The sequence below is a fragment of the Amborella trichopoda genome, chromosome 3 (assembly GCF_054954075.1).
Source record: "Amborella trichopoda isolate Santa Cruz 75 chromosome 3, AtrichopodaSantaCruz75HAP2 v2.0, whole genome shotgun sequence".
Classification (NCBI taxonomy): Eukaryota; Viridiplantae; Streptophyta; class Magnoliopsida; order Amborellales; family Amborellaceae; genus Amborella; species Amborella trichopoda.
The window spans coordinates 56748185-56804285 of NC_142338.1; the positions used below are offsets into that span (position 1 = coordinate 56748185).

At 34.5% G+C, this 56101-nt stretch overlaps 3 protein-coding genes and 1 pseudogene across 17 annotated transcripts; 3 read left to right on the top strand and 1 right to left on the bottom strand.

Annotated features, from left to right (window-relative positions):
* Positions 1 to 13976: 13976 nt before the first annotated feature.
* LOC18429537 (tryptophan synthase alpha chain) lies at positions 13977 to 26693 on the top strand. Of its 12 annotated transcripts, none has more exons than XR_016051871.1 (9): positions 13977 to 14290; positions 15938 to 16084; positions 16249 to 16314; positions 19681 to 19789; positions 20535 to 20611; positions 21582 to 21628; positions 24470 to 24547; positions 25356 to 25415; positions 26325 to 26693. XR_016051871.1 is itself a non-coding variant. In XM_088861621.1 (9 exons), exons 1-9 carry the CDS (start codon positions 14111 to 14113, stop codon positions 26420 to 26422), a joined length of 909 nt encoding a protein of 302 aa, XP_088717747.1. In that variant the 5' UTR covers positions 13977 to 14110; the 3' UTR covers positions 26423 to 26693. The 12 variants fall into 12 exon arrangements, 11 of the variants coding, with proteins under 11 accessions (XP_088717747.1, XP_088717746.1, XP_088717748.1 ...); XM_088861621.1 differs by having other exon boundaries at positions 19678 to 19789; positions 21551 to 21628; positions 26312 to 26693; XM_088861620.1 differs by having other exon boundaries at positions 19678 to 19789; positions 21551 to 21628.
* Positions 26694 to 34983: 8290 nt separating this feature from the next.
* LOC18429538 (tryptophan synthase alpha chain) lies at positions 34984 to 45992 on the top strand. 3 transcript variants are annotated; one of them, XR_016051872.1, is made up of 9 exons: positions 34984 to 35168; positions 36790 to 36936; positions 37101 to 37166; positions 40541 to 40649; positions 41421 to 41497; positions 42195 to 42272; positions 44186 to 44546; positions 44678 to 44737; positions 45637 to 45992. XR_016051872.1 is itself a non-coding variant. In XM_006838824.4 (9 exons), exons 1-9 carry the CDS (start codon positions 34989 to 34991, stop codon positions 45769 to 45771), a joined length of 930 nt encoding a protein of 309 aa, XP_006838887.3. In that variant the 5' UTR covers positions 34984 to 34988; the 3' UTR covers positions 45772 to 45992. The 3 variants fall into 3 exon arrangements, 2 of the variants coding, with proteins under 2 accessions (XP_006838887.3, XP_088717755.1); XM_006838824.4 differs by having other exon boundaries at positions 44186 to 44263; XM_088861629.1 differs by having other exon boundaries at positions 35161 to 36097; positions 44186 to 44263.
* A 1314-nt stretch (positions 45993 to 47306) lies between these two features.
* LOC148782991 (U2 spliceosomal RNA) lies at positions 47307 to 47446 on the top strand (annotated as a pseudogene).
* A 734-nt stretch (positions 47447 to 48180) lies between these two features.
* On the bottom strand, positions 48181 to 50795 carry LOC105420286 (pentatricopeptide repeat-containing protein At1g08070, chloroplastic). 2 transcript variants are annotated; one of them, XM_088861619.1, is made up of 2 exons: positions 50109 to 50201; positions 48181 to 49875 (listed from the first exon to the last, which is right to left on the bottom strand). In XM_088861619.1, the coding sequence occupies exon 2, from the start codon at positions 49861 to 49863 to the stop codon at positions 48790 to 48792; it is 1074 nt and encodes a 357-aa protein (XP_088717745.1). In that variant the 5' UTR covers positions 49864 to 49875; positions 50109 to 50201; the 3' UTR covers positions 48181 to 48789. The 2 variants fall into 2 exon arrangements, with proteins under 2 accessions (XP_088717745.1, XP_011621735.2); XM_011623433.3 differs by having other exon boundaries at positions 48181 to 50795.
* Between the last annotated feature and the right edge of the window lie 5306 nt (positions 50796 to 56101).

The window sequence follows — 56101 nt, forward strand, 5'->3', positions numbered from 1 at the left end:
CACTAACTTTTTTTTTTTTTTAGTATGTTTTACTTTTTTTGCATGTTCTTTGTTTGCAGTAGGCTGTGTTTTCCCCCTCTTTACTTAGCCAAAATTCAACCTTTCATATTTTAGAGCTTCTGCACACAACAATAAACCCTTTTATTTAGTTTCCTTTTTATTTTTTGGAGTGGCATGGTAGTCGAAGTAAACAAGTTCTTTGAGAAGGTCATTTGGCACCCAAGTATCATGCCAACTTTTAGCAGAAAACATATCAAAGGTCAATGCGCTCCCCTTATATTTTTATACAGAAGTCTGTCCATCACTTCAAGTGTGCTGATTTTAAAAGAAAAAGAAAAATAATTTTGGTTCGGCAATATATTATCCGACACTTCAAGTACTGAATTAGGGGCATTTTGGGTAAAAAAAATTGACAAAAAAGGGATCTCAAATAAATTCTTAAATGTAGAATTGTCTTTTGATCCCGCAAATAGGATATTTGCATAAAATTCCCCTTGGGGTACGTTTGGTTCGCAAGTAAATATTCCCTGTGAAATATTTATATATGTAAATCGCGTTTTATACATTTGGTTTGTGCGAATGCATGTGCAAATAAAATACCATGGTAAAACCTTTTATCGTGAAAATAATCTTATTTATGGTAAAACGAAGCCATACCTATTGAGCTGAGGAAACATGCCCATGTATTTGGTTTCACATGCGGACCCACTATTCATTATTTACTATTTACACTATAAATATTATTGGAAAATTGTTTCATATGGGCTACAATATGCAATCTAGAGGGGTAAAACATCCATCGACGAACGCAAATAGGTGGTCCATCTAAAAACAATTTCAAATGTTTTTTTTAATATAATTACTATTTCTAGTTTTCAATTTTTTATTTTATTTTTTTTCATATTCATAATCTCCATGTTAAAGATTATATGTTCTCTAAAAATTATGATCAAATTATATTTTAAAAATATATTTACTGCCAAGCCCACATTTCTACAATATGCAGGCTGGCCACATTAGAAACCGTGTCCTTTTTTATTTTATATTATATTATATCATAATATTAGATAATATATTGTATATATATAATATATAACATATATTATATATAATATAATATAAATAACTATAAATATTATTATTTATGTTATATAATTAATATAATTATTATATATAGTACAACTACCTTTTAATAATATAAATATAAATATATAACATAGATAATATAAAATATTATATACATTATATAACATTTATATTATATTATAATATTGTATGTATTTAATTAATATAATATATAATACATATTATTTATAAATTATTATATATTATATATTGTATAATATAATATATGTTTATTATATTATATATATGGAAGCATCTACAAAACGCTTACAGGTGAAGTTTTATAGTACTTCACCTATGCCATATCATTATCCAAAGTTCATCTCACATCACAGTTGTCTAGTAGTATTTGAATTTTTTATAATTATTGTACTAATCAGATTTATCTAAAATTTGGGGCGTGTGTAGATATGACCAAGTCGCACCAAATAAAATATTAAAAAAATAACAGTCATAAAATAAAATGATGAAATTACCCTTGAAATTTTATAGGGGTATTTTGCGTAATCTTTATCATTCAATTGTTTGTTTTATATTTTATTCATGTGCATCTCACTAAGGCACACACACCTACAAAATTTCAGATAATTATGATTTGTAAAACAAATATTAAAATTCAAACACTATTATATATATACGACCGTGTGACAAACTTTGAACGGTGATAAAACTGTAGGTGAAGTATTATAGAACTTCACTTATAGGTGTTTTGTAGTGTTTTCCTATATATATATATATATATATATATATATATATATATATATATATATATATGTGGCCAATTTGTATGTCAAATAAAAATAAATTGTTATCCAATAAAATATATTTTTTCAAATACCAATTGTAAAAAATACCAAGCTCTTTTTCTTTTATTATAAAGCCATTTACGTGTTAAAGTCTATTTTTCTCTCTACGATTCTCTCCCTCAATAAGAAGGGGATAATTACACAATTAACGCTCTCTCACCCCTTGCTACGTGTTTCTCCTTCTAATATTGAAGCAACCACAAATCCACAAGTAGAAGAGTAAATCGTAATGGTGAATTAAAGATCTCCTTGCTTCCCTCTTCTCTTCTCCTCTTTAACAATATATCCAAGCTAGTAAACTCTAACGGCGAATTAAAGATCTCTTTGCTTCTCCTTTCTCTTCTCTCATTTAACAAGGGACCCACGCTCATGTTATTGTCGTTCTTCTTCTCTGCCTTATTTGAGTTTTCCCTTTTACCTATGTTTTAGAGGTATGATGAGAGTCTACCTCTAATTTTAGAAGAGAGAGGGAGAGAGAGAGGGGAGGAGCTTGGTCATTCTCGAGAGAGATAAAAAAGCTTTAGTCCAACCTGTTGTGGAACTTTTGTGAGCAAACAGCAACTCGAGTTGTTGTCTCCTTCATAATTTCTTTGTTACAGTTGATTTTCCTTTGAAGATTTCGAGTGTACATAGTTTAGAGATTGCATAATTTTTTATTTCAATCTAAAAATCTAGTAAAATATTGTGATTGTCTAACTGTTTAAATCTATTTCACAAGATTTTTGCATTGCAATCCAAAAATATTGCAATTTTGGATACATCCAAACTAGCACTAGGTAGTGCATTTAAAGAGCAATGTATAAACAGTTTCCATGTTTGGTAACTTAGGTAGCACATTTAAAGAGCAATGTATAAGCAATTTCTATATTTGGTATCGTATGGTTGGTGTGAAAATATTTACATAAAACCTTAGTGCTAGTTTGGATGTACCCAAAATTGCAATATTTTTTTATTACAATCCAAAAAAATTCTAAAATAGATTTGAAACGTTTGGACAAGATTTTACTAGATTTTTAGATTGAAATAAAAAATTCAGTAGTCTCAAGACAAAAGTTACCGTAAAAAAAAATTCAAGTCAGACTTGATTTTTTTATGAAAGTGCAGCTCTCTCATCCTGTGCAAACCCCACCATGTGACTCGACAACCCATACCGTAAAACCTCAGAAACCCCAAATCTACTTTCTCTTTCTCTACCTCAAAAACCCCAAATCTACTCTCTCTTTCTCTACCTCATAAACCCCAAATTTACTCCCTCTCTCTCTCTTTAAACTACGTTAACCAGAAGATGAGAGAAGAAGAAGAACAACAATAACAGAGGCTTGGGTCTCTTGTTAAAGGGGGGAAGAGAATAGGGAAACAAGGAGATTTTTAATTCACCATTAGGGTTTGCTAAAGGGAAGAAAAAAAGAGGGAAGCAATGAGATCTTTTATTCACCGTTATGGTTTGCTTCATTTTTTTGCTCGTGGATTTGTAGTTGCATCAAGGTTAGAGGGAGATACACGCAGCAAGGTGTGCGAGAGTGTTAATCGCATAGTTGTCTCTTGTTGAGGGAGAGAATCGCAGAGAGAAAAGTAGACTTTAACACCCAAACGGCTTTATGAGAAAAGAAAAAAGGTTTGATATTTTTAGCGATTGGTATTTAAAAAACTGTATTTTTATTGGATAACAATTTATTTTTATTTGACATCCAAACTCGCCCTAATATGGTAAAAAAGAAATATATGCAAATATTTACACCAATAAAGTATTTACATATGTAAATATTTTCCAAGAAATATCTACGCGCGAACCAAACGTACTCCAAGAGAATATGGTACGCTCAACCCTTTTTGAAAATTGTCTAACTAAAAGTAGAAAATAATAGTAAATATTAAGAGCAATGATGCAATGCAACGGTTGTATCATAGTATAATGCAAGGACACTTCTAGAAAACCATGTTTGCGGTATTTGTAGGACCCCAAATTTTGCACACGCACTATCTTCATCTCAATAATCAATCCCCCCCCAAAAAAAAGGGTTAAATTTGAACCTTAAATATGGTTAAAATGAGTCATCTCCAAAAACGAATCTAGACCACTCATTTTGTGAATTTCAAGATCTTGGCCTTTATAAACTCAAAATAATTTTTTCATTTTTAACATTGTTCATCTAATGATAATAAAGCCATCCAAAAAAATTGGAAATGAAAAACTCTTTCTATGGCTTAGATCTAAGCATCTCACTAAAATGAACAGCCTATGTTAATTGGGCTAAAAAAATACTTTCTAGATTGTGTTTTCAAATTTTTTTTTTTTGTAATTGTTCATTGGAGTGTATATTTCAAAATTTGGATCAAACAAATGGCCATAAGATGTTTTTTAACTTTATTACATCGTATTACTATACAACGGTTGTCATTGCTCAAATATAAATTACATTTTATTGTGTATAACCATACTTCCTATAAATGAGAATGAAATGATAACCATATGTCAAAAGGTCAGCTGGAAAGGTCACCATCATTAACGAAAATCATGATTTAAATGAGAATCAACGGAGATCGCCTTCCACGAAAAGGAGCTCCATGTAAAGCGAAAACAATTTTTACCATGCACTCGCAAACCATGAATATCCTCGTGAAGTGTTTTTCACATGCATCATGTGAGATATCTATGTAGTACATGTTCGTGCACGTGCATCCACCGTCCCATGTGTTTAATGTTTTAGACAAAGGTGACCTCATATCGGAATGGGATTGGGGCGTGATGTACCACTCCACACCCTACTCACCACCACGTGGTTTTTATTTCCATCTCCTCATTTACATTTTAAAACCCCAACCCATTTATTTTTTAAAACCCCAACCAATAATTTTTCAAAAAGTCAACAACTAATCTATATGAAAAAATTGAGCATGGCCTCGTCTTCTCCACTTAATTACAAAAGAAAAAACGTGCCAATGTATGTGTCTAATCCTACGCGGCCGTGTGGCCAAGGTCCTACTTTTCTCTGCACATGGACGGATGTAATGTATGGTGTACCGCCCAGCCGCACATGGACGTAGCGTCTTTACATGGATGTAGTGTATGGTGTACACATGTAGGATTGTGCCCATGATCTACTTTTCTTTGGACCTGGCAAACCAGACCGGGCTGGGCCAGCCGTACATGAATATAGGGATCGGGCCAGCTGTACATGGATGTAATGTATGGTGTACAGGCCAGCCGTGCCTGGATGCAATTTATGGTGTTCACATTTATGTAGTTCTAAAAAATTTAGTGCTATGGCTTTCTAAAAGCGACTTTTCGAGCGATATTTGGGCCACAATTATATACAATACAACCGCGGCCGGAAAAAATATTTGCCCTCCTTTTTTGCTTCTTTATTTCGGATATTTCATTTGACTTTTATCACTCTCATTGCTATGTTTAACGTTTGGAAAATTGTTTCATACGGGGCTGGATCATATTTCTACGTCCATAAAGTGTAAAGCTTTAAGATGGATGCAAGTAGGTGTTCTATTTAAAAACAATGGAAAGTAACGGTCCGAATGTTTTTTTACTAAAATTATTATTTTTAATTTTTAAAATTTATTTATTTTTTCATATTCATGATCTTCATGTTAAAGATTACATATCTTTAAAACGTAAGTCTTAAAATCCATCTCAAAAATATATTTATTAAAAGGCCCGCATTTTTACATATGCGGGCGTGGTCGCATAAAAACCGGGTCCTCAATATTTTGCCATCCATAGTAACTCCCATGATAGTGATCTTAACAATGGGGAGTACAACATTCTACTTTGATGATCCCCCAAAAAAAAAAAAATTACACTTCCATGCTTCAATACCAAAGATGGAAACTCAAAGATTGTCTCCCCCATTCAAAACACGTCTATAATAAAAGCTCTGAAATCATTGGTAAAATCGTACGTGTACACCACCGTAGGCATAGCTCTCACATCATGGTACAATCCTACATGTGAACACCATAATCCATGCACGACTGGCGTGTACACCATACATTACATCCACGTACAGCTGGCCCGATCCCTAAATATGTATGGTTTTCTAAAAATTTAGTGTTCACATATTTAGTGCTTTCGCAAATATGTATGGTTTTCTTAGATCTACACGGTAGTTCTAAAAATTTAGTCTCGGACTATCTGAACTGTTGTCCAGTGCTTTGGCCGCTTTGGTATAAAGCAAAATCATGTTTGTAAAAAACTGATAAAAATTAATATTTGATCAATTTTAGCTAGATTACCCAGGTTTTGACAGGTCAGGTTTTGCTAAACAAAGATAGGCCAATCTTTCTGGTAATATATTTAATACTTTTAAGAAATAGGAGCGGTTTGTATACAGCCGAAGCTCTAAACAATCAAAGTAAAACGCACCTTCAATAGTGTCGAGAAATGTGCTTTCAATGTGAGTTTTACATAAGGGTGCAATTGGCATACGGATGCATTCGTAGCCGTAGAGGTAAGGTACACCTTCAATTTTATCATGGTATATAATTTTGATGTAAAATGTTCTTAGGATTATATCAAAATCTATTTTTATATCTAATTATAAAATTTTAAATTTAAAAAATGGTTAAAATCAAGTAGATCTATAAACATATGAAAATCTTGAAAATGGACTGTGTAGATAATATGTTGTAAAATGCACTATTTCTAAGATATGAAAATCTTGAAAATGGACGGTGTAGATAATATGTTGTAAAACTCACTGTTTCTGAGACTTAAAATCTTTTATTTTTCATGGTCATATAACTCGATGTCAAGATGGTCAATCAAAAGGTTTTTCAACATTAAAACTACCTTTTCCGATGGATTTTTGAGGTGCAATCGTAGTTCTACATTATAAGGTTGCATCCTTATATAAACTTTTTCCTTTACATAATAAATCAAAATAGTGTACTATTAAAAAAGTCAATTACTCAATAAACAACTATTATTAATACAAACACAAAATAAACAACAAATATTAATACAAACAAACAAGTTGAACAATATTTACCCAAACAACAAATACAATATAGTGTACCACTATATATATCAACATAATGTATTACTAAAGAAATCGATTGTTCAATAAACTACCCAAAACAACAAATATTAATACAAACAACAAATAATTATACAAATAAACAACTTTAACAATATTTACTAAAAAATATTTATTAATCAACAATACACAACAAATGGTAATACAAAAATATAATATTGTATTAATTGTGACAAAATTAATCAACATTATTAGGCAAGAGAGCGTTTTTGTAACACAAAGTTTGGTATTCATTTAATGCAGTAGCATTGATGATGGTTACCAAGGGAGTGCAAATGGTATTTCGATATGGGGAGTCATTTGAGACGAATCCAGATGACAGATGTGTTGATTATAAAAGGGGAAAATTGAAAGTTACAAAGGATAATGGAAATGGTTCCTTGGAGGAACTAAAAAGTCCTTTTAGAAATTTAACATCGTGTGATCCAAATAAATTAACTATTATGTACCGCAACATAAGTTTATCTAGTGGCTTTGAATTGATTGATGTAAGTGATGATATATATGTATCTTTTATGTTGGGAGGGGAGTCTTTGAGAATTGTTTTATACATTGCCTCTGCAATACAGCCGGAACGAAGATATATAGAATTCTGAACAGCAGAACCTGTTGGTGATGGCCTATCTGCAAGGAATACGTACAACTACAATTTACCCTTTTATGTGCTGAAATTGTTACTTCATCTTACACTCTATCTTTTGTCAACAGTCGGTGTAAGGCTCCTTTACCTGATCAATATGAGAACATTCAAGTGGTGCCCGAGCCTAAGCTTGTACCAGAGCATGATATGGAGGATATTGAACCATTTGAGTGCCCATGTAGAGGAGTTGGTAACGAGGTTTAATTGAAAATTAGGCAATTTTTTTAAAATGTCAATGCATGCCGGCATCATCTGGTTGATTTTGTTGTCTGCAATAATTTTATTATGAAGTTTGACAAAAGCGAAGGGTGGCGGATGTGGGCAAGGTGTAAGTCAGAAGGATGCACATGGCAAGTGCGATGCTTACGAGTTGGCAGTACGGCATACTTCAAAGTGAAGTCCATGGTTAAGGAGCATATATGTAGTGGTTCAATGAAGAAGGTCCATCAACTACTAGCTCGTAGTGATTGGGTGGCAAAAAAAAATAAAGCCCGCATTATTAACCAACCAAAAATTAAAGCCAAAAACATCATAAATGATGTCCAACGCGATCACGGTATCATGCTTTCCTGTGTACAAGCTTAGCTGGGAAAAGATGTAGCTAGAGAGATGATAGATGGATCACATGAACAACAATACTATGATATGCTCTTATATATGGAGAAGCTTCGAAGAGCCAATCCTAGAACCGAAGTTCGCATCTACACAGATGAAGGCAGGTTCAAACGATTGCTTATTGCTTTTCGTTCATGCATCATGGGTTTTGTTAATGGATGTAGGCCACTAATGGGTATTGATGAGACATTCTTAAAAGGAAATTATCAAGGCATATTATTGTGCGACATTGCCGTAGATGCAAATAATGGGCTCTTCCCAATGGCATTTGCAGTGGTCAAGAAAGAGAACTACCAGAGTTGGTATTAGTTCTTAAGTACATTGAGTGAGCTCTTGAATGAGTTTCTTAATCTGCCTACTTTAACAATTGTATCAAATTGACAAAAAGGCTTGCCAGAAGCAATAAAAAAATGTTTTCTCACATGTTTTTTAACATTCTACATACGACATATGGGAGAGAACTTGAAGGGCTTTATGCATAAGTCGGCAAATATCGAAGTATTGCTGATGTTGTTTTGGAATGCTGCACGTAAAGCGACCATTGGTGGGTTTTGAAAAAATAATGTTTAATATATTGTGTGCCGACTCAGAAGCATATGAGTGGATTAAGAATATCCCTCCCAAATATTGGGCCGATGTCTATTTTCCAGGGGCAAGATACAAACATCTTACCTTTAACATAGCCGAGTCATTCAATACTTGGATTTATCCACTCGAGAGAAGCCGATCAGTACAATGTGTAAAGAATTAAGGGTACAGTTGATGACTAGGTTTGAAGAGAATATGAAGTTATGTAATAGTTGGAGCGGCATGCTAGTACCGAAAGCCCAAGAATTACTCTACTTTTGAAAGATGAAGACATGATTTTTACACACAGTTATATCCGCCATGGATACACAATTTAAGATCTACTATCTTGGGAAGAAGTACGTTGTCGATTTAATTCATTGGTCGTGTAATTGTGTAAAATGACAACTCTATGGCATACCGTGTAGTCATGTAATTGCGGCTATTAACCATATGCACTTGGATCCCACTGCGTACTGCCTTCAGTATTTCAAAGTGGAATACTTTAAAAGGGCCTTTCAAACTCCATTTGGGCATGTCCCGGATGATATTGAGTTCATTGGTATGTTCAATCAGACTGTGTTGCCACCAAGGACGACACGCCTTCCAGTAGGCTAAAAAAACAGCGAAAAATATCTGAGACTGAACAGTCCACCATCAGGCCTTTAAAGTGCAAGCAATGCGGTGCAGTGGGTCATAATAGAAGGACTTGTAGAGAACCGATAGGCTATTAGGGAGTGAATCATAATTTCATAGTGTGGTTTAGATGTTATGTAAGCATCATTATATGCGTTATATTGCATTATACTTTGGTATTTTGTATCGAATTATCATTTTGATGAATTAATGAAGATCTTGAATTTCGTATTGTCAATATTGTGGTCATGTACTTGGTGTTATGTACGCATCATTACATGCATTATACGTAATAGAAAATGTGATATATTTGTTAAAATAGGTGGAGATCATACTTTGGTGCTAATTGTGGATGACATGCCCTTCCAAGTACTAAAGGTCAATGGTCTCATTCTACATAATAGAAAGTGTAACAAACTCCGAAAAATACGAATTTTTTAACCCATTTTATAGTGGTGTTAAAAAACTATAACATTATTATTTTCGCTTGTTCAACGACCGAAAATACCCTATTTTCGGTTGTTCAACGACAGAAAATACCTTATTTTATTCCAGAAGCTTGCTGAAATATGCAGTGTTATTTTCGGTTCTTCACCGAAAATATGCTGTCAAATTTTCGATTGTTCAATATTCAAAAATGCTTGTTTTCGGTTGTTGAACAACATAAAATTGGACCGAAGCTTGGAATTTGCATTCTTATGTTTGGTTGTTCAACAACTGAAAATGTTATATATTCGGATGTTGAACAACTGAAAGTTTTCTATTTTTAGTTGTTCAACAACCGAATATATTGTTCAACATCCGAAAATGCCTTATTTTATGTTGTTGAACAACCGAAAATAGCACAAAAGCTTGGAATTTGCATTCATATTTTTTGTTGTTCAACATCTAAGTGACTATTCACTTCAGTGAATCTTAATAACAAAAGCAAAAATAGTTCAATGAAAACATTAATCTTACCCAACTACAAAAATAAAACAACGAAAACTTTCGGATAGATCAAATGTTTCTACATTGATAAATAAACAACACTATAAACCATAAACTATATATTTGTCTATCATCATCATTATCATCTAAGCCATTACATTAGCCTTTCAAAAGTACATCATCATCATAATCATCTAAGCCTAATTAAACAAATAAGAAACTAAAATGTATGTACACAAACTCAAAATATTCAAATATTGCCAAAAAGAATATTACATTGCTCATGAGTTAATTACAATATGATAACATTACAACGGCCAAAAAGATCATTACATTGCCAAAAAGACCATTACATTGGTCGCCTTCTCTTGGGTTGATACTAATTCTTTCGTGTATTATGCCTTTTGGGCTCTTCAATCGCAGGATGTGTAGATAGAGTCAAGTCTTTTGCAGCCTGACTACTTTCACCCACTACATCTTGTTTAAGCTCGTCATGTGCAGCTTCATAGTAAATTTTCCATTATGGCTTCTATATCAACCATGTCCATAAGCATACACTTAGACAACATTTCAAACGCGTTGTTAATGAGATTATAAACTTTATGATACCACTTCTGTCTAAGTATGCCTTTGCTAACATGATTGTACTAGCATGAACGGCACTAACCTGCAAAAACAAGATAGATAATTATAATAAACAATTTCATGGAACTAATAGGTCAATATAAACATACCAACTGATCCTTAAAACCTCGAGGTCTCATTATATACTGTGATTCATGTGCAAGTACCACCTCTTCTTCTTCCTGGTTAACAGGTTGCAATATGTCTTTTGGTGAGTTAGCGACATTATGGATTATAAGATGGGACATTCGGCTGTACCAAACTTTATACTCACATGGGGGCAACCCATTGACATTATCCACTTAAATGCCTGGCATCCTGCATTCATGTTGAGTCAACCAATGATGGATTTTGTAAGAATTTACATTTCTCTAATCTCTCTGTCCACCTTGTATACTAGACCTCTTACCAACATATATGAGATTTCTTTGAATGCTCTGTTTAGCTCCAAACTACCGACACACATGATCTGGCATGTACGACTCGGCAATATCATCAAATATCAGGGTCGTTAAGTACATTGCGGTTTCGAAAGCCTGCTGCCTATCATCTAAAATTGCCTCAACAAGGTTGAAATAGGGATTCCATATTACTTTTTATATGATATGAAATCAAACATACAACAATCAATTAATAAACAACTACAAATATTTAAATACAATTAAAATTAATCAATAATAAATATTGTAATATCAAAGTACACAATAACCTTATAAAGTTGGAGGTTTGCCATAATAATTCTTTTGTGGCTCCCATCTTTTTGCCCTAGGCATATTTGGAGAGATACTATGCGGTATGGGCCTCATATGCATAATATGCTCATAAGACTAGCACTGCAATATATCACGATATGATAAGTAATAAATTTTTTTGGAAAGTAGTCTAAACTATTATGCTTATATCAGATACAAAAATATAGTCTAAACTATTATGCTTATATCAGATACAAAAATATAATTTACCTACATAAGAGTGGCTGAACCACTAAAATATCTTCGCTTGGAAGTATAAGTTTTTTCAAGGGAACAATAAAGATATGCGAGGGCTGCAACACCCTATGTATATATGATGGCTTCCTCAATATCTTTAAAGAATTGTAAATACCTCATTGGCACTGTTGCAACCAATGAATCTGCAAAAATGGTGATGCTGATGAGAAAGAGCAGACACACTCGAGTATATCTAACAATTTTAGGTGGCAATGTGTAAAAGTTGACCTTCAACCGTGAGTGCTTGATGAGTGTCAAGTAGCCTCTAGTGGGGACTATACCCAAATTGTTTTCTATGAACTTTCGGAGGTCACTAATAGGACGACATGTAACAGGGTCATCATCCACAGCCAGTCCCAATATCTTGTAAATATCAAATAATATGGGTGTTATCTCACAAATTTGAATGTTGTAATGAAATGAATGGGTCTCAGAACATCACCTCTCTATACTGGTTGCGACTAAAGGATGATCAATTCGACCTGACCGGATAATAGATAGAGCACCCAATCCATATGTGTTTACTAATTGAACTTGCTCATCGGTTAGATGCCAATCGCTTAATTGAAAGTCTTTTCATCGATTCTAATTTATTGTTTTTACTGGAATACAACAAATAGGTAACATACGAGTCACAATATATATACATGCACTTCCCATATGATGTTTAAACAAACTACACTTTATTGAAAAATAACAAACTAATGGAAATACCAGACGAATATATGCATATACTTGTCATTCCTGTATGAAATAGGATGAATGTTTTGGATGAAGCTGCAGCAAACTAGGGTCTTGAGGATCTCCTGGGTATCCCCCATCTGGATAGACACGATTCGTATTCACTGAAACTCCATATGGGCTCCATGTTAATCACAAGGTTATATATGCAAAACTTAACTGAATAACAAATAAACTATAATGACATGCTATTATTAAACAAAAAAGATGGTCAATTTTAGACTATAAGCTAGTGTTATAGAGCTCTTCAACTCAACTTATAGGTTCTAATACAAGTACCACTATATGAAAAGAACATGATAATATAAAAGAATGAATATCGAGACACCAATAACTCATAACGCATTTGCATATAGAATCAATGAAACAAATAGATTATCACAAATTTACATATCGAATGAGCTCTCAAAAAAATAGTCACGAATTATTCTATCCAAAATAGTGAAGCCTGTATGCATAAAGTTATTTATTTCCTATGTACTCCTAAACCACAAGCATTTGCAAAAATGTTCAAGGTATGTTTGTACTCAAATCATAAATCACATACGAATTTTCATTTTTAAGCTAGTCAATCTATCAACAAGATAAATCAACCCTTTTCTAAGATATCACTAAATATATCACAAATCTGTACTTAAAACTATCTAAGAGTATCAAAAGTTAACACACAATACAATATAATGTAAAATCTGCCCAGCATTCAAAACAAAGCAACACATCAAATTTCGAGTTCATAAAACATAGCATTAAAAAAAAAAACATTCAATCACAGTTTTGTGAATTTCCTCACAATCACTAAAAAACAGTAATCAACTCAATACAACCTCTTGTAAAAATTTTGAGTTCTAAAAAAAACCCCCCAAATTTGTAGTTCTCAAAAACCCCAAAGTTTTAAATTCTTATACAATAATAATAATAATAATAATAATAATAATAATAATAATAATAATAATAATAATAATACTAATAATAATAATAATAATAATACAAACAAATTTAACTCAATAACTCTTGTATAAATTTCAAGTTCTAAAAATAGCCCCAAAAGTAGATTTCTAAAAAAATATACCTTTACTAAGATCTATAACGTGACATGGTCAATAAGGGTTATCAGACACCAAAACTACATTTTTCAACAATTTGAGGTGTGGTTTTTCCAGCACTGTTGCCGCATTTTCTGATAGGGGCTTGCGGCTTTACTTTTCCCCGTAAAACCTAGGCCATATATGAACCATTTCCATATAAAAAAGATGGAAAATTGGCGGTTTAGTTAGTAAATATCCGCAGATTCTTGTCCTTCGGATGGTTTTTTGAACCATGTCTGGGTAGTTCAGTAATTTTTCCCGCTTTAAATACGGGCTTAAGCCCTGGTTGTAAAATCGCACAATGGCGCTCATTGCACAGAGCATTTGGGTTTCCCCGTCAACTCCCAAACGTTCTCCCTATTTCCATCTAAGTCCCCATTCATTCCCTTCTCTCAGAGTGTCCATGGCTTCATCCTTGAAAGCTGAACCAGTGGCCTCTACCATATCAGACACCTTCTCCTCTCTCAAGAGACAAGGAAAGGTTGGTTTTTTTTCTTGTGTTCTTTAATTGTTTTTGTGTTTTTTTTTTCACTTTTTTCTCACTCCCTTGTGTGCCAATTGGTTGGGTATTGGTCCAAGCATTGGCTTTTTTTCTTGTTCCCCTTTTCTCATATTTTCTCTGTTTTTAATTTGAAATTTCCCTCTTTCATGCAGATTTTCTCATCTTTTGATGATTCCCCACTTTGGTTTTGAACTTTTGATTAGAAAACAGAATCCACCGTAATATATGAAGAGTTGTGCCCCTAGAAACTTTTCTCTTTGCTGAGTTAAGCTTCTCTCTCTAAAAACTGTCTTTTTTCTGGTTTTTTCTTTTTATCACATTAAAAAAAAAACTTTGATTATTAAACCAGCCTGTCATAATAACTCTCTAATTCGGTTTTGCTCGTATTTATATGCAGTTTTGGGTTTGGATTCTGGTTTTTTTTCCCCACCTCATTTCCTAAATGAATTGTGTTTGTGCAGAGATGTATGGTATCAATTCGGAAAAATATATACCGAAATAAAAATTGATATTTGGAAATGTTAAAGGAGGAACTCCATCATTTTACATAAGGAAAAGTATACAATGAGTGGTGTCTACTATATCAAAAATTTGCCTAGTGTTTTGTTTGGCTAGCAGTCGTGGGACTCGTTACTATTAACGCTTTTTCATATTAATTTAATATATATAACATGCATTTTTTTTATTACATGTTCTTATATTTATTGATGCCAAAATTATATTATCAATACTGAAAGTATTAATCACACTGCTTTCTTTTTATCTGTTCTTTTCTTTGTATATTTAGGTGTATTTTCTTGTCAAATGCGTATTTTCTTACCAAATGCTTTATAGTTGGTTTAGTTCAGTGGAATTTTAAGCTACATGGTTCAACTGTTGGTGTCTGGCAGCCTATATTAAGTCTCTGAGGGCAAGAGTTGTGCCTCAATAAACATAAAAGTTGACGAAGGCATTATAAATCACGTGATTCAAATTTATGCATTTAAAGGCCATATGAGGGGACGCAGGAGCCTCTAGTTTTTAGGTGTCAACAATCAGAGGATACTGATTGTTGGAGTTTGGAAATGTATGAAATTTAATGGATATGGTTTTCTCTTTACGACCTCTGAAAATTGTGTCAGACAAATAGAAAGATAAAACCAACAAGTTTTGAAAATAGTCGGTTGGAGATTCCTAGAGTTTTTAAACAGTTATTTCTGAATGCTTATTTTTTTAACAATTTTGAGCCATGTTTGCTTTGTAGTTATGGGCTTGATCGAGCATTTGATAACTTATAACTAAGCTTGGTTTGAGCGATCCTGTTAGCAATCGATTTGTAGGCCTAGTTTGGACTGGCCTTGACCAGCCTTTGACAAAGTAAATTGGCCTTCAATATAAAGCCCATGTTAACATGCTTCTTCGATTTCATTTGGTTCAGTATGGTGTTTGTTGTGTTTCTTTAACAAGTCAAAGTTGCTTTTGCTTAACCTAAAGGAAAATGTTTCACATATGGTGATTGTCTGAAACTCTCCTTTTTGTTCTCTATGTGCTAACATTGTGTATTTGTTTTGTGAAGTACTTTGGGGATTCACAATATTATGGGGTCACAATGATTCTAATGTACTTGTTTTGACCATGAACATGCAGGTGGCTTTAGTACCTTATATCACTGCAGGTGATCCTGATCTTGAAACAACGGGAAAAGCATTGAAAATTTTGGATTCTTGTGGCTGTGATGTAATTGAACTAGGAGTACCCTACTCCGACCCTCTAGCAGATGGTCCAGTCATTCAGGTTTGTCAATGTGGCACCTGGGTCCCCATCTCTCTCAATCCGTATTGGAAAATGACGACCCGAAGGAGTATGGTTATCCATGGTCCATTGGATTAGAATATACTTTCTTTTGACCATTTCTTTTTATGCGTCTGAAATGCTGCAGTTCTTATGTATTGTTATAGGCTGCTGCGAAACGAGCTCTACAGCGGGGAACCAATTTTAATTCTATTGTTTCCATGCTGAAGGAGGTGGGACAATTGTGATCATCTCTTTTTCCTTGTTAGTATTATGATTTCATTACTTCTTTGAAGCATATCAATTTTATGCTGATTGTGTTAATATGTGCAAGGCTTTTGCAAACAAAATAATATGATAAAGTTTTTGAAGATTTTTATTTCGCAGTTCAACAATTGTAGCTGCAATCCATTGATATTGACAAATATGTAGGCAATGTTTGATCTGTTTGTCCTTTTTATTGCATTCATATGAAGTGTTGTTGCTTAATTTTTTGAGGCTCTACTGATGTTTTCTAAGTAATGGGCTATTTTCTTAGTGGAACGTGTTAATTTTAAAGGAACCTAAAATGAGAAGCAATGCTTGGTGCATTAGTCCTAAAAGAAGAGTTCTGGGTGTGTAAGGTTTTTAATTGATAAATAAATTCAATTGAATTGAGAAAGATAGGAATGCCAAGGCTTCCATCCCATTAAGAAAGACACAACCACTTAACATAGGTGTTAGGTCTTAACTGTGAGGAACATAAATTTATGTAATGATAATGTACAGTTGGTCTTTGATAAGTTGGTGAATATGATTGGGGAATTTTGTATTCTCAAAAGGGTTATATGAAAGCTGGCAACATCTGTTGAATCTCAAGTTGCTTATGTTAATCTTATCTTTTAGATGTGAAAATCAGGATAGAGTATCAGGCATGTAAGGCCTGACGGATAAGCTATTCTAGAAGAAGAATATGATTGTGTTTTCTTTGTCCACCTGATTAGGTTTTCCTTTTTACTTCTGGAAAACAACTAATCGAGAAGGATAAAGAAAACAGAATCATATACTATTGCCATTTGCATTTGATTAACGAAACATCCTTAAGGAACTTTGTTGTTTTCCAAAACAGATGACCCAAACAAGGCCTTGACCAGGAATGTCATTGTAGAAACTTCGTACTAATTTTTGTGCTATATAAAACTCATATGAAAACAGAAAAATTACAAAAGAACTAAACAGGAAGAATGGTTCCTATAGTAGCATAAAATCCCACAACCCAAAGCATTTGATTAACGAAACACCCTAAGGGAACTTTATTTTCCAAAACAGATGATCCAAACAAGGCCTTGACCAGGAATGTCATTGTAGAAACTTCATACTAAGCTTTGTGCTATATAAAACTCATATGCAAACAGAAAAATTACAGAACCAAACTGGAAGAATGGATCCTATAGTAGCATAAAATCCCACAGCCCAAAGCCATTCCTATACACACCGAAATTCACCAACCTATCCACCATACTGGTTCAGGCACTTGATTAGAATTGATTAGAATTCACATGATATAACTGCCAAAATTTCTGCCAACATCTCCAATAGTGTCTACCTCACTCATTAAACAAATAACGTTCGAAAGAGTAGTCTACCATAAATCAAAGGGGGCCAAAGTGTCTCTTAAATTGCTGCTGTTTCAAATGCCTGCATAACCCTTCGGTACACTAAATTGAATTTTGAATGATGCCCTCAAGCCATTTTTCATGTGTTGTTGATTAGATTTAAGTACCATGTGGAGACTTAGATGTAATAACTTGGACCCCAGGAGTATATGAATTCCATATGGTACCCAAGATATGTTTTTGCCAAAATACTTTTGTATATGGAAGAACTGCAGACAATGGGATGTCAATCACCATGCCAAAGCATATAAAATTCTATATACCTCAAGTGAGATAAGATGTATATGTACATTTATATGCATAAATATAAATAGCCATTATAAATATGCATGCATGTATTTACATTAAAAATAAATAAAAATGCATGCATATATTTTAGATGAGATAGAGTTGAAGAGAATGGGGCCGTCTGAAAGTTATAGCTACACAGCATATACAAAGTGTCAAACATATCTGACTATTTACAAATGGTTTCAAGCTAAAATTCTGTACATCAACTAGACTCAAGGTCCTTCTGGTGTTCAAAATATCGTTGCAATTCTATGTACATAATCAAGAACCATCTTGCTCAAGTTCCCTGTTTTTAGCAACCTGCAAGAAAGATAGTGTCACGGTTAGAGGAAGAACTGAAATTATGTGACGTTGGACAGTCCTGGGATCCTTTTAGGGTCTTGACTTCTTTTCCCAAAAGGATAACCAGTTCTAGACTAGCCTCCTTTGTCAGACAACTTGTCAGTTGTAGAGGAGTAAAGAAGAGCATACGCAAGTACTTCTATCGGGAGTTGATCCCTCCTTTTGATAGAGGGAAAGAGAAAGAGAATAGGCAGACCGAACTTTCACCATGGCTTTGCACATATCTCCTTTTCAACCAAGGAATTTCGAGGGCTTGCCCAAGGTCTCTCCCATGCTTTGCCTTACAACTAAGGTAAAAAAGATCATCCTCACCTTGGCTATAAGTGACTGCCTTTACGATGTTCAAAGACATTAGGACCATGGGTCCTTTCCCAAACGGAGGAAAGTCATTAAGAACACAATGTTCAACCTTCCACGATTGGTTGGATATCAGATTTATGGAGTCAATGGGTATGCATGAGCCCTGATTCAGGTATGTCCTGTCTTGCAGAGCCCTGACTATTCTATGGAGTTCACCATGAATCCCCCGCTGGGACCAAAAGTGACTGGACATTCCAACCATTGGACTCAAGCGGCATGCCAATGGACCATCTGTCTTGTAAGGGCTTGTTATCTCTTTGAACCACTTGATTAATCAGCAAGGTTTCCATGTGGAGCATATTATAGATATCCCTAGTGGATGCCTCCTTGTACTCACTAATGCAGTTTCCAGATTCCAAGACACGGATTAGCAGTACAAGTGGGACCCGCTCAATGTGTTTCCATGTGCCGTACACGATAAGCATGTGCCAAGGCAATGCCCAGAATCCTGTTCAGCTTTTGAAATTTCAAATATGGTGCATTCCCAATCAAAGCCACGTGGAGGGCTGGTCCCTTCCTTGGATGTAATTTTCTGTTCGTTTAACTGAGGATTTAGACTGGAAACTGAAGGGATATTTAGATTTTTCCATTGGCTAATGTTATTATCGGCGACATACCAGAATCTTCATCCCAGTCTGGACAAGTTTGATGTCTATTTGTGTCCTATACTTTTTTGCCGATCTAGAATGAACGTTTACTACCTTTAAAGGCATTACAAACTTGTTTTGTTCAAAAAGAGCAGAAAGCCTATTTAGCTACATATATCGCAAACAAAAGTAACTGCATGAGTTGTATCCGTCATGTTATTTACAAATGGAGTAAATTTTTTGATAGCTTGTGTGTGTAATTTTTCTTGTATTATTTAATGCTTCTTATTTTGTATTTTACAAAAAGAGATTCATCCTTGCAACACTCGCATAATAATGGTTATTCTAATGATTGGTTTAGCAGGTTGTCCCACGTATATCTTGTCCAATTGCTTTATTTTCCTACTACAACCCAATACTGAGACTTGGTATTGAGAAATTCGTGCTCACAATAAGGGATGCCGGGGTTCATGGTAAGATTTGCTGCTACATTACTGACTTTGAGGCTTGTGCATGCTTCCTTCCTTTTTTCTTAAGGTGGACATATCAATTTGTTGAATCCAATGTTTTAAATGGCTCTATTGTTTCTTTTTTGTTTGACTTATTAAAATGTTGAACTCGGGTATGTACATGCATCTGGATGTGTACGTGGTCTGGGTGCATGTTTTTCTGTGCATATTCTTGTGAATCGTGAGGTCTCTACTGATCATCTACTTGCTTCAAGATATATATCCTACAGGATTTTTGTTATGTGTTTTTTGTGGCTGTGTGGGATCATCATTATTTCAGTAAGTTATTTTATCGATTACTGTGGTCAGGAATATCATAGAATTTTGAGTGTTGAGATTTTACTTGTGACCGTCAATAAGAAATCCATCTTTGTAGTTAGCTACCAAGAGTCTCAACCTATCTTTCCAGCCGTGGTTCCATGATAATTAATCTTCATCTACACCTTGAATATGCTTAAGGTCTGGATATGTTTAGGGTTGCTCTTGTTTATTGAAATTAGCAAGAACAAATAAGTTCTTAGTTGAATTTTATGTATTGAATATATTTGCTTTAATGCTCTGTTGAGTATTCAATTGCTCCATTGTGGGCATTATTACGAAGTTCCCTTTAAAGATTTCTTCATTGTTTCTAAGCAAAAATTGTTGCTGTTGTGGAGCTTATCCTGATCTATATAAATAGTTTGAACTTGCTTTAATTAATTGTCTGCAGGACTTTTGGTGCCTGATCTTCCCCTAGAGGAAATTGAGACATTGAGAAAAGAATGTATTAAGCATGAAATTGAGCTGGTGGGTCCCTTTCTTTGTTTCCTTCTCAGCCTTTCCGTTCCTTTTTTTTTTTCATCAGTATCTTGTTTTATTATATGAGGTAATACTGCATATTATACAATCAGAGGGCATATGCTCAATTATAACCAGATAATATTAACTCAATGAGTGTAAATGTTGGAATATAGATATGGTCATTCATAAATTTATTTTCCATTGCACTGGTATTAGAAGATCATCCAAATTGAAATTCCTTTTCAAGATTGGTATATCATTGTTGTGCACTGAACCCATTCTACTAAGGGACTTGAAGATAATCTTAAGGGCTTGGTTTTCCTTTTAGAGTACGTATAAACCATTAGGCAATTAGACACTGAAACAATCAACAAGAGAAAAAGGAGGTGAACACTTGGAAATCCACACAAAGTTTGAGAGAGATGAGCTGCATTCCTTACTGCAAATGATGCCCTCTCATGTAAGCTCTCTAATAAATATATGGCTGTAAAAAACCTTGGAAACCATATACAGTTACATGGGTATCCTTGATAGAGGAATACAGAACGTGGGAATGACCAGTGTGCAATACAGTCTTGCTCAATGTGTTGCTTATTGTATGTTTTTTTTTATAAATAATGCTCCTGTTTTATACACTACAAGTACAATGTGTAAAATACAGGAAATAAATGCCCATGCTAGTCTACTCACATTAGTTTCTTAAGAATGAAGGACAGAATAATTAAGCGCTGGAGGAGTTATCTTAAAAATGAATGGGTAGATAATTAACTGTTGTAGAGGTTTTATCTTCAGAATGAATTGGACCAAGTATTCTTCTTGTAAAATTCCCGCTAGCTCTACATTGCGTTGCTATTGTGGTTGATTAAATTAGAATAATTCCCCTCCACAAGTTCGTATAACGTCCTTAATATATATATACATATACACCTTTTTTCACTGGTGAAGGTACTGCTCACAACACCCACTACTCCAACAGGTCGAATGAAAGCTATTTGTGAGGCTTCAGAAGGGTTTGTATACCTTGTAAGTTCTTTCTTGATAGTCTTGAATTTTGTTATTCCTTTTTCTTCTTTGGCTGTAAAAGATGAAAGATTATATTGTTCAAATATTCTGAGTCTCTGTTCACTAGATCCTTCATTTACCAATCCCATTCTACTTCTTTTTTTTTTTTTTTTGATATGTTAATGGGGTAAGATTGGAACTCTTGTGGTCATGTTGTGGCTCCACTACCAAGACGACCAGCCAAGAGTGCTGTTCTTCGAGGAATTCTCATTGAGGATTGTGATGATTTGGGTGTTTCCTTTATGATGATAGAGTTTTTTTTAAAAAAAAACATTAAGTTTTTTGTTAATGAATTTTTTTTATAAGTTTACTATCATTCACTTGTATAGCGGTTACATTTGCACAAACAGGTTAACTGTTGAAATCCAAGAGCTTATTAGAAATAATAAGAAATGGTTTGCCTTGGATAGTTGGATCTAGTATCCAACTGACAAATTCCTATCGTTAACCTTATGTAACCCATTTTTTGTTCTCATTACTCTCTGACGTATTTTTTAATTTCTGCAAAACATGTATACATGAACGCCTTATACACAGCAATGAAATTCGTTACCAAGGGGAGGAAAAACGGAAAATTGTTTGGTGCGTCCAAACCCCGCACCTATTACTATGCAGGCTTGTAGGTCTATCCTGTCCACCACAATCGGGTCCCGTAAGTAATAGTGCTCCAAAGAAAAAGTAAAAAACAACCGTTCAAATATTTTTTTTTTCCAAAAAAATATCATTTCTAGTTTTAAAAATTTATTTAATTTTGCGGATTAATAATCTCCATATTAAAGATTATATATTTCTTATAAATTAGGATCAAAATGTATTTGAAAAATAAATTATTAAGGGGTCCGCATTTCTACATGTGCCATTATTAAAACTCACACTCAAGCCCAAAAGAACCTAGATGACATTGGGAAAATGATAATCCTGTGAACTGTTTTTGCTGAGGGTGTAGAAGGATCTCCACCATATTTTGTTTAAGTATGACTTAGACTTTACGAGCCCCAGTTGGATTGGGGCTTGGGGTACAAGTTATATAAATTTATGTGTTATTTGTAAAAGGAAATTTTAGAAATTTTGGAAAGAAAAAAGGTGAGAGAAAGGACTGAGAATGAGGGGAATTGATAACAGAGGGAGGGAGGGAGGGAGGGAGATTGTATCTTTCTTTTGTTTTCAGTTGTCAAGGTTTGCTGATATTACAATCACGTTTTTTTTTGGGGTGAATCTCCCTATATCCTTTTGAGTCCATTGCTAAAATTGCACATTTCAACTTAAGCTATCGCTTTATTCTCTCGATTATTTGTAGGTTGAGAATTTTTCGGATTGGATTTGGATGCGCCCAGATCTGAATCCGGATCTGGATAGTATCACACCAGATCCGGATCCAAATAATATCAAATCTGAAATGTTTGGATCCAAATCCAAACTGAAATTATTTATGGAGCGCCATAGAGACGAGATTAGAGAGATAAACTCTAAAAAGAGAGACGAGAATTAGAGAGAAACGATAGAGAGGGAGTTAAAAGAGCAATGTTATCAAATTCGTTTCTTTTTTTCGGCCGAAGCTATCAAATTTTAAGCATAAATCGAAGCTAAGAAAAGCGTGGTGCTGCTGCTTCGGTTAGATTCAGGTTCGGGTCAAAAAAGAAATACGTATATAAAAGTCTTTTTAAAAAAAAAAAAAAATCGTTAATTTTATATATTTTACATATAAATATCTAATTTATTTATATTATATTAAAAAAAAAATTTTGAAGTCTTCTCCGAATCCGTGAAAGCACGGAATTGTTTTATTTTTCTCATCAAACTGAAAAAGACGAAAAAGACGAATCTGACAACTTTATTTTTCTCATCAAATTGAAGAAGACGAGTCTGAAAACATTGGTTAAGTGGGAGAAAGTTGTCTCCATTCATGGTGCAACTCCTCTTACAAGTGAAACAACACAAGGAAAAGACTCGCAGGATGAAACGTGTTTTATGAAGACAACCCTAAGGTCGTTGCCAGATCGCCCTTCGTTGAGGAAATTCTAAGATAAATTTAGGGATTATGTGGGGGATTTGAATAGCTTAAAAAATAAAAATAAAAATAACAAAGAGATGAGAGAAAACTAGGTTTTGGTGGATTTTTTTTTTTTTTTTCTGCTCACAAGAACACTACAAACACTAATAACGGTAAATAAAACTAGAAAGAATAGGTTTACCTGTTTGGATTGGTGGAATTTCAATGGTGAGACAGAAGCGCACTCGTACAGCCAGAAACGCGCATAATAGCTTGTCGTAGCTTGTTGCAGGGAGAAAGATGAGAGTGATGAAAGAGAGAGAGATTGGTTTCAATATAGAGAGATGAGAGACAGATGGGCTTACAGATCGACATTCACAAAAAAACCCAAAGAGATGAGAGAGAGATATGGGTTTACAGATCGACCATCACAAAGAGAACCAAAGAGAAACCCTAATTTTCATTTCAATAGAGAGAGAAGCGAGGAAAATTACGAGTTCTCTCTGGATTTGGAGAACGGTGGGGATTAGTTTTAAAAGTTATATATATATATATATATATATATATATATATATATTTTTTTAAAATTCAGGTTAGATGCGGATCAGATGTACTTGTACTTGGATCTACCTGAATAGTAAATCGGATCCGAATTTTGGATCTGGATCCGAAATTCCGAATTTTGAATCCAAAATTCGGATTTTTCATCCAAAATTCGGATTTTGCATCCAGATTCCTTAAACAAGTGTTTTTGCTGACTTTATATGGATACGGATATTTATATACGACTAATTGTTGACTTCACCTTGCAGGTGAGCTCTAATGGTGTGACTGGTGCTCGTCCCTATGTGGACGCACGTGTTGAGGCTCTTCTGCGTGACGTCAAGCAGGTATATAGTCCCTGAAGGACACATCCATTTATTTGTTTTCAAGTGCTTTAATTTATGGGTGAGGTTTGTATAAGGCTTCAACCTTATATTATTGAAGTAAGGTCTACCTCAAAACTATGTCAAAAATGCAGTTTTGGTGCTTCAAAGCTTTGCGATATGAAAATTTATTGTTGACCCCAATTATAAAATTTAAAGTTAAAAAAATGATTACGATCAAGCAGATCTACAAACACTTGAAACTTTTGAAAATAGACGGTCTAGATAATGTTTTAGAAAATAAACTATTTTTTAGGACTAGAAATCTTATTTTTTTTTAATGTTTATGAATCTCAAAGTCGAGATGATCGAGTTGATGGTTTTCTAGAATATGAATAACCTTCTCTAGTGGGTTTTTTAGGTGCATTTTACTCGTGCATATAAGGTTGTCACCTTATATAAACTTTTTCCTTAATTTTTTGATAAGTTTTCTTTGGTGTTTAAAAACCCTAGGTGGGATTCCCTAGGGTCTCGAGGTCAAGTCAGCGGGTGTGACTTAGCTGAGACTCGACGAATCTCCACTGAGTCTATAAGTAAATAACAGAGTAGAGGGCCTAGTGTAAGTCCTCATGTATTTCAACAGGACTCACAAGGGTCTCAAGCCAGACTTGGGCAAGTCCCAAGTCACTTGGTGAGTTTTAAGCGCTGGCTTTCTTGCTTAATTATTTTTCCTTTTTTTTTTTTTTTGGTTTCCAAAGGGATCTGAAAACATTGAGAATTGGATACCAACTTCCTTCATAAGCTTAGATATCATTGTTTCTACTCTTTCCAGGCTACAAGCAAACCTGTGGCTGTGGGATTTGGTCTATCAAAACCAGAGCATGTAAAACAGGTTAGTCCTCATCATTAAAGTATTGAATATTTCACCACTCGAGACTGAGCATCTGAAATCTTGGTATTGTCCTTTAGAAATATAGTTATATGCATTTGTTTGTGTGCAATGTGCATTTCCAAGCTACCCCTTGGAAATGTTTGGAGAGGATGAGGTTATGGGCACAACAAAGTATACAAGCTAGATGGCTATTCTAGTTCTCACCATGCACCTTAATATGCGGGGAGTGAGATAACTTCATCAAGATATTCGAAGGGAAAATTATATATGCTTCAACCAAATTTATTAGGAAAAAGTTTATATGGAGCCGAGGCTTTGAAAAGTCAAATTAGAGCGCACCACAAAATTTTCATTAGAAGATGTTGTTTTGATGTCCAAATTCTTCAAATTGATCATCTCGACCTCAAGATGCATGGACATGAGAAAAAAATAGATTTTAAGCTTTGAAAATAATGCATCTTGTAATACACTTTTTTGGACCATAAATTTTCAAGTTTTTATACATCTGCTCGATCTTTACTATTTTTTAAGCTTCAAATTTTATAATTAGAGATGAAAGGCTATTACAACGATTTCCAGTATTGAAACCATATTTTTCGATAATATTTGAAAGTGCACTTTACTTTGATTATTTAGAGTCTCCGCTCCATGCAAACCGCACCCAATTTATTAGAGTGCACTGTGTAAAACATAAATTACTATTTAACCTTATAACTTTGGGGTATATTTTTAGCATCCATCCTTTCTTGTCATTTGGTACACAATATTCAGCACACAGTGTGTTAATCTGTGTTGGTTTTCCTGGATGTGTTTGTTTATCCACATTCGTATGTGGATATGCATGGAAGCGTATGTATATATGTATATAAACTATATGAAAGATAACATAAGCGTAGAATTTAATTGCAGGTGGCGGCATGGGGGGCAGATGGGGCAATTGTAGGCAGTGCATTGGTGAAGCTATTGGGGGATGCAAGGTCTCCAGAGGAAGGGCTCAAGGACCTTGAGTCTTTTACCATGTCTTTAAGAACTGCATTGCCTTAGTCATGTCCTTGTGCAATTGTTTTTCACTAAAAATGTTCTTTTTTTCTTTTGGGGGAGGAATTTTTTGAGCGAGTCAATGGGGAGAGGCCCCCTACCCTTACTAGGAATTGAGCCTACGATTTTTGGTAGTTAAACAGGTTTGATGTATAATGCTTGCCTGACTGCTAAAGTTGTTTGTAGTGCTCTAATGATATTACTGATATTAATGAAAGTTCAAAAAATGAAAAATAAAAATTAGAAAAGAATGCAGTCTCTTTCAAAAATTCATCTCAGTGATGGATTTGGTCTTATAATTGTGTAGGTCAATGATCTCAATCGCAATCATTATGAAGCTGAAAAAGATAAAATGGATTTTGAAAATATACTAAATAAACTTTATTGTTGGACCACTTGTCATTGTTCATTGGGAAATTAACGTACATAACCCTTTTTAGAGATATTTAAAAATGTCCCCAATATTTTAAATTTTACATAGATGTCTTTTTTTTTTCCTTCCAGCCATTAGTTAAGTACCCTCAACTCCGAACTGTATTGAACTTAGATGTTTGCAAAAAATATTGTTCGGGTACTAAACATATTCATACCTTTAATTAAGTTCGACACTAAAAGTACCAAACAAATTTATTCTTTTACATGTTATACTTTTAATTAAGTTCGACACTAAAAGTACTAAGCAAATTTATTCTTTTATATGTTATGTTCGGCACTGAACTATTCTCTCTTATGACATTAATGAACACTTTCACTTTTTATTTTTTATATTGTTAGGTACTTAGTACCGAACTTCATAGAGACACGAATATATTCAATTATCTAAGTACCAAACAATATTTTCAACAAAAACCAACTTCATCAGAGTTCAGAATTGAGATTATGGAATTAATGGGCATTCTATAATAAAGGAAGAAAGGGAAACGTCTATGTAAATTTTTTTAAAGGAAAAGTATATAATGAGACCACTTACCTTTTGTCCAAGGTGGCCATAGTTAATCTTAACCTTTAGATGTGAAATTGGGTAGTTGCTTTTATTCTATTGACCAAGTACAAAGTTCAAAAGAATAATTCACATAAATGATTATAAGCAATTGTGACCTCCTTGTACAATAGACAAATGGTGTCTTTGTAGACAATCCTTTTGATGAAAGGGGGAGTTTATATAGAGCCTAGGCTCTAAACAATCAACTAAGGGCCTACTTCAAAACTTTGAAGATATTGTTTTGATGCTCAAATATCCTCAAATTGATCATCTCGACATCAAGACGCATGGACATGATAAAAAAAATGGATTTCAAGTTTTAGAAATGGTACATCTTACGGTACATTTTTCGACCGTCAATTTTCAAGATTTTAAAGTTTTCATGGATCTGCTTGATTTACACTATTTTTTATGCTTTAAAATTTACAACTAAAGATAAAAATATAATTTAAGTCTATCACAAAACTTTCTAGTATTAAAACTATATTTTTCGATACTATTTGAAGGTGGGTTCTAATTTGATTGTTTAGAGCCTCGGCTCTATACAGACCGTACCATTTGATAAATATTCTAGTAATTTATTATAGTGTAGAGGGTGTACTAATCTCTATTATTAAGGAGAACAACCGGTATTTTATTCATTATATTGAATTGAACCTTATTGCTTTAAAATTTTAATAAGGCAACTAATATATACTTATTTCTAGATATATCATAGAAAAAAAATTAGTATAAGACATGATAGTGTCTTAGTTGTATTTGACTGAAACTTGTTACCTAGAAATTTTCCTTGAGACCATATAGATATTTATCAAAGGATTGTCTGCAAAGAGATCATTTACTTTTTGTACAATGAAGTCACAATTATTCCCACTCATTAGATATCAAATTGGATGGCTTGGGGTGAATCACGTAGTTTCAGAATTGGAAACTTTATATCTAATCAATGACACGCTTAATACTATCCATTTTGAAATCCAAGAGACAAGAATGATTGTGATCACCTTGAACAAAAGATCAATGGTCTCTTTGTAGACAAACCCTAACCCTATATCGAAACACTGATTAGAGATGCACTTTAAAACGTTTTACTTATTTGCACCTATTCCAACTCATGATCATGTGTCTTTCAATACGTATTTTGAAATAAAATCAAACAATATATGTTAAATATTAAATAGTTAATATCTCATTGGAATTTATGTAAATCACCCAAATCAACGAGATAGAGGGAAGGGAGGAGCTTCTAGATTTGTTTAAATATAAAGATGATTTAAGCTGAATACTAAACAAGCACAAAACAACTCAAGAAAACTTCAAACAATCTTTTTGACATGGTATATCCATGTAAAAAGTTTTATTTTGTTTTGGGCCAAGCAGTTTCAAGGTATAAGTGGACACCTTGTTAATTACATTTATTGTTTCATACAAAGGAAAAGCAAAAAAACCTCTGTTTAATTAATTACATAAGTATTCATTATAAGGTATATTCATTGTAAACAATAAGAGTTCTGCAAGCATATGTGCAGTTGTATGCGTCCGTTGTCCCCTTCTTCTTTTTCTGTTGGCCTCTTCCTTTCTTTTGCTTTGCTTGTTAATATTTATAGCCATCAAACACTTAGTTAATGGTTTTCGATAGTGTCCCTTACATGCGTTGTAGTGCATGTAATAATGACACGTGGTCATGAATCTAGATTTTTGAATATTCGGAACGTATTCACAGTTTTCCGGACCTCACAATTTAGAGAATGAAAAATAAAGGAAATGGTATTTTTGTCAATGACAGATCTTGAGACAAGTGAAAAGTAGTTATTTTTATGCTCTATGCATTGGGAGGCATAAGGATGAAGTGATAGAGGTTTATTTTGTGTAATCATCGGATCATCATCATTCATAGTTTTTTTTCAATTAATTTGGATCGGTTGTATGAATATTAATTCATTATTTTAATCTATTAAAGGTCATACTCTCTCTGTGACGCCATAAGTCCTTATATTTTTTCGGATTATTTTTAACCACATTTTTTCAGGCCTACTACTTGCCCTTTTCAGTCCTTCTACTTGAACGAACTCATACTTCATTACATGTATTGTATTTGGTCGGCACCACACCTGGTCAGCCCACCTAAGTCTACGCTCTCTCATGTTATCACCTATTAGTACCATACCTAAATTCTTCCGAATATATTCATTTCGGATTCTATCCATTCTTGTTCTACTATCTCTCATATTATCGCTTATTAGTGCCATACCTAAATTATTCCGAATGGATTCATTTCGAATTCTATCCATTTTTGTTCTACTCTCTCTTGTATTATTGCCTATTAGTACCATACTTAAATTCTTTCGAATGGATTCATTTCGAATTCTATCCATTCTGGTCTTGCCACTCATCCATCTCAACACCCTCATCTATGCTACACTCATTTTATGGGTATATATTGGTATAAAATGTAGATTCATCGGAGAGTACCGAGATAGACGTAAATTACTTAGTGAGTAAATCAAGGTCAATGATGCAATTAGAGGTCAAAGATGTAGATCTTTTGCTTTCTTAGAGAATCTCAAAGTATTAAATTTGATTTTTGTAGGTCCAACCCTTAGTCTGAATCTCGTGTATTACATAAGAACTGGGTTCTGTTTTTCTAAGGTTTGCATCATGACAAAGTTTGGTCTCGGTCAAAATTAATAGGGGATGTAGAAGTTGGGATATGTCTTCAATCCCACGTAATTATCACTTCGGTGTCACCTTTGTTTGTTCAAATTTTTTAAGGATTTTTTAAGGGTTGGTTTAGGTTTTGTGATTGTATGAAGTGAGTCCTAGGTTTTGGGGAAGGATGCAATTTCTATAAGGCCGAGGTTGTATAAAAAACTAAGTAAAGCCTCACCTCGAGTCCTTGCCTAAAAAGTACTTTGGACATCGAAAATCTACATAATGGCTGTAAAATCAATTCTAACATTGACTTTGAAATTTGAAGTTCAAAAAATGGTATAGATCCTTGGGATCGGTGAACTTTTATGTTTAGGGCGACCTTGATGGTCTAGATCAATGTTTGAAAAATCGAACTGGCCTCGAAAACCAACCGGTTCAATCTGCTTAATCAGGTAAGTCCCGGCCGGTCAAAAAGTATTTTAAAAAATAAATACGAAATAAATCTAACAAAACATAAGAAAGACATTTAAAGCATGATTAAACAAATGACATCCAAATGAAATTAAAAATTAATGAAAAAAATGAATTTTAAAAATCGTTTTGTGCCTAGGGGTATTTTTTTAATTTATCAAAAAGAAGGGAAAATATAAAATAAGTATTCATGGCCAAAACACTTTCCAATCTTTGCTAAAATGATAATATATATATATATATTAAAAAATTCAAAAATTCAAAAATTCAAAAACAAATTACAACCAAATCTCTCATTGTTTGGGATTTTATATAATTTTTTTTAAAAAAATTTAAAATGCCTGGTCGGATCACCAAAATCAACCAGAATCGAAACCAGTCAGTGCTCAATTCTAATCTAACCTACTGGGTTTGAGTTGAACCGACCGAGTTTGAGAGCCCTGGTCCAGATTATGTTATGCAATTTACACTATTTTCAGGGTTTGAATTTTTTTTTTTTTTATAACTAGATCGAGAAGATCAATTTGAAGTTTTCCGACACCAAAATTGTAATTTTCAGTAAGTTTTGAAGTGAGGCTTTACTTATTTTGATAGGACTGCAGCCGTATCCAAACATTTTCATTTAGGGAATACTTTCCTATAGTCATTTTAACCTGTAAGATCATTACCTTACTTGTTTTGACTTATCAAAAATAGGATACTGATGAATTACATTTATCTTTTTATAAAAAGATAAGGATAACTTCATGTGATTATCCTTTTGGATTTTCTTTTTTTCTCTATAGATAGTAAGTCAGAGGGAGAGGAAGTGTCTAGGAGTGTGTACTAAATCATCGACTTCTGTAGAGAGAGTGTGTAGAGAGAGAGTGTGTAGAGAGAGTGTGTAGAGAGACTAAGTTTGTATGTTTGGTTTTTTTAGGTATCAGCTATCTTGTAAATTGTCTATCATTGATTACTAGAAAGCTGGTGGTTGTATTCGCTTGTAGATGTAAACTTATCTATGATAAACCAAAAAGCCGTTGGTTGTATTCCCTTGTGGATGTAAATTTATCTATGATAAATCACATAAAATCTTGATATTCTTTTTGCATTGTTTTTTATGTATTGCTTTTTTTGTATATTTTTTGTTTGTAGCCGGATGTGTTTTTCCTCTTTTTACTATGTCAAAAATCAACCCATCAGATTTTAAAACTTTTGCACATAACAATAAACCTTTTTATTTAGTTTCTTTTTAATTTTTTGGAGTCGGTATAGTAATTAAAGTCAACAAATTCTTTGAGAAGGCCATCTAGCAATCCAAGTATTGGACCAACTTTCATCAAAAACCTATCTAATGTTTGTTTGGCACTCCCTTGATATTATATAGACGTTTATCCATCACATCAAGTGCCGGACAGATTTTAAAAGAAAAATAATTTTCGTTCGGCAATATATTGTCCACATTTCCAAGTACCGGATTAGGGGTATTTTGGGTAAAAATAATTGACAATAAAGAGACCTCAAATAAATTATTAAATGTTGAATTATTTTTTAATTCCACCAATAGGACATGTACTTAAAATTCCCCAAGAGAATATGGTAAGCTAAACTCTTGTTGGAAATTGCCTCACTAAAAGTAGAAACTAACAATAAATGTAATTGCCATTTATTGTGTGCAACCATAATTCCTATAAATGCGAATGAAATGATAAACTTGAATCCTATATGTTGCAAAGGATAGCTGGAAAGATCACCATCAATAACGAAAATCATCAAATGAGAATCAAAAGAGATCACCTTCAATAGAAAGGAGCTCCATGTAAAAGCGAAAACAATTGAGAGTACCCATGCACGCGCATGCCATGAATGTCCTCATTAATGTGTTTTTAACATCATGCATGCGTTGATTATTATAGTAGCAAGATATTAAGGTTTTTATCTTTTGGATTACAAGATATTGAGTTTCTTATTTTATCAGTTACTGTTGTAATAAAATTTATTTTTTAAAAGACATTGTAATTCCATAAATATTTGGTAAACTAAAGTAATTTTATGAATGAGATACCGATTTACCTTATGTGAACATAAGCATCATTGTCTAACCACATGTATGCCTTGTTGATCTTTCCTTCTGTCTCTTTCTCGTTACTATTTCCTTTGTTGTAAATTCTATAATGTCCTAAGACTACATCTATAGCCACATAAGTATGCATATGATGTAAATATACATACAAATGAATGTGCAACGACCTTGGGCTTGGGATTGAGCCAGGCCCAGCCCCTGTCCCCATAGTGCCGGCTTAGGTCATACTGTTTTTTGGGCCCAGCCATACATGGATGCAGTGTATGGTGTACACATGTCGGATTGTACCCATGATGTGAGAGCTATTATAGACATGATGTTTTGCTGGGGGTTTTCATCTTTTGTATTGAAGTATGGAGGCGTAATTGTTTTTAATTTTTTTTACCATCAAAGTAGAGAATTGTACCCCCCATTGTTAAGATCACTGGCATTAGAGTTACTATGTAAGCCAAAATATTAAACACAGTAGTGAGAGAAATAACAGTTAATAAAGTATCCTAAATAAAGAAGCAAAAGAGAAGGGCAAGTATTTTTTAGGGCCGCAGATGTATTGTATACAACAATGGCCCCAATGTCGTTGTATTTAACAAAATTAGCCCATCTTGGGACTCTCCCTTTCAAGTTTAAGTCCATCTACATAGTAGTTTTACAAATTTAGTCTCGGCTGGTTAGAATTGATGTCAATGCTTTGGCCACTTCGGTTTGAAGTATAAATCAAGTTTAGTGGAAAAAAATTGGTTAAAACTAATATTTGACCTATCCAATTTTTTACCGATCAGGTTTGCTAAACAAAGATAGGTAACTCTTTTTTGTAATACATTAATATTTTTAAATTATTGTTCATATTTTATTTTATTACTTTAAATTCTTATTTAACTAGTTCAATTAACAGTTTGACCAATTTTGTATGGACAAACCCCTCATTTATTCGGTAGCCTGTCTAATACCGATCGACACCCTTTTCCACAAATTCCAGATTAATAAGGGGAGATCGATTTGAATTGTATAAAGCAATTGTTTAGCATCGGATACGAGTTCTCCAATGGTTGAGTTTCCCACAACATTTTGAGGTGTATTTGTATATAACGCTACAACTTTATCAAAACCTCTCCCAAAAGTGAATGAAATATGCAATGTGTTTGATTAAGCATAAGCCCAAGCTTCACATTAAAAAGTAAATCTTCACTTCAAAGCTCTACAGTAAACTGTAGTTCCAATCCTAGAAACCCTTTAAGTGACTTAAAAATTATTGGGAAAATTACAAAAAAAACGTCACGACCATATTTTTTATGTAATTTATCTTCAATCTAATTTTTTTTTTCACTTTTTTCCCAAAACAAACATTCTATGCAAATACCCCTAAGGGAAAAAAATCATTTTTTAGACAGACATGTCTTTCCCGTACACAAAAATAATTTTTGCCAGATTTGACCTTGACTTTTGGACACAATAGCAAACTGGAGCGTATAAGTGTTGGACCGCCCTAAGACAACTATCGGACCAAAACTGAGTGCTGTCCGACCGCTTGTTACATAGTGCCAGAGCCCTGAAATTCAGTTACATCTACTGTCGGACCACCTTTGTAACTGTCAGATGCACTTTACACAGTGTTCCTACTGCCGAACCGCACTTTACGAAGTGTTGGAGCCCTACTGTCTGCCGGATGCACTTTACACAGTTTCCCTACTGCCGAACCGCACGTTACTAAGTGTTGAAGCTCTACTGCCGAACCGTACTGTACAGAGCACGCTGTAGATAGAGGAGATAGAAGAGAGAGGGGAAGCGGTAAAAACAACGGATGGTAGTTTAGATATTTTTTTATTTATTTTTTGGTTGGGGTTATTTGTATAGAAAGTGTATTTTGGAAAAAAAAGTGACAAAAGTTAGGTCGGGGTAAGTCGTATAAAATATATATTTTTAGGGTTTTTTATAATTTTTTCAAAATTATTTTCTATTGTCAAATTATAAGCTCAAAAAAAGACAAAGATATAATGATCAAAATAACGTTTTACCAGATAAACCAAACACTTGAAAATAAACAATCCAAGTTAAGTTTTACAAAATACGACTTAAAATCCACATTTATTAAGATGTATAATACCAACGTACTCAACAATTTGAGGTGAGGGTTTTGCCGGCATTGTTGCGGCATTTTCCATCAAAGTCTTGCGGCTTTACTTTTGCCCTTAAAGCCTAGGCCATATATGAACTGAAAAATTGGGGCTTAAGTTGGTAATATACGCAGATTCTTTCCCTTCGGATGGTAATTGGGGGCTAGGGCTTTAAACATCGTATTTGTCAATCAGGGGTAGTTCAGTAAATTTTCCCACTTTAAGTAGGAGCTTAAACCCTGGTTCTAAAACACACCATGGCGCTCATTGCACAGAGCATTTGGGTTTCCCTCTCAACTCCTAAACGTTCTGGATATTTTCATCGAAGTCCCCATTCCTTACCTGCTCTTAGAGTGTCCATGTCATCTTCCTTGACAGCTGAACAAGTGACCTTTACCATATCAGGCACCTTCTCCTCTCTGAAGAAACAAGGAAAGGTTGGTTTTTTTTGTTTTTTCTCTTAAATTGTTTTGTGTGTTTTTTTCTTGTGTGCCAATTGGTTGGGTATTTGTCCAAGCATTGGGTTTTTTTTCTTTTTCCCCTTTTTTTGTATTTTCTCTGTTTTTAATTTGAAATTTCCCTTTTTCATGCAGATTTTCTCATCTTTGGATGATTCCCCACTTTGGTTTTGAAATTTTGATTAGAAAACAGAATCAACCGTAATATATGAAGAATTGTGCCCCTGGAAACTTTTTGTCTTTGCTGAGTTAACCTTCTCTCTCTAAAAACTGTCTTTTTTCTGGTTTTTTTTATCACATTAAAAAAAACTTTGATTATTAAATCAGCCTGTCATAATAACTCTCTAATTGGATTTTGCTCGTACTTACATGCAGTTTTTGGTTTGGATTCTGGTTTTTTTTTTCCCACCACATTTCCTAAATGAATTGTTTTAGTGCAGAGATGTATGGTATCACATTGAAAGTTAATTAAGAAAAATATATACCGAAATAAAAATTGATATTTGGAAATAGTAAGGAGGAACTCCATCATTTTACAAAAGGAAAAGTATACAATGAGTGGTGTCTACTATGTCAAAAATTTCCTGTCGTTTTGTTTGGCTACTAGTCGTGGGACATATTCCTATTAATGCTTTTTCATATTAATTTATTATATATAACATGCATTTTCTTATATTTATTGATGCCTAAATTATATTATCAATACTGAAATTGTATTAATCACACTGGTTTCTTTTGATTTGTTCTTTTCTTTGTATTTTTGGGTGTATTTTGTTGTCAAATGTTTTATAGTTGGTTTTGTTCAGTGGAATTTTAAGCTCCATGGTTCAACTGTTGGTGTCTGGCAGCCTATATTAAGTCTCTGAGGGCAAGAGTTTGTGCCTCAGGAAACATAAAAGTTGAGGAAGGTATTATAAATCACGTGATTCAAATTTCTTTTGCTTCAAATTTGTGCAATTAAAGGCCATATGAGGGGACACAGGAGCCTTTAGTTTTTAGGTGTCAACATCAGAGGATACTGATTGTTGGAGTTTGGAAATGTATGAAATGTAATGGATATGGTTTTCTCTTTACGACATCTGAAAATTGTTTCAGACAAATAGAAAGATAAAACCAACAAGTTTTGAAAATAGTCGGTTGGAGATTCCTAGAGTTTTTAAACAGTTATTTCTGAATGCTTATTTTTTAAAAAATTTTGAGCCATGTTTGCTTTGTAGTTATGGGCTTGATCGAGCATTTGATAACTTATAACTAAGCTTGGTTTGAGTGATCCTGTTAGCAATCGATTTGTAGGCCTAGTTTGGACTGGCCTTGACCAACCTTTGACAAAGTAAATTGGCCTTCAATATAAAACCCATGTCAACATGCTTCTTCGATTTCATTTGGTTCAGTATGGTGTTTATTGTGTTTCTTTAACAAGTCAAAGTTGCTTTTGCTTAACCTAAAGGAAAATGTTTCACATATGGTGATTGTCTGAAACTCTCCTTTTTGTTCTCTATGTGCTAACATTGTGTATTTGTTTTGTGAAGTACTTTAGGGATTCACAATATTATGGGGTCACAATGATTCTAATGTACTTGTTTTGACCATGAACATGCAGGTGGCTTTAGTACCTTATATCACAGCAGGTGATCCTGATCTTGAAACAACGGGAAAAGCATTGAAAATTTTGGATTCCTGTGGCTGTGATGTAATTGAACTAGGAGTACCCTACTCCGACCCTCTAGCAGATGGTCCAGTCATTCAGGTTTGTCAATGTGGCACCTGGGTCCCCATCTCTCTCCATCCGTATTGGAAAATGACGACCCGAAGGAGTATGGTTATCCATGGTCCATTGGATTAGAATATACTTTCCTTTGACCATTTCTTTTTATGCGTCTGAAATGCTGCAGTTCTTATATATTGTTATAGGCTGCTGCGACACGAGCTCTACAGCGGGGAACCAATTTTAGTTCTATTGTTTCCATGCTGAAGGAGGTGGGACAATTGTGATCATCTCTTTTTAGTTGTTAGTATTATGATTTCATTACTTCTTTGAAGCATATCAATTTTATGCTGATTGTGTTAATATGTACAAGGCTTTTGCAAACAAAATAATATGATAAAGTTTTTGAAGATTTTTGTTTCGCAGTTCAACAATTGTAGCTGCAATGCACTGATATTGACAAATGTGTAGGCAATGTTTGATCTGTTTGTCCTTTTTCTTGCATTCATATGAAGTGTTGTTGCTTAATTTTTTGAGGCTCTACTGTTGTTTTCTAAGTAATGGGCTATTTTCTTAGTGGAACGTGTTAATTTTAAAGGAACCTCAAATGAGAAGCAATGCTTGGTGCATTAGTCCTAAAAGAAGAGTTCTGGTTGTGTAAGGTTTTTAATTGATAAATAAATTCAATTGAATTGAGAAAGATAGGAATGCCAAGGCTTCCAGCCCATTAAGAAAGACACAACCACTTAACATAGGTGTTAGGTCTTAACTGTGAGGAACATAAATTTATGTAATGATAAAGTACAGTTGGTCTTTGATAAGTCGGTGAATATGATTGGGGAATTTTGTATTCTCAAAAGGGTTATATGAAAGCTGGCAACATCTGTTGAATCTCAAGTTGCTTATGTTAATCTTATCTTTTAGATGTGAAAATCAGGATAGAGTATCAGGCATGTAAGGCCTGACGGATAAGCTATTCCAGAAGAAGAATATGATTGTGTTTTCTTTGTCCACCTGATTAGGTTTTCCTTTTTACTTCTGGAAAACAACTAATCGAGAAGGATAAAGAAAACAGAATCATATACTATTGCCATTTGCATTTGATTAACGAAACATCCTTAAGGAACTTTGTTGTTTTCCAAAACAGATGACCCAAACAAGGCCTTGACCAGGAATGTCATTGTAGAAACTTCGTACTAATTTTTGTGCTATATAAAACTCATATGCAAACAGAAAAATTACAGAAGAACCAAACAGGAAGAATGGTTCCTATAGTAGCATAAAATCCCACAACCCAAAGCATTTGATTAACGAAACACCCTAAGGGAACTTTATTTTCCAAAACAGATGATCCAAACAAGGCCTTGACCAGGAATGTCATTGTAGAAACTTCATACTAAGCTTTGTGCTATATAAAACTCATATGCAAACAGAAAAATTACAGAACCAAACAGGAAGAATGGCTCCTATAGTAGCATAAAATCCCATAGCCCAAAGCCATTCCTATATACACCGAAATTCACCAACCTTTCCACTATACTACTTCAGGCACTTGATTAGAATTCACATGATATAACTGCTAAAATTTCTGCAAACATCCCCAATAGTGTCTACCTCACTCATTAAACAAATAACATTCGAAAGAGTAGCCTACCATAAATCAAAGGGGGCCAATGTGTCTCTTAGATTGTTGCTTTCTCAAATGCCTGCATAGCCCTTTGGTACACTAAATTGCATTTCGAATGATCCCCTCAAAGCCATTTTTCATGTGCTGTTGATTAGCATTTAAGTACCATGTGGAGACTTAGATGTATTAACTTGGACCCAGGAGTACATGAATTCCATATGGTACCCAAGATATGTTTTTGCCAAAATACTTTTGTATATGGATGAACTGCAGACAATGGGATGTCAATCACCATGCCAAAACCTATAAAATTAATCGACCTCAAGTGAGATAAGATGTATATGTACATTTATAGTTATAAATATAAATAGCCATTATAAATATGCGTGCATGTATTTACATTTTCGAAAAAAAAACATGCATGCATATATTTTAGATGAGATAGAGTTGAAGAGAAAGGGGCTGTCTGAAAGTTATAGCTACACAGCATATACACACTGTCAAACACATATACATTAATATCTGACTATTTACAAATGGTTTCAAGCTAAAATTATGTACATCAACTAGACTCAAGGTCCTTCTGGTGTTCAAAATGTCGTTGCAATTCTATGTACATAATCAAGAACCATCTTGCTCAAGTTCCCTGTTTTTAGCAACCTGCAAGAAAGATAGTGTCACGGTTAGAGGAAGAACTGAAATTATGTGACATTGGACAGTCCTGGGATCCTTTTAGGGTCTTGACTTCTTTTCCCAAAAGGATAACCAGTTCTAGACTAGCCTCCTTTGTCAGACAACTTGTCAGTTGTAGAGGACTAAAAGAGAACGTACGCAAGTACTTCTATCGGGAGTTGATTCCTCCTTTTGATAGAGGTAAAGAGAGAGAGAATAGGCAGACCGAACTTTCACCATGGCTTTGCACATATCTCCTTTTCAACCAAGGCATTTCGAGGGCTTGCCCAAGGTCTCTCTCATGCTTTGCCTTACAACTAAGGTAAAATGGTCATCGTCACCTTGGCTATAAGTGACTACCTTTACCATGTTCAAAGGCATTAGGACCATGGGTCCTTTCCCGAACGGAGGAAAGTCATTAAGAACATAATGTTCACCCTTCCACGATTGGTTGGATTTCAGATTTATAGAGTCAATGGGCATGCATGAGCCCTGATTCAGGTATGTCCTGTCTTGCAGAGCCCTGACTATTTTTTGGAGTTCACCATGAATCCCCCACTTGGACCAAAAGTTACTGGACATTCCAACCATTGGACTTAAGCAGCATGCCAATGGACCATCTGTCTTGTATGGGCTTGTTATCTCTTTGAACCACTTGATTAATCAGCAAGGTTTCCATGTGGAGGATATTATAGATTTCCCTAGTGGGTGTGTCCTTATAGTCACCAATGCAGTTTCCAGATTCCAAGACATGGATTAGCAGTACAAGTGGGACCCGCTCCAATTGTTTCTATGTATCTTACATAATAAGCATGTGCCAAGGCAATGCCCAGGATCCTGTTTACCTTTTGAAATTTCAAATATGGTGTGTTCCCAATCAAAGCCACGTAGAGGGCTGGTCGCCTACCTTGGATGAAATTTTCTGTTGTTTTAACTGAGGATTTAGACTGGAAACTGATGGGATATTTGGATTTTGCCATTGGCTAATGTGATTATGGGCGACGTACCAGAATCTTCATCCCAGTCTGGACAAGTTTGATGTCTCTTTGTGTCCTATACTTTTTTGCTGATCTAGAATGAACTTTTACTACCTTTACAAGCATTACAAACACGTTTGTTCAAAAAGAGCAGAAAGCCTATTAAGCGACATAAATTGCAAACAAAAGTAACTGCATGAGTTGTATCATGTTATTTCCAAATGGAGTAAATTTTTTGATAACTTGTGTGTGTAATTGTTCTTGTATTATTTAATGCTTCTTATTTTGTATTTTACAAAAAGAGATGCATCCTTCCAACACTTGCGTTGAACTTGAATAATAATGGTTATTCTAATGATTGGTTGAGCAGGTTGTTCCTCGTATATCTTGTCCAATTGCTTTATTTTCCTACTACAACCCAATACTGAGACTTGGTATTGAGAAATTCATACTTACAATAAGGGATGCCGGTGTTCATGGTAAGATTTGCTGCTACATTACTGACTTTGAGGATTGTGCATGCTTCCTTTTTTCTTAAGGTGGACATATCAATTGGTTTTAAATGGCTCATCTCTTATTGTTTGTATTTGTTTGACTTGAACTCGGGTATGTGCATGCATCTGGATGTGTACATGGCCTGGGTGCATGTTTTTCTGTGCATGTTCTTGTGAATTGTGAGGTCTCTACTGATCATCTACTTGCTTCAAGATATATATCTTGCGGGATTGTCGTTATGTGTTTTTTTTGGCTGTGTGGGATCATCATTATTTCAATAAGCTATATTTTAAGAAATGAAAAAAGCATAGTCTGCAGAAAATTATGGCATGGTTTGCTTTTTTATCTGTTGTTTTATCGATTACTGTGGTCGGGAATATCATAGAATTTTGAGTGTTGAGATTTTACTTGTGACCGTCAAGAATAAATCCGTCTTTGTAGTTTGCTACCAAGAGTCTCAACCCATTTCCAGCCGTAGTTCCATGATAATTAATCTTCATCTACACCTTGGATATGCTTAGGGTCACTCTTGTTTATTGAAATTAGCAAGAACAAATAAGTTCTTAGTTGAATTTTATGTAATGAAAATATTTGCTTTAATGCTCTGTGGAGTATACAATGGCTCCATTGTGGACATTATTACGAAGTTCCCTTTAAAGATTTCTTCATTGATTCTAAGCAAAAATTGTTGCTGTTGTGAAGCTTATCCTGATCTATATAAATAGTTTGAACTTGCTTTAATTAATTGTCTGCAGGACTTGTGGTGCCGGATCTTCCCCTTGAGGAAACTGAGACATTGAGAAAAGAATCTATTAAGCATGGAATTGAGCTGGTGGGTCCCTTTCTTCATTTCCTTCTCAGCCTTTCTGTTCCTTTTTTTTTTTTTTTCATCAGTAACTTGTTTTATTATATGAGGTAATACTGCATATCAATCAGAGGGCATATACTCAATTATAACCAGATAGTATTAACTCATTGAGTGTAAATGTTGGAATATAGATATGGTCATTCATAAATTTATTTTCCATTGCACTGGTATTAGAAGATCATCCAAATTGAAATCCATTTCAAGATTGGTATATCATTGTTGTGCACTGAACTTATTCCAAAAAGGGGAGGAACACACAACAGGGGAGTGACCAGTATGCAATACAGTCTTGTTTAATGTGTTGTTTATTGTACATTATTATTTTATATATAAAGCCCTGTTATATACACTACAAGTACAATGTGTAAAATACAGGAAATAAATGCCCATGCTAGCCTACTAACATTAGTTTCTTAAGAATGAAGGACAGAGTATTTAAGTGCTGGACGAGTCATCTTTAAAATGAGTGGGTAGATAATTAAATTTTATAGAGGTTTTATCTTCAGAATGAATTGGAACAAATTGTTGACCTAACTTTCTATTGTATTCTTCTTGTAAAATTGCCGCTAGCTCTACGTTGTGTTGTTATTATGGTTGATTAACCCTTCACAAGTTCGTATGGCATCCTTAATAATATACACACTCTTTTTCACTGGTGAAGGTACTGCTCACAACACCCACTACTCCAACAGATCGAATGAAAGCTATTTGTGAGGCTTCAGAAGGGTTTGTATACCTTGTAAGTTCTTGCTTGTAGTCTTGAATTTTGTTATTATTTTTTGGGAAAATATCTCCATACCCTCTATTTTTAAGTTTCATTTCACAATAGACCCAAGGTTTTAAAAGATATCTTGGGGCATAAATTTTGTAGATTTTATTTCTTCTAACCCCTGGAGCTAATTTAAACCTCTTTTCTTTGAGCCAAACAAATCTTAAAAGACATGCCTTTTCTAAAAGCCATCTCCCAAACTTCTAGAGAGAGATAAAGGCTTCATGGAGGTGAGAGGTTACCTGGAGGAGAGAGAGGTGTTTGGAGAAACACGGGAGGAGAAAAAGAGTGAGAGACATAGGAAGAGAGAGAAAGAGAGAAGTTTGGGGTAGATAAATGAAGAGAGAAAGGATTGGGTTTAGAAAGGGTATGTCTTTCTCACATTTGTTTAGGTTAAAAAATAGGTTTAAAGTGGCCAGGGGGTTAGAAGATATTTTTATGAAACCCTGTGTTTATCAAGAAATGAAACCTAAAAATGGGAGATATGGAGATATTTTCCCTTTCTTTTTCCTCTATGGCTGTAAAAGATGAAAAATATTGTTCAAATATTCTGAGGAGTTTCTGTTTACTAGATCCTTTGTTTACCGGTTCCATTCTAGTTTTTTTTCTTTTTCCCTAGTGGGGTTAGATTGGGACTCTTGTCGTCATGTTGTGGCTCCACTACCAAGACCACCATGCCAAGAGTGCTGTTCTTCCAGGAATTCTCATTGTGGATTGTGATGATTTGGTTGTTTCCTTTATGATGATAGAGTTGTTTTTTTTATTTCAATTTTTATGTTAATGAACTTTTTTGATAAGTTTATGACAGTTAACTTGTATAGTGGCTACATTTGCACAAATAGGTTAACTGTTGAAATCCGAGAGCTTATTAGCAATAAAAACAAAACAGTTTGCCTTGGATAGTTGGTCTACTCAATGAAATTTTAGTTTGGAGAGGCTAGGTGAACGTACTGGATTGCTGGTAATTTTAATTGCACTAAACTAGAGTGTTGTTTTTTTTATTTCAATTTTATGTTAATGAACTTTTTTTATAAGTTTATGATACTTAACTTGTATAGCGGCTACATTTGCACAAACAGGTTAACTGTTGAAAACCAAGAGCTTATTAGCAATAAAAAGAAAACAGTTTGCCTTGGATAGTTGGATCTACTCAATGAAATTTTAGTTTGGAAAGGCTAGATGAACGTACTGGATTGCTGGTAATTTTACTTGCGCTAAATTAGAGACGAATTCCTATTGTTAACCTTATGTAACCCATTTTTTTTCTCATTGCTCTGTAATGTTTTCTCAAACATGTAAACATGAATGTCTTATGACAGCAATGAAATTTGTTACCAAGCAGAGGAAAAAGAAAAAGAAAAACTCGAGGCAAATTTGGAATAGTGATCTTTTTGCCTAGGTTGTAGATACTGTAGAAGGATCTCCACCATATTTGTCACTGACTTAGATTTTACGAGCCCCTGTTTCAAGGATTGGGACTTGGGCAAGACGGGTGCGAGTCTGTAATTTAGAAATTCAAATGTACAGATTATATTAATTTATGTGTTATTTATAAAAGAAATTTTAGAAATTTTGAAAAGAAAAAAGAAAGTGAGAGAGAGGACTGAGAATGGGGAAAATGATAACAAAGGGAGGGAGGGAGATTTTAGTTTTCTTTTGTTTTCAGTTGTCAGCTGATTGTAATCAGGGTTTCTTCTGGTGGATCTCCTGCACTCAGAAAAACTATTCTTTCTTTTGAGTCCATTGCGAAAATTGCAGATTTCAACTTAAGCAATTGCTTTATTCTCTCAATTATTTCTGAGGAACTAAAGCGTTTTTTCTGACTTTAAATGGATATGGATATGGATACTTACGTACTACTAATTGCTGACTTCTTAATGCAGGTAAGCTCTGTTGGTGTGACTGGTGCTCGTGCCTCTGTGAACGCACGTGTTGAGGCTCTTCTATATGAGATCCAGCAGGTATAGAGTCCCTGAAGTACACGTCCATTTATTTGTTTTCAAGAGCTTTAATTTTTTGGTAAGTTTTCTTCAGTGTTTAAAAACCAGACTCTGGGTGGGACTCGCTAGGGTCTTGAGACCAAGTCAGTCAATTTGACTCAGCCGAGTCTCAACGAGACTCCACTGAGTCTATAGCTAAATAACATAGTAGGGGCCCTGGTGTAAGACTCAGGTGAATCCTCATGTATTTCAACTGGACTCACAAGGGTCTCGGGCCCAACTTGGGCAAGTCCCAAGTCACTTGGTGAGTTTTTAGCACTGGTTTTCTTGCTTAATTATTTTTCCTTTCGGGTTTCCAAATGGATCTGAAAACATTGAGAAATTGATACCAACTTCCTTCAGAAGCTTAGAGATCATTTTTTGCACTCTTTCCAGGCAACAAGCAAACCTGTGGCTGTGGGATTTGGTATATCAAAACCAGAGCATGTAAAACAGGTTAGTCCTCATGATAAAAGTATAGAATATTTCACCACTAGAGACTGAGAATCTGAAATCTTAGTATTGTCCTTCAGCACTATAGTTATATGCATGTGTTTGTGTGCAATGTTCATTTCCAGGCTATCCCTTGGAAATGGCTGGTCGTGGGCCCAATAAAGTATAAGAGTTAGTTATTCTAGTTCTCATTATGCACCTTAATAAGCAGGGAGTGAGATAATTTCATGAAGATATTTGAAGGAAAAAAGAAAAAAAAAAATGTTTCAACCAAATTTATTATGGTGAATGGTATAAAACATAAATTACTATTTAACCTTATAACTTGGGGGTATATTTTTAGCATCCATCCTTTCTTGTCATTTGGTACACAATATTCAGCAGACAGTGTTAGGTGTTCCTGTGTGTTTGTTTATGCACATTATGTGTGTATGCATGGAAGCGTGTATGTATATAAACTATATTAAAAAGGGTGCAGTTGGCATACGGATGCCTCCGTAGGTGTAGAGGTACGGTGCCCTTCAAATTTTATCATGGTATATACTTTTGATGTAAAATGTTATTAGGATTATCTCAAAATCTATTTTTATATCTAATTATAAAATTTTAAATCTAAAAAATGGTTAAAATCAAGTAGATCTATAAACATATGAAAATCTTGAAAATGGACGGTGTAGATAATATGTTGTAAAATGCACTATTTTTGAGACATAAAATCTTTTTATTTTTCATAGTCATACATCTCGATGTCGAGATGATCAATCAAAGGGTTTTTCAACATTAAAACTACCTTTTCCGATGGATTTTTGAGGGGCATCCGTAGTTCTACATATTATAAGGTAGCATCCTTATATAAACTTTTTCCTGTTAAAAATAACAAAAGCGGTAGAATTTAATTGCAGGTAGCGGCATGGGGGGCTGATGGGGCAATTGTTGGCAGTGCCATGGTGAGGATATTGGGTGATGCAAGCTCTCCAGAGGAAGGGCTCAAGGAACTTGAGTCTTTTACCAAGTCTTTAAGAGCTGCATTGCCTTAGTCATGTAGTTGTGCAATTGATTTTGCTTCTTTTTTTCTTGTCCTTTTATTGGGGGTTTGATTTAAATGTCAAACAGTGTTGACTACATGTCATGGGAGGGCTTTGAGCCTGCAACTGTGTGATGCAGTTATCTTCCGTCCAGCAATTTTAATTTTTGTAGCTGGTGATGTGTAGACTAGTATGATGAAATAAATTGGTAAACCTTGAAACTTTCTACCAAAGCATAAATAATAGAACTGATTGTCATTGATCAGATAAGGAAGAAGATATGGCGGTCTTGTGGGTCAGTTTTTTATTTGGACCCGCAGGTCAATCTCTATTTAGGAGTGTTACATAGGACCCCAAAATTCAAACATGTTGGTAGAAACACTTCAGCGCCCTGGGTAATGTTCATGTTTGTTGTTCCCTAGGGTGAGGGTGAGGGGTTCGACTCCTTGTATAATCCTTGCCTTTAGGAATCGGTCTTGGGCCAAGACGGTAGCAGCTGGGTTTTCATAGCACTACGTAAGTTTCATTCCTATGTAACATTGTAAAAAATAAAAAAACAATATCCACCCTAATTTAGAAATTGGGTATCAGCTTGAGTGGTTAGAAGTAGACATTTAACATGGCTGCATCTCAAGTTCAATTCTTACCATTGAACTATTCGAAAGATACATTCTTTAAGAAAAGGGCTTAGGTCATGGTGGTAGCACCCCAATATCTAGTTACCACGTTGTGGTTTCAAATTCTGTTGATTCCACTCACGGGCACTTTAAAAAATGGGTACGGTATCTTTCCCATTGAAGTACCTCAAAAAAAAAATACATCAAAAAATAAAAAATAAAAAAAAATTGAAGCTCAAAAGTTGTTGCGCCAATTCAAGATCCTCCCCAAGACTCAATCTGGGCCATCCATTTTGATGGACTTCAGTTGTGGGAAGACTCATCCAGTAAATTTTAGGATAACAACCTGTTTTAATAAATCAGGGCCCTTTTTTGTTGAGAGTTTGGTCTCATATCCAAGTGGACAATTTGGACCTGCAGAAATGTACAATTTGGATTTTGAGACAGCATGCCTATAAACAGAACATTGCATATAACCAAATGAAAATATGAAGCGGTATAGCATGGACGTTGTGCAATAAACAAGGGAGCAATCTCTCTCATGTAATCACTTTGGCAGGCAGGCAGTATGTGCACTCTGCAATGGACAACTCTCTCTAGGAAGGGGTTGGGTCGTGGTGTTAGCACCCCCATACCTAGTTATCAGGCTGTGATTTTCAATCATGCTGAATGACACCACTCGCTGGCATCTTCAAAAAAAAGCTACCCCCTCATCTATTTGAAAAAAACGGGTACGGGCATATCTTCCTCACTGAATTATCAAAAAAAAAAAAAAAAATCTCTCTCTATCTCTTAACATGGAATTCGTACTACCAAACTACAACTACAAATTACTACTACAGATCCATTTTGTCCTTCTGATTCATAGCTATGGTGGTTGAGATTATCGACTTGTGAAATTTTAAGACCACATTCTATATCTATGAGGACATACCTTTCTAGGCCTTTTGGCTAAGATCAAGTGTAGTCTCTGTTCTATAACTGAGAGGCGAGTACGCCATGACGCAAAACATCTGAATCAGCAGGAATTTTTTGTTCCCATTAGTCTGTCTAAATCCGAAAGACTATATGCTCTAGCAGGATCATATTTTACATTGACTCGCTTGGTAAGGGCCCTTACCTTGACTCGCTCGGGTAAAGGCCCATTACTAGTAGTTTTAGGACCCTGATTTGGAGATAGAACATTCTCAACCTGGCCACAAATCTTAAAAGGAAAAAAATTAAATTTGCACTCGATATCAACCTTTCTCGGCCTTTTTTAGCATATGAAATTCCTCCCAAATAGGTCTCGATGCTTTACAAGCAGTCAATCAACAAAAACTATTAATATTATCAAACAAAAAAAAAACATAATGTGCTCCAGCGGGGTGCACAAAAACTGCACTCCAGTCTAAAAGTGCGTGGCATTAATATCACTTCATCATCTACCGCGAGATTTTTTTTCGAAAAATATTTTCACACGAATCAAATGTGCCATTGCATGCGTGTAAATCATCATCTCTTTCAACGACCTTCCATATGAATCACATGCTTTTGTGAAATAATTCTCCAGCTGCTTGAAAAAACAATCCTTTCACAGTGTTGTTTCAGATAAGCCAAAGTGTTGTTTCAGATAAGCCATATCATTAAGAGAAAAGCTAAACCAGTATTTAATTCCCTAAAGTCAAATAATCCATTAGTTTAGAGCAGAAACAAATTTATCGTGTTAAGAAAAAGGGAAACAGACATAACATTGATTAGATAGCATTTTTTTTTTTTTTTTCTGCTCCCACTTGCTTTGCAAATGTAGCAATTGTACTTTTGCTTTTTGTTTATTGAATTTTCATAACCAATGAATGGAGAATCATACTCTTAATGGAATTTTCCTAAACAAATCAAAGTTGCTTGTCGTGCACACAACTACAAAATACGAAGTAAAATAGTGGGTTCCCACCTACATCGCACTAGTTAACCAAATAGCTTGAAATGTTGTGTGCGAATTGATTAAAAAATAGCCGATCCGATTCAAGCATCATTCCACGCCAAAAGACTTAGGAATCACGCAACTTCACGATTTTCGCATATGGTTTTAATTTTTTTTAAGAAATGCTTTGCTCTGACTAGAGCGAGTCCTAGTCGGACCCCTGGCAAGTCAGAGCATGATTATGAGTACTTAAACACTGCTTTTTTAGGCTTGAACTCGTCAGGATCTACATGTTCATCAGATTATCCTTTTTTATTTTTAGAAGATGCCAAAACTGAATCCTCTAATAATTAAAGCAATTTTTTTATATCCTTCTGAAGTACCTACCCTTGAAAAGAAAAAGAACCATTCAAAGGTCAAGTTTTATCAGGTTTCTATTTCAACCTGTTATTTTCCCTTTTACCAAACAAAATCATTGGTTATTTTAGCTAAGAAAGAGATTTTTTTTTGCTAGTTGTCTTGAAAACATGTGGTATTCTTTATCTGCTCTTCAATTGTTTTCAACATTGAGTATATTGTTTTGAATTCGAGATGTGAACTATCTCCAACAAGAAACTCATGAACAATGCCATAAACCTCAATGGAGCTGCACCCTGGTGTTTTTCTCAAGCCCCTTTCCCTTACTTCTTTCCTAAGCCTCATAACACAATCCCATTCATAATCCCTCGCATAAATGGTGGCCAACAATATGCTATTACCTGGATCACTTGGCTCCAACTCTAAAAGCCTTTTTGCCACCATCACTCCTAATCTTCCATCATTGTGAACCTTACAAGCACTGAGCAAAGCCCCCCACACAATAGCATTTGGCCTCATAGGCATACCCAATATGAGCCTTAGTGCCTCTTCTAGTTGGCCACCTCGGCCAAATAGATCGACCATGCAACCATAGTGCTCAATCTTAGGAGTTATTCGATACTCATTTTCCATCGAATCGAAATGCCTAATCCCCTCGTCTACTAAGCCTGCATGACTACAAGCACTAAGGACCCCTAAGAAAACAATATTGTCTGGCTCGATGCCTGACTCTCGCATTCTCGAAAATAAACGTAGGGCTTGTTCCCCATGCCCGTGTGAAGCTAATCCGCAAATGATTGATGTCCATGACATAAGATCCCCTCTCAAAGCCCTGTCAAAGAGTTGGAGCCCCATGTCAATGCTCCCGCACTTACAATACATGTCAATTAACGCAGAGTCTAAGAAACCATCAAAGTTCAAGCTTTTTTTCTCTACATAGGCATGAACCCACATTCCTAATCCTAGAGCTCCAAGGTCCGTGCACGAGGATATCACACCCAGCATTGTTACCTTAGTGGGTCTCATCCCAAAGGTCCCCATTTCGCGATAAAGTGTGAGAGCCTCCTGGCTGTGTCCTGTTTGCGCTAGCCCGGTAAGCATTGTGTTCCATGAAACCACATCCCTTAATGGCATCTTCCCAAATATATCTCTAGCCATTTCAACCTCTCCATGCTTCAAATATTGAGAAATTATAGAATTAAAGCAGACAACAGTTCTGCGAGGCATTTCATCGAACACCTTGTGTGCAATATCCAAGAAGCCACATTCAGCATACATTATCATGAGTGAGTTGCCAAGAAATGAATCTCTCTCTATCACATGCTTTTCTATGAAGGAATGCACTTGCATACCGACACCCAGGTCCCCTAATTTTCCACAAACTGAGAGAACCACAGTTAAAGTCACAGAGTCTGGTTCCGGACCCACCATACACATACGCTTAAACAAAGCTAATGCTTCATTGAGCTCACCTTGCGTTAAGTACCCATTAATCATGGCGGTCCATGCAACAATTTCTGGTTGATTCATTTCATCAAAAATTTGGCGTGCAGAGACAATTGAACCTCCTTTTGTGTAAAGTTTGATCAATGAACTCATGACAAACTGGTTTGAATCAAACCCACTTCTGATAAGATGAGAATGGATTGAATTCCCATCTTTTAGCTTTGGATTTGAAGCCAACGCCTTGATCATGAATGTGAGCGTGTGGCTATCAGGGGAGACGCTGGAGTGTCGCAATTGTTTGTAGAGACAGAAAGGGTGGATGGTGAGGGAAGATGGGTTTGAAGATGAGAATGATTTGATCAGGGTGTTGTAGGTGAATAGCGAGGGGGCTTCAATGAGAGAGAAGAGAGAGTGAGCTTGATTCGGGTCATACGATGCATAAGAGGCCAGTAATTTTGAGCTGAAATATTGGGTTTTTGCAGTGCCATTGATTATGCCGTGCGCATGGAGCTGGTGGAGCTGTTTCAGAGTTGAGAGAAAATCGAAGAGGGAGAGAATCGTGTGGTTTGATGGTGGTGGGGGCATGGAACCGGTTGAGTTAGAGAGAATTTATCCTTCGAAAAAGGTCGTCTCGATGTTGAAAAATATGAACTCATCATCTCCAAATCGAGAAGCATATATAGAGAGAAAAAAATAGATTTCCAAGTCTTAAAAATAGTATATTTTGAAACGTATTATCTATATATATATATATTTTTTAAATGTGTTTTTAAATTAAATATAATTATTTTTTAAATATAAAATTTAATATTAGAGATAAAAATAAATTATCACACTATCCTAAAAATTTTAACTCCAAAATTGAATCTCACAATAAAGTTTGAAAGTGCACCTTACTTTGATTCTCTAAAGTTGTACTAATTACTGTTATTCGATGCATGTCCAGTTTATTTTGTGATATTGGAATTGTACATACTGAAAATCCAAAATCAATTACGAAAAGTATCCCGTCTACATCATTTAGAGGGGTGGTAGGGTGCGCATTTAAAAAATGGATCGGTGGCTTGGATCAGGCACCCCAAACTCGGTCTGGATCAATGAATCAATGGTCTAGATTGTTGTTTTACAGTGCGGAAAAAATAGTTAACTGGCAAAAAACCATGTGAAAAAATAGTGAACTTACCAAAAACTGGTTCGGATGAGTGAATTAACGGTTTGGATAGCCATTTTACTGTAGAGAATCACCGTTTTACTATGCAGAACCACCGATTCACTTCTAGACTCAGGTGTTTTCCTATATATATGCAGAACTGGAACGAGGTGACCAATTCCTGAATCGGGTCAGGCGATTGCGTATCGACCTGATGTTTTTTAAATCACTGCTTCCAATGGCCGAGATCTCATACATATCCAACGATTGAAAATTAGTCTTGTATTTTACTTTTTATTTTTATTTAAATAATATATTTACCTGAATTTTGAAGTGCTGGTGTATATTTTATAAGTATCACTAAATAAAATTAAATAACAAACATCTAAATTTATTTGGACAACCTTTTTTGTTTAAAATACTTTTTTATTAATTTTACTCGATCTTAATTAGTTTGTTTTGTTACACTCCCAACGACCAACCTAGAAATTAAAAACTTGCAATTTGGAATTTCATGTAAAAAAACCACGCCCCATGATTAAGGTGATTATGAGGAAGTTTCTCAGTGCTTTTTGATAATTTCTCGTAAAATAACATATTCTTTAGCACCTAATTGTCTAATTTATGTGTATTTCTAATACATATGTCACGAAGTTTCACAATGTGTATTGTTATTTTTATTTCGTAAGTTGGCGGCTAGTTTAAGTAGGTATAAAATTTTGAACCTTCAAGTACTCCAATATGTGATTTTGCCCATGAGTATATTTTGCTCCCACCGGAGCATATTAATCCTCTATAACTTTGGAAGGAGGGGCAACATTTTAATTCGCTTTTTCTATAATTTTTTTTTGTCCAATGGAATGTTTTCTATAAAAAAAAATCATGTTAAATAGAATGTCCTCGAGTTTGTTCCATCTAGTTCAAAATTCATCGATCCGAGTCGAGAATAGTTGTTTTTAATGAAGAATTGTTGAATGCTGATAGAAAATCACTTAAAATAAATTTGTCTTTTACTATTTGTTTAGAGGCTTTTTTGTCATTAAATTAAATAACTTTATAAAAACCAAATATGAGATTTTTGGATTGCACGATTTTTCCTTCTCAGTTATAACTCTTCTCTTTCTCGAAATGGGCTAGGGCTTCTTTGGGTTATGTTGAGAAAATGAAATAGGTGAAGAATGATTTCTTATCCAATTTAAGTAGACAAATTGTATGAACTTGTTTTTTTTAAAAAAAGAATTGTATGAGCTTGTATTGCTCATGTTCTTAGATCATTCGAAGTGAAACGACGTAAATCGTGGTTTTTGGATTATCACAAGAAGATATTTATTAGTGATGGTTTTTACTAATCTTCTCCCTTGAGATAACATTGTATCCCATTGTATCTTCTTTGATAGTGACTTGCCGGCTCCCATTGTATCTTCTTTGATAGTGACTTGCCGGCTTGCTCGTGGACCACATTGAATTTGTGTAGTGGTTTGTTTATCTATTTTTCTCTCATGACTATGTTTTCCATATCTAATTTATTTTCTTAAATTGTTGCACACGATCGTTGAGCTTATTATTGGATTATCGATTTTACATATTCAATATTGAATGTGTGATATTCAGTGATTAATTAAATTGCGTTCTGTGTATTCGAATCTCCAACAAAAATCATAAGGATATTGGTCATATTCTAGAATGGGGATACTTGATCTAGAGAAGGAATCAATAGCAACCAACCCATTTCCTTGTTGGGATCATAGATCAGTTTGATTTTGATGAACTCGCCCTAGTCCCTTAGAGAATCGGATGAGTTCATGGAATTCGGCGAGTCTGTGAGGGACAAGACAATCCGGAATTGCTGGATCGTTGGGTTCCATCCCTTTTTACTTTTTCTTTTTTATCAAAACCATAGTTATTATTAAATTTGTTTACCCACTCATTTACATAACTACATGCTCATTCTGTCATCAAAACCTCTGCCTTCTTAGGCCTTCAAGTTGTAAACTATGAAAGAAAGAAAAATTGCATATGAAAGTACTAGATACTATATTAAAAAAAAAGAATGGAAGAAAAAAAAAGAAAGAAAGAAAAATAAAGTTTGTATAAGATTGCAACCTTGCACTGTTGAAGTAAGGTGGACCTCAAAAATCCTAGTGGAGTGTTTCGGCATAGAACAACCCGCCAACTGATCATCTCGATCTTGAGATTAATGGAGATAAAGAGAGAAAATAATTTCAAGTCTAAAAATAATGCATCTTGTAACAAGTTATATGAACAGTCTATTTTCAAGATTTTCAAGTGTTTCTTGATCTGCTTGATCCATACCATTTTTTAAATTTAAAATTTTATAACTGAAGATAATAAGATTTTCGACACATAAATGATATCTCTAAATGAATTTTATAGGTGTACCTTACTTCTATAGTATTAGGAGGTAACTTTATACAAACCTCACCCAAAACTTAATTTAGGGTGATGTTTCTATAAGGTTGTCTCCTTGTATTGTCATGCCTAAAAAATTTACTTATAGATGTCTTTTAGGTGTCGAAATCCTTGTGATGGCTCAAAACTCTCTTTTCATATTTTAAAAACTAAAAAAAGTGTACAAATCGAGCAAACCAATAAATACTTGAAAATCTTAAAAATAGACGGTCTAGATAACTTGCTACATAATACACTATTTTTTAGACTTGAAATTCTTTTTTCTCTTCATGTCCATTCATCTTGATGTCAAGATGATCAAATGGAGTTCTCCAATGCCTGAACACTCCTATCTGTAGGATTATGAGGTGTACCTTATTTCAACAGTATAAGGTTGCAACCTTATATAAACATTTTCCTTAATTATAAGCCTGAAGACCACTTTCGTTAATTAATAGAAATGCTATGGCCGTCCCCAACATAAGCTCACAGACCACTGCCTTAGTGGCCATGTGCATCCAAAAAGAGAACGCAACCAAGGCCAAATCCGTTATTTCCTCGACAAAGAAGGGCAATAAAACTGTCTAAAAGATATTCCAAATAAGCAGTGTGTCCTATAGAAAATAGATGACCTGGTGGAAGAGAAAATAGTGATGAATATCTTCATTTGTCTTTAAATATTGCAAATATTGGCCGAGATTTATGAAAACTGAGATATTTTGTATTGACTTTTTTCATTTCCCTGTGGTTGCCGTATGAAATATAAGTGACACCAAATTGTAAGGAAAATGATATTATTGTTTTGGTGAATGACCCATTCCAACAAATAACACTGCTTTGACCATTTCATAGATAGTTGAAATGAGAGCATCGAGAGAGCGGGGCACACATTCTTTGGCGATTAAGGATTAATTTTAATTACATTTAGGATATTCTATCATGCTCCACGACAACTGTTACAGGTGTGAAGAGTCTCAGGTTTATATGAAGACTCATGTGTCCATTGATCGTATGACTGCACATAAGTGTTTTTTATAGACAAATTACAAATGATAATAATAGAAACTAAATCATAGATACTTAAACCATGCATAATGATACTTTTCCAACCCTTCCCATATATACTGATTGTAATATATACTTTCTATATTAGCTTGATATACAATATATATACTTTCTATATTAACCAGATACACAATATACACTTTTCTTTCACACTCCCCCTCAATCTCAAGATGCTATGAGAGATAGCAGTTGGATTTTGAACACTAAGTTGCGGAAAATGAACAGTTGGATCTTCAAGTGCGTACTTAGATTGCTTCACTAACATGCACTTAAATCAGCAGCGGAGCAATGGCTGATCAACAGGCCTAAAAAACAGATGGCAAGAGCAAAACGACAAAACGGAGTTCAACAATGAACAAAAACTTTAGATCTTCACCAGAGAAGATAAAACAGTGCAGATAACTGAGAAAAGAGAATGACACTTGGAAGAGTCAACATAACTCAATGTGAATCTGAGACAGATTCAATAGCTCCCTTACCAGAACAGACTTGATCGAGTAATCAGGCAACAAACTCGATCATACAACAAACTTTTAGAGTTTTTTTTTTTTTAGAGAGGACGGATCAGATAGTAGAAACACGACTCGACAGGGAAGACATATCAGAGAGTCGAAACACGACTCGGCAGAGAGACAGATCTGAGAGTTGAAACACGACTCAGTAGAGAATCGAAACATAACTCGACAGAAGTTACACCAACTGGGTGAGCAACATACTCGACTTGAAAATCGAAGACAATGCTTCAGGGACGAAGAATGAATACAGTTAAGATGAATCTAGCTCTGTACCATATGAAGAGTCTCGAGTTAGACTCATGTGTCCATTGATCGTATGAATGTAGATACATGTCTTTTATAGACAAATTACAAATGATAGTAATAGAAACTAAGTCATAGATACCTAAACCATAGGTAAAGATACTCCACTTCCTTTCACAATGAGGAGGTAAATGTAGATGTCGATGCTCTTGCCAAAAGAAGAGTTCATGGGCCTTCTTTGTTGATCACTTTTTTTTAGTGATTTTTATTTATTTATTTTTGTACACCTTTTCCACGTCTTTTTAGTGATCTTTATTTATTTATTTTTGTACACCTTTTCTTTTTTTTTGGCCAATTTCAATTATTAATTATAAAATTTCTAACTACTAATAAAGTTTCCACAAACCAAAAACAATGACAATAAGAAAGATAATATCTCTTAAAGCGGCACATTCAACAATGTTTTATTGTACCTATTTTAGAGCAGGGTTTTTTCCTAAAAGAAAAATTGTTTCATGTGAGCTAGACTGCCTTTCTACAATATGCGGTCCTAAGGTATAAAGCATCTATCTTAAATACAGATGCAAATAGGTGGTCCATTTAAAAACAATTGAAACTAACGGTCCAAATTTTATCT

Coding starts and splice junctions, on each gene's coding strand:
- LOC105420286 (XM_011623433.3), bottom strand. CDS start 50,667: ATGCCCCCACCACCATCAAACCACACGATTCTCTCCCTCTTCGATTTT.
- LOC18429538 (XM_006838824.4), top strand. CDS start 34,989: ATGGCGCTCATTGCACAGAGCATTTGGGTTTCCCTCTCAACTCCTAAA. Junction 44,264..44,677: donor TTCTATATGAGATCCAGCAG/GTATAGAGTCCC, acceptor CACTCTTTCCAG/GCAACAAGCAAACCTGTGGC. Junction 44,738..45,636: donor AACCAGAGCATGTAAAACAG/GTTAGTCCTCAT, acceptor ATTTAATTGCAG/GTAGCGGCATGGGGGGCTGA.
- LOC18429537 (XM_088861620.1), top strand. CDS start 14,111: ATGGCGCTCATTGCACAGAGCATTTGGGTTTCCCCGTCAACTCCCAAA. Junction 14,291..15,937: donor CTCTCAAGAGACAAGGAAAG/GTTGGTTTTTTT, acceptor ATGAACATGCAG/GTGGCTTTAGTACCTTATAT. Junction 24,548..25,355: donor TTCTGCGTGACGTCAAGCAG/GTATATAGTCCC, acceptor TACTCTTTCCAG/GCTACAAGCAAACCTGTGGC.